The sequence below is a fragment of the Arachis stenosperma genome, chromosome 9 (genome assembly GCF_014773155.1).
Source record: "Arachis stenosperma cultivar V10309 chromosome 9, arast.V10309.gnm1.PFL2, whole genome shotgun sequence".
NCBI lineage: Eukaryota > Viridiplantae > Streptophyta > Magnoliopsida > Fabales > Fabaceae > Arachis > Arachis stenosperma.
Genome location: NC_080385.1, coordinates 155,105,890 through 155,175,809, shown reverse-complemented (window position 1 = coordinate 155,175,809; position 69,920 = coordinate 155,105,890). Strand labels below are relative to the sequence as shown.

Here is a 69,920-nt window from a genome sequence, read left to right as displayed (position 1 = left end):
TGAGTGGTGAAGAGAAAGATGGGATTTGATAGGTGAAGGGTTTTTGGGGAAGAGGTATGGAGGTGATTGGTGAATGGGTGAAGAAGAAAGAGGGTGGTGGGGGTTGGTGGGGATCCTGTGGGGTCCACAGATCCTGAGGTGTCAAGGAAAAGTCATCCCTGCACCAAATGGCATGCAAAAATGCGTTTTTAGCCAATTCTGGCGTTAAACGCCGGGCTGGTGCCCATTTCTGGCGTTTAACACCAGGTTCTTGCTCTTTCCTGGCGTTTAACGCCAGTCTGGTGCCCCTTTCTGGCGTTAAACGCCCAGAATGGTGCCAGACTGGGCGTTAAACGCCCATCTGCTAGCCTTACTGGCGTTTAGACGCCAGCAGGTTCTTCCTCCAGGGTGTGCTGTTTTTCTTCCTGTTTTTCATTCTGTTTTTGCTTTTTCAATTGATTTTGTGACTTCTCATGATCATCAACCTACAGAAAACATAAAATAACAAAGGAAAATAGATAAAATATATCATTGGGTTGCCTCCCAACAAGCGCTTCTTTAATGTCAGTAGCTTGACAGTGGGCTCTCATGGAGCCTCACAGATGCTCAGAGCAATGTTGGAACCTCCCAACACCAAACTTAGAGTTTAAATGTGGGGGTTCAACACCAAACTTAGAGTTTGGGTGTGGCCTCCCAACACCAAACTTAGAGTTTGACTGTGGGGGCTCTGTTTGACTCTGTTTTGAGAGAAGCTCTTCATGCTTCCTCTCCATGGTGACAGAGGGATATCCTTGAGCCTTAAACACAAAGGATTCTTCATTCACTTGAATGATCAGTTCACCTCTGTCAACATCAATCACAGCCTTTGCTGTGGCAAGGAAGGGTCTGCCAAGGATGATGGATTCATCCATGCACTTCCCAGTCTCTAGGACTATGAAATCAGTAGGGATGTAATGGTCTTCAACTTTCACCAAAACATCTTCTACAAGTCCATAAGCTTGTTTTCTTGAATTGTCTGCCATCTCTAGTGAGATTCTTGCAGTTTGCACCTCAAAGATCCCTAGCTTCTCCATTACAGAGAGAGGCATGAGGTTTACACTTGACCCTAAGTCACACAGAGCCTTCTTGAAGGTCATGGTGCCTATGGTACAAGGTATTGAAAACTTCCCAGGATCTTGTCTCTTTTGAGGTAATTTCTGCCTAGACAGGTCATCCAGTTCTTTGGTGAGCAAAGGAGGTTCATTCTCCCAAGTCTCATTACCAAATAACTTGTCATTTAGCTTCATGATTGCTCCAAGGTATTTAGCAACTTGCTCTTCAGTGACATACTCATCCTCTTCAGAGGAAGAATACTCATCAGAGCTCATGAATGGCAGAAGTAAATCCAATGGAATCTCTATGGTCTCATTTTGAGCCTCAGATTCCCATGGTTCCTCATTGGGGAACTCAGTGGAGGTTAGTGCACGCCCATTGAGGTCTTCCTCAGTGGCGTTCACTTCCTCTCCTTCCTCTCCCAATTCGGCCATGTTGATGGCCTTGCACTCTCCTTTTGAATTTTCTTCTGCATTGCTTGGAAGAGTACTAGGAGGGAGTTCAGTAACTTTCTTGCTCAGCTGTCCCACTTGTGCCTCCAAATTCCTAATGGAGGACCTTGTTTCAGTCATGAAACTTTGAGTGGTTTTGATTAGATCAGAGACCATGGTTGCTAAGTCAGATTGGTTCTGCTTAGAATTCTCTGTCTGTTGCTGAGAAGATGATGGAAAAGGCTTGCCATTGCTAAACCTGTTTCTCCCACCATTATTGTTGTTGAAACCTTGTTGAGGTCTCTGTTGATCCTTCCATGAGAAATTTGGATGATTTCTCCATGAAGAATTATAGGTGTTTCCATAGGGTTCTCCCATGTAATTCACCTCTTCCATTGAAGGGTTCTCAGGATCATAAGCTTCTTCTTCAGATGAAGCATCCTTAGTACTGCCTGGTGTATTTTGCATTCCAGACAGACTTTGAGAAATCAAATTGACTTGCTGAGTCAATATTTTGTTCTGAGCCAGTATGGCATTCAGAGTATCAATCTCAAGAACTCCTTTCTTCTGATTTGTCCCATTGTTCACAGGATTCCTTTCAGAAGTGTACATGAATTGGTTATTTGCAATCATTTCAATTAGTTCTTGAGCTTCTGTAGGCGTCTTCTTCAGATGAAGAGATCCTCCAGCAGAGCTATCCAAAGACATATTGGATAGTTCAGAGAGACCATCATAGAAAATACCTATGATGCTCCATTCAGAAAGCATGTCAGAAGGACATTTTCTGATTAATTGTTTGTATATTTCCCAAGCTTCATAGAGGGATTCACCTTCCTTCTGTCTGAAGGTTTGGACTTCCACTCTAAGCTTACTCAATTTTTGAGGTGGAAAGAACTTTGCCAAGAAGGCATTGACTAGCTTTTCCCAAGAGTTCAGGCTGTCTTTAGGTTGTAAGTCCAACCATATTCTAGCTCTGTCTCTTACAGCAAAAGGGAATAGCATAAGTCTGTAGACCTCAGGGTCAACCCCATTAGTCTTGACAGTGTCACAGATTTGCAAGAACTCAGCTAAGAACTTATGAGGATCTTCCAATGGAAGTCCATGGAACTTGCAATTCTGTTGCATTAGAGAAACTAATTGAGGTTTAAGCTCAAAGTTGTTTGCTCTAATGGCAGGGATAGAGATGCTTCTCCCATAGAAGTCGGGAGTAGGTGCAGTAAAGTCACCCAGCACCTTCCTTGCATTGTTGGCATTGTTGTTATTTTCGGCTGCCATGTCTTCTTCTTCTTTGAAGATTTCTGTTAGGTCCTCGGAGAGTTGTGCCTTAGCTTCTCTTAGCTTTCGCTTCAAGGTCCTTTCAGGTTCAGGGTCAGCTTCAACAAGAATGCCTTTGTCTTTGTTCCTGCTCATATGAAAGAGAAGAGAACAAAAAAATATGGAATCCTCTATGTCACAGTATAGAGATTCCTTGAGGTGTCAGAGGAACAGAAAAATAGAAGAAAGAGGTAGAAGAATTCGAACTTAGTGAGATAGAGTTCGAATTGTGCATTGAGGAGGAGTGGTACTCCATAAATAGAAGGATGTGAGAAGAGGGGAAGAAATTTTGAAAATTAAGTTAAAAAGATTTTAAAAATATTTTGAAAAAACTTTAATTGATTTTCGAAAACCAAGAGTGAGAAAGAAATCAAGTAATTTTTGAAAAAGATTTTGAAATTAGAAGTTAAAAAGATATGATTGAAAACTATTTTGAAAAAGATGTGATTAAAAAGATATGATTGAAAAGTTATGCTTTTAAAAAGATATGATTGAAAAGATATGATTCGAAAACAATCTTAAAAAGATTTGATTTTAAAAATTAATGACTTGGCTAACAAGAAAAGATATGATTCAAACATTAAACCTCTCTCAACAGAAAAAGGCAACATACTTGAAATGTTCAATCAAATCATTAATTGTTAGCAAGTATCTTTGAAAAAGGAAAGAAATTGATTTTGAAAAAGGTTTGATTGAAAAGATATGATTTGAAAAAGATTTGATTTGAAAACAAAATCTTCCCTCTTGTGCCATCCTGGCGTTAAACGCCCAGAATGGTGCACATTCTGGCGTTTAACGCCCAATGCACTACCTTTTTGGGCGTTAAACGCCCAACCAGGTACCCTGGCTGGCGTTTAAACGCCAGTCTGTCCTTCTTCACTGGGCGTTTTGAACGCCCAGCTTTTTCTGTGTAATTCCTCTGCTGCATGTTCTGAATCTTCAGTTCCCTGTACTATTGACTTGAAATGGAACCAAGATCAAATAAACAATGCATGCAAGACACCAAACTTAAAATTAGACACTAGACTCAAACAAGAAACATAAAATATTTTTGGTTTTTATGATTTTGTAGTTTTTTTTTTGGATTTTTCGAAAATTAAGTGGAAAAGAAAATAAAGGTATCAAAATTCTTAATGAGAATTCCAGGAATCATCCAATGCTAGTCTAAAGCTTCAGTCTAAAGGAATTAGACATGGATAGCCAAGCTTCAGCAGGACATTGCATTCAAGAGCTAAATTGATGAGAATCAATCAGCTTTGGTGATGATAAGATCATCACCTTGAAACACTATAATTCATTCTTAAGAACTCTGAAGAAAAATGCCTAATCTAAGCAACAAGATAAACCGTCAGTTGTCAATACTCGAAACAATCCCCGGCAACGGCGCCAAAAACTTGGTGGACGAAATTGTGATCACTACAACTTCGCACAACTAACCAGCAAGTGCACTGGGTCGTCCAAGTAATAAACCTTACGCGAGTAAGGGTCGATCCCACGGAGATTGTTGGTATGAAGCAAGCTATGGTCACCTTGTAAATCTTAGTCAGGCAGACTCAAATGAGTATAGATGATGAATGAAACATAAAGATAAAGATAGAGATACTTATGTATATCATTGGTGAGAGCTTCAGATAAGCGTATGAAGATGCTGTGTCCCTTCCGTCTCTCTGCTTTCCTACTGTCTTCATCCAATCCTTCTTACTCCTTTCCATGGCAAGCTTATGCAAGGGTTTCACCGTTGTCATTGGCTACCTCCCATCCTCTCAGTGGAAATGTTCAACGCACCCTGTCACGGCACGGCTATCCATCTGTCGGTTCTCAATCAGGCCGGAATAGAATCCAGTGATTCTTTTGCGTCTGTCACTAACGCCCCGCCCTCAGGAGTTTGAAGCACGTCACAGTCATTCAATCATTGAATCCTACTCAGAATACCACAGACAAGGTTAGACCTTCCGGATTCTCTTGAATGCCGCCATCAGTTCTTGCCTATACCACGAAGACTCTGATCTCACGGAATGGCTGGCTCGGTTGTCAGGCGAGCACTCGGTTGTCAGGCGATCAACCATGCATCGTGTATCAGGAATCCAAGAGATATTCACCCAATCTAAGGTAGAACGGAGGTGGTTGTCAGTCACACGTTCATAGGTGAGAATGATGATGAGTGTCACGGATCATCACATTCATCAAGTTGAAGAACAAGTGATATCTTGGAACAAGAACAAGCGGAATTGAATAGAAGAACAATAGTAATTGCATTAATACTCGAGGTACAGCAGAGCTCCACACCTTAATCTATGGTGTGTAGAAACTCCACCGTTGAAAATACATAAGAACAAGGTCTAGGCATGGCCGAATGGCCAGCCTCCCAAAGTGATCAAAAGATCTAAAGATCAACAGATTCCAAAGATCAGAAGATTTCAAAGATCAGAAGATTCAAATACAATAGTAAAAGGTCCTATATATAAAGAACTAGTAGCCTAGGGTGTACAGAGATGAGTAAATGACATAAAAATCCACTTCTGGGCCCACTTGGTGTGTGCTTGGGCTGAGTATTGAAGCATTTTCGTGTAGAGACTCTTCTTGGAGTTAAACGCCAGCTTTTGTGCCAGTTTGGGCGTTTAACTCCCACTTTGGTGCCAGTTCCGGCGTTTAACGCTGGGAATTCTGAAGGTGACTTTGAACGCCGGTTTGGGCCATTAAATCTTGGGAAAAGTATGGACTATCATATATTGCTGGAAAGCCCAGGATGTCTACTTTCCAACGCCGTTGAGAGCGTGCCAATTGGGCTTCTGTAGCTCCAGAAAATTCACTTCGAGTGCAGGGAGGTCAGAATCCAACAGCATCTGCAGTCCTTTTCAGTCTCTGAATCAGATTTTTGCTCAGGTCCCTTAATTTCAGCCAGAAAATACCTGAAATCACAGAAAAACACACAAACTCATAGTAAAGTCCAGAAAAGTAAATTTTAACTAAAAAACTAATAAAAATATACTAAAAACTAACTAAATCATACTAAAAACATACTAAAAACAATGCCAAAAAGCGTACAAATTATCCGCTCATCACAGGTATCGCTTGAATAACCGATTTGATGAGAACCTCCCTCCCAGCCTGAGAAAGAAGTTTTTCCTTCCAACCGCAAAGCTTATTGGACACTCGCTCCTCAATCCACCTCAGAGCTTTATTCTTAGATCTCCCCCACTGAGCTGGAAGACCCAGATACTTGCCTGGTTGATCCCAAGCTGGCAACCCTAAGATCTCTTCTATTTCTACTCTATTTCTGATCGGAACCTGGTTACCAAACGTAATCCCAGACTTGTCAACATTTATTCGCTGCCCCGAGGCTTCTGTATACATATTCAAAATAGTAATGAGCTGATAAACTTCCTCCTCACTAACCTTCGAGAAGATAATGCAATCATCCGCAAAAAGGAGATGAGAAATGGCTGGAGCAGTGGGGGCAATTTTTACACCAGAGATTCTACCCTCTTCCTTAGCCTTGTCCATGAGAATAGTAAAAACTTCAGCTGCTATGATAAACAAGTATGGCGAAAGGGGGTCTCCCTGCCTTAGTCCCCTCTGCGGCATAAACCTCCTCGACAACACACCATTGATCTTAATTTTATAAGAAACCTGCGAGACACACATCATAATCAGCTTGACCCAGTGCGGATTAAAGCCGAAAGCTTTCAGAGTTGCTTCTAGGAATGACCATTCAACCCTGTCATAGGCTTTATTAATATCAATCTTGACAGCTAGATTCCTGGAAGCAAACTGGCCTTTTGTATTCAAAGCATGAAACATTTCCTGCACTATCACCATGTTGTCCTGAATGAGGCGACCCCCCACAAATGCACTCTGGATAGGTGAAACAATCGCATCAATGACTCTTCTAAGTCTAATAACCAACACTTTAGAAATGATCTTATATATAAAGTTGCAACAGCTGATCGGTCGAAGCTGATTAAGAGATTCTGGATGATTGGTCTTAGGCACCAAAACTATAATAGTATCTCCAATGCTGTTTGGTAGGACCCCTTCCCGAAAAAAGACCTTAACAACTTCACAAACCTCCTTCTGAAGAATTGCCCAATGCTTCTGGAAAAAAAGACCATTTAATCCATCTGGACCAGGTGCCTTAAGACTTCCAAGGCTGAAGGTAGCTTCTTTAATTTCCTGATCAGAAACCTCTTTCAATAGCTCTCGATTCATATCTTCAGTAACTCTAATAGGGATGTTGCTAATGCATTCAGACATAACAAGGTTGCTGGAAGCTTTAAACAGATTCTGAAAATGAAGGACAGCCAACTTTAGTATCTGATCCTCACCACACACCCATTCTCCACTAATATCTTTTAACTTCACAATCCTATTCCTGTCCCTTCGTTGGATGGTAGAAGCATGGAAAAAGGCAGTATTCTTATCACCAAACTTCAGCCATTTCACTCTAGATCTCTGCCCCCAAAACTTTTCCTCCTGTTTCCACAGCCTAATAATATCCATTTTCAAATTACTAATTTCCTGTTGCTGAGTATCCGAGTAATCTCTTTCCTCTGCTAGCTTAAGGCTATGCATTTGCTTTTGTATTTCAAGATCAGCCCTTTTAAAGTTAGTCTTGCTCCATTTGACCAATTCTTCCTTACAACTACTCATCCTTCGAGACAAATTGGTCCAATGATCAACCGAACTATTACAAACACTATTTCATCCTTTCCTAATGATATTACCACAGTCAGCATGATCAGCCCAAAAAGCTTCAAATTTAAAGCATTTGGTCCTTATTCCCCTGGGTGTAACATTGAGAACTAAAGGCGTATGGTCAGAGCTAATAGCTGGTAAAGCTGAAAGGGTGGCATGCTGGAAAGCTTCTCTCCATTCCCAATTAGCAAGTACTCTATCTATCCTTTCCTTAGTAACAAAACCATTCCTTGGGTTACTAAACCATGTGTACTTAGTACCTTGCAACTCTAAGTCCATGAGAGCATTCTTGTCAATAAAGTACCTGAAAGTGTCAATCTGACTAGTCGGCTTTGGATGCATCCCCACTTTCTCATGCTGTGCAATAACATCATTAAAGTCGCCAATAAAAGCCCTCGGCACATGAAAATTATTATCCACACAAGTTAACTCATTCCATAACTCCTTCCTTCTCTTAAAATCAGGATGGCCATAGACAAAAACTCCTTCCCAGGCATTAACATTAACAGTGCTTATCTGGGCCTTAATAAAGTTATCACACCAAGCATAAACATCAATATTTATATTAATTTTCCAAAAAAGACAGAGCCCTCCGGACAACCCCCGGGACTCAACACAAAACATGTTATCAAAACCTAAGTTTCTCCTAGTCCTAGCACAACTAAGATTACTAGCTTTGGTCTCCATAAGAAACAAAACAGACGGCCTAAGATATTTACAAATACTCCTTAATTCGGAGACTGTCGATGGGGCCGCCATACCTCGACAGTTCCAGCTAACAACAATCATGGTTGCTGGTGGGGCGTGATAAGGCCCGCCTCCTCAGCCATGACCGATCCAGGGACGTATTTGAACCTCTTACCTGATTTTCCCATTCTTAGGTGTTCATCATCCTCAAACTTGTCAACAAAGACTGCCAGGCTGCTTGTATCCCTAATCCTTTTGGAGTTCAGATTCAGCCTCAGATCAAAAGCCAGTTCCAACACACGTTGACTCTCATTCCTCTGCTCCAACCCAGCAGCAACCTCCTTCTCTTTATGATGCTGCTCCTCAGCCAGCTCAACATAATACTCCTCTCCATTATCTATTCGCTGTATCATGGTTCTACCAGCAGCAGTATGAACTCTCTTCATTTTTGGTTTGTCCCTGTAGCTCCACATCTGTCCTGCATCATTCGTAACTATTCGTGTCTCCAAGCCAAAATGCTTGTTAATTTCTGCATCACCATGATGCTTGGCTTGGGCCTGTTTCTTACCAAAAAGCTTCTCCAGTTCTTCCCCAATTGTTAGCTTTCTGGAGTTCCCACATACATCATGCTCTGCTTGTTGGCGCTGGACAGCATCCTCCATCTGCTTGGGCACATCCAAACGACCCTCAGTCAGCCTTGTTCTATTACCAAAGGATATGCGCTCCTCATTCCCCCCAACCTCAAGATGCTCCTGACACCCCATAGAAGACGTGGCATTGAGCCTAAATGCACAGCTATCTCCCCCTGCCTCCTGGAGCTTGCCATAACCTTCCCTGGTGTCAGTTCTAGTGTTTGCAATTTTATCCCCATTTCTCAGAGCTTCCCCTGTTTCATCCTGCAACCTAGAACCGTGGCTTTCCTCTCCTAACGGCGTCCGATGGACGGAATTCGCACTAATAGTTCGCAGCGGCTCTGCTTGTACTCCCCTGCCCGTGCAACTCTCCTCAGTCAAATGCTCCTTCATATGCTCCCTTCTGGTGCGCTCCCCCTCACAATCATGTTTAGCCTCAGTCCGTTCCCTGTTCATTTCCTTCTCATCCTGCTCCTTCCCCTTGGCTAAGATGGCCCTGGCACGATTAACTCCCAGCCCCATCCCATACCTAGGTTGCATATGGTCCCAGCTAGCCACTGCCATTGGGCTGCTACACTCCTTCTTGGTATGACCTAGGATTCAACAATTTAGACAATAACTATCCTGTATCCTCTCATACTTGAAGTCCACCCAAAGAGTTTGATGATTCTGTGTTGCTAACCAAAAACCCGTTGGCAAAGGCCTGGTGATGTTCATAGTGACCCTCACCCTCAAAAACGTTCTCTGTAATGTATTATTTAACCTGGGATTTTCTGCTTCCATCACAGTTCCTAATTGCTTGCCAATAATTTCTGCTGTTTTCCTTGTTATATAGCTGAGTGGAAGTCCATGAATTTGTACCCATAATTCCATATACCTGTGATCCACATCATATAGTGACTCACGTCCGTTCCATATCTGCAGATTAAGAAGATGTCCACGAACGCTCCAGGGCCCTCCATTCCTTATTTGGATTCCTTTTCGCACGTCCTTAAAGCTAATAAGCAATTTATTTCTGCCAACGTCAGAAATGGCAATTCCTTCCAGATGGCCCCAGATACCCAGAAGAGCAGCTCTGCAGGTATTAAAACTAACTTCTCTGTCTGATAGTATCTTTCCAACCAAGTTTAGATTTTCTGCATCAAAACTGTCATCCTCAGCAGGGTTTATGGATATAACTTTGCCTTCGATAGTTTGATCCTCTTGACAGGCCATATGTACTGATGTGCAAAAGAAAAACTAAAGAGAAAGTATGCAGAAAGAGGTGAGAAGTATACACAAAGAGGTGAATGACAAACAGATAAGCACGAAGCTGTTAATCCAAGAAAACACTCCATATGAGAGAGGATTTCTCCATGAGAGAGAAGGCGGTTCTGCCAACCGAATTCGCCACTGCGCTCTGCTGTATGAGGTATATAGGTATGCTATTTGTGCTAGGACTCCAGTGCTTGTAGCTAAAATTGAAAAGGGAGCTTGTCTTTGGACTTTTTTGTGTGTTTTTTTTGTGTCCATATCTTTGGACTTTGGGTAGGCATGGGTTGATTGAGTGGGTTTCAAGCAGTTTTTCAACCCAACTCATCCAAACAATTTGGGTTGGACAAGCAACATTTTTTTAACTCGATGGCTTTTTATGAGTAGAATGGGATGAGTTAAACCCACTAGTTTACTACTTTGTTACATGTCTTTCTTAAATGTGTATGTCAAACATATAATCACAAAAAAAATGCACGTAACATCCCAGCCCACATTTTGTGAGTTAAGTCAATATTATCCCTATACAATACCAAAAAAAAAACCTCTATGCAAGTATCTAATCCGATCTAACTCATTTGACTAGGATTGACAACTTAATCCGTCGAAGATCGAGTTGAGAATGGAATGGGTTGAGCCACAGATAGGATTAAATTTAACGGGGATGACCTAACTCTACAGAAATTATTTTTGTTATGGAAAAAAGTTGGTGTTTTGAGAGAATATTGGAGGATGGGGGGGATTTACCCGGCAGTGGAGCTGCCGGTCAACACGCAGGGGCGTGGTGACCCTGCTACAGTGCAACGTGTCCACACCACCCAGGGGCGTGGTGGAGCTGGCGTCGCGGAGTCCCGATGTGCCATGGGGGCGTGCTAAAGATGCTGGCATGCAGGGGACAAGTCTCACCCCGGTAAACAGCAAGCGTGATGCGTTCTTGCTCTATATAAACAGCAAGCCTTCAACTACAATGAGAAAGAAAGTGTTAGTGAGAGGCAGGGGGAAGGGGGTTTGCTCCTCGAAAGGCTTGCTGCTGCTTCACCGTGAAGGAGAAAAGGTGAAAAATAGGAAGAAAAAAAATATTATTTTGTGTTTATTTTAAAGAATGGTTCGTAATTATAAAACTCTGGAGAAATATATTATAAATTATTTGGATCATCCAATCTATGTAAATTGGTAAATTATATTTTTATTGTGTATTTTAATTTCTGTTATTTTTTGTTATTTAATATGTTTAAATATAATTTTTTTGTTAATTTTAAATTAATTTTCTGTTATAAAAATATTAAAATAGAATATATATTATACTATACTATTCCATCCGACACATACTAAAAATTTTTTAAAAAAATATATTTCTCTACGGTTTCAAACTCAACATACAATTCAATCTGTAGCTGTCGCATCTGAGTCTGCCGGTGAATTTGAAATATATTATGCATAGTCACTTCGTCGGTGATTGGCATGGTATCAAACTGTATTAGACCACCAAAAACTATAACCGGATTCCGGTACAAAATTCTGCTCACTCTCATTAACGTACTGTTCTCCATGTTTTGACAGAGACCATTCTGAAGTTCCATAAACGTCATGGTGCATGGAACCACAGACGAAAATGGATTCTGGCACACAAACCTCACTCCCTCATGAGTATTACGTATTATTTCACCGTTGCGATACACTACCAAGTTTGTGGTACCTTCCATTACACCAGAAACACACTCAAAGAACACTCACGCACTTTCTCAGAATGAAAATGAACCCGAGCACTGCCTTATATAGAGAGTAGCATTCACCACGCCCCCACATTTCGATTGCCTTAGGCGAATCACATCCTGCCACGTGTCAGGACGCCCCACGTGCCACGTTATCACGCCCCCACGTGATGCCCAGGTGTACCAATCAAGATCTGCCACGTCATCATCACGCCCCCCACGTGATGCTTGCGTGGCCCATTCATCTTCTGCCACGTCATCATCACGCCCCACGTGATGCCTACGTGGCCAATTCTTGCTCCGCCACGTCATTAGCACGCCCCCACGTGCTAGGTTAGCACGCCCCCACGTGATGCACCGTGTCCCATTCAACCTGCGCCATGTCATCTCACTTGACACTTGTCGCAGTCAACACGCCCCTGCGTGTTGAACATGGATCCACCATTGGGTAAAACACAATATTCCTCCATTTCTAGCCAAAATACCACTTTACTTCCCATATTAAAATTCTTGAGCCCCTAACTCTACCCAATTTATCCGCACTCCTCATATATTATAATATGTAGTTAAAAATTATCATACATATATAACAAAGTTGATAGAGATCGAACTTATATTATTTACCTTTCATAATGTTAACATAGATTTTATTATGATTTTGTTGTTTTTTATTTTAATATGGATCTAATTTTATATTTTATGGTTTTTATTTTATTAGTATGTTTATGAATTATGAAATGATTAAATATTATGTTTGATTAAAAAAATTATTTATTTTGAGTTATAGAATTTTAAGATACAAATAAGATTAAAGACTTAAAGTTGAGAAATTTTAAACCTACAATAGAATAAAATTGAATTTAAAAAATAAAATTAAATTATCGAATAAGATTAAAATAAAGTCTAAATCTTATTCGATTCTATTTATTAGGAGTTTTAATTATATTTATACCTATAAAGTTAACCCAATTTCAAAATCTATCTTTAACTATATAGTTGTTTTTTTTCATAATATTTCTAAATTCGATGAATTAAGAATTAATTAAATATAAGATTCATTAAAGATTCACAGATAAATGATTATATACATAAAATAGATTCAAATTTTCGACTTAAATAAATGCATAAGGTTACTACTCAACTAAATCAAATTGATTCTTAATTCTTAGTTGCTTTACTTGCCTTGAGCAACAATAGAATACGTCTAGAACAAGCTTTTCAGCGTACAAGCAAATCTAATCTAAAGCTAAAGCCTTCTGGGCACAAGACTCTTTCCTTTCATAGCTTATTTGTTTATTTTTGCTGTGGTGAGAGAGTAAAAAAACAAAAACAATTATATGATATAAATATTAAAATTAATCATTAAAATTAATTATAAGTATAAAATATATGTTAGAATAAAAATACATATTTAAAATAAATTAAACTACATATAAATTTATACATAAATATATTAATGATTGATTTTAATGATTAATTTTGATATACAAATAATATTTAAAGAAAAAAGGGGTTAACAAAGCCGAAGGCAATAAATATAAAGGTCTCTAAAACTAATAAAATTAATTTGCCATTAGCTAATAGAGCCACTATAAAGGTCTCTAAAAAGCTAATCAAATTAATTTGCTAATAAAGCCAAAAGAAAGGTCTGTAAAACACTAAAACTAATCAAATTAATTTATCCAAGAAATTACATTTTTTTTAAGCTCTATAACAGATAACATCATGTGTTTCCCAAGATTTTCGTGGAAGCAACAGAATGATTGGAGTGTGTGTACTCACATGAATGAATGGACCCAAAAAAGAGTAAAAACCAATCCAAAATTGTTTACAAAAAACCATTATTTATTTATTTATTTGGCATGTTTTGTTTTGTTTTGTTTTGGCCGCATTCTAAAATGTGAGCATTTAAGCGCAAAACATCCACGACTTGTAGATTCTAGCCACAAAAGCAGACTAACCCCTCCTGGGCGCACATTAGCTCTCACTGCCTATTTGGCGCTAACATACGCTTCTCCGTTACACTCCATTTTCTTCTGCTCCACTTGCTTGTTCCCTCTAGAAAGAAGCTTCTTTTTCTCTCTGCCACCCATCAAAACCTGTTTTTTCCCATTTGGGTGCTGATGAAATCTCTCTCTTAAAGAAGTTCCTGTGTTGGTTATGGCTTCCTTGCAGATTCTGAGACCCACCCTCTCCCAATTTTCACTTTCTCAATCCAATTCTCCAGGAAAATCCACATGGAACACCCAATACCCTTATTTCCCCAAACGGATCCTAAAGTTGAAAACTTTCACCGGTTCTAAGCCTTCCACCTTGAACAGGGTCTGTTGTGCAGCGCAAGGCAGCGAGAACCAAAACAATGGCAAGTCTTTTTTTTTTAATCATTGATGTAATTTGATGTTAATCAGGATTGTATTATTGGATTTTTCCAATGGATTTTTGCTATTCAATTTTCAGTTTTCTTAGTTTATATACGTGGCAAGGACTGTTATTAATATATTAGAAATAGCAGAGATTAGAGAATGTAAAATTTTGCTGGGACCGCTGTTTAGTGATGAGTACTTGTGATAATATGTTTTCTCAGCTTGATTTGAATGCTATTATCTCAAGATGAAACATCTAGGCCCATGTTGTTTGGAATTTCACGTGTTGGTTAGCATGAAAAACTTGTCTATCATTATGTTTTGGCATTATAAGTAGATATTATTGTGTAGTAGTGTTTCAGCTCGGAGTTCAATTTTTTAACTTCACCTTTTGATGGCTAATGCTGCTATTGATACTGAATTTTCAGGAGAAGAACCTCCGGAATCGTTGTTTATGAAGGAATTGAAGAGGAGGGGCATGACTCCTACATCATTGCTTGAGGATTACAAGCAGGGCAACTCTGGAGTTGACGAAGAGGTGGTTGTGAATGAACAAGATAGAGGTCTCCCGAGGAGAAATGTTGTCTCAACCGATGTAGAGAGGAGTCTGGAAAATCAGAGGGAGCGATCCATGGCGTTGAACAGTGAAGGTCTTGAGGTTGATTCATTGTTAACATTTATCGATTCTTCAATACCATATTAAATATATATATATCTGAGATTTTGCTGCAATGATTTCATTGTTTGTCAGTAGTTAGTTTATATTTGTCGGTCATGTGTTCCATTGTTTGCACTGCACCAAGGGTGTCTCATTTTTTAAAGAAAATAGTCTTTCAATTTTTTTGTTGGGACGTTTTTAATGAGTAACAAGAAACAAGAGAACAAATTATGTATAGGGGAAGAGGAGTACAGAAACTCATTTATAACTTTAACATGGCAACAAGGCTGCAGTTTCAACATCATACCCGAATCAATTTCACACTCTTTCATCTTGCAAATGTCATCTAGAATAGAAATAGGTCCAGTTTCATGTATGAGTGACATTAGTGAGCTTAGATTCTTATATACAGTTGTGATGCCATTTTCTGTGCTGAAATATAGTAATGACTTATGTATTATCCATTTCAGGGACTGGTCCCTCGGGCTAAACTTCTGCTGTCACTTGGAGGAACATTTTTCTTGGGATTCGGACCGTTGATCCTCATAACCGTCGCATTTTTTTCAGCTCTTTACTTGGTAAGATCTTTTCCTTTCAACTTCTGCATGACTCTTTTATGCAGCTATTTGCATGTTAATTAATGCATATATTATCTTGGCCATTATGATTTTTCTTTCAGCCATTGACTGGTTAGTTATGACATGTTGGTCTTACACTAACCAATTTTGTAATATTGAATGCTGATGCATATAATCTTTTAGAGAGTAGGATTTGATGGTTTGGTGTGTACTGTGTTGCAGTATTTCGGACCAACTTTTGTCCATGATGCAAGCAAGATGTCACTATCACCTCCCCAGTATGTGGATCCTTATGCACTCTTAGAAGATGAAAGGATATCTCAGATAGCACCTCAGCTAAAATAAAAAGCAGCATTTCACATATTTAGGTTAGGAATCTCGTTACAGATATCAAGTTTCTGTGTACTTTAGCCTTTGCTGAGTAGTTTCTTTGTAAAATATCATCACCCTGGAACTTGTTACTTCTTGTGTATTGTGCATTCATTGCTGACTCCATTTTTTTACGGTTACATTTTTCTTTTTTGCATATATGAATAATATATGATATGTAAATTTGAAATTCAAATGAAAGCTCATCAGGTGAAACATTGCTAAATATTCTTTAATTTTCCTTGAAATGTCCGGAAACTGACAAACATTGAAGGGTTGACTAATTTCTAGGGATATAATATGGTCTCTTAAGCAGGAATTTCTCTCAACATTACTTTTTGGACAAGCATATGAATAATGCTCTTAAGAGGATCCTATAAATAAATAGGAGGTAGCTTCACAGAATCACAGTTCACACCATAAGTCCATAACATGGAATGATGAATTGCAAAATCCTCCAAAAAAATATCCATTTATTGTAACTTAAAAAGATTGAAGAATCCCAAAAGTCAAATTACACATGTTTTCATCAATAAAATAGCTACCATAAATAAATAAATAAATGAACTCCATCAAAAGGTTGCCAAATGTATCCTGTTGAGAAACAAGTGGGAGATTAAGACTAGAATGGCTTGTAAACTTTAAGTTCTTTAATAATTCCTTCAATTGATCCAGCTGCAGCAACAATTGAAATCAGCAAGCAGAACACACTTAGCAACTTCAACCCTGTCCACCTCATAGAGAACTTTGGCACTTTAGATTGTACCATGTACATCTTTGTAGGAAAGTACACTGTCAATGGCCAGAATGCAAGAGCTCCAAGCAAACCAACAATGCTGTTGAAAAAAGGAAGTAATATAGCAATCACTGCTGACAATATCACATACAATGTCCTCCATATTAGCCTGAAAGGATTCATTCTATAGGTTCCAACCAATGGAATCTTTATGTGATGCTCTTTTGCCATGAAGCTGCTTTCAGGCCAACGCTCCTTGCACCAATTTTCCACCAGCAAAAACACGGGTTGTGTGTACACCTGGTAGGCGCCGACGAGATGAACGACGATGAAAATGTTACCAATGTCAATAAGCCAAAATGGCTCATAGAAACCAAATCCTGTTAAAAAGTTTCCAGGAGCATCGTTCCCAAATGCTGCATAGCCTATCATACCACATAGCATATAGAAGACAGTGGTGACTGCCACTGATGTAGAAGCAGCCACCTTCATCACTTGGTTCTCCGGTTTACCCGATTTCAATGTATCCTGTATCTCAACAATGACAGAACTGAAGCTATATGCAAAAGCAATGTTTCCCAAAGCTGTAAAAGTATTCCATAGCTTCTCGCTGCTTGTCACATCCACTCCAATGGTAACCCCAGTAAGGCTTGTTCTGGCATGGCTTCCCCCTATACCCTCCAGAACAATACAAACATCCATCATTCATAAAATGCTAAGAAATTCAGATGAGTAAATCATAAATGTGTTTAGTAAAGGCAATGCTGAACCTGCAACTTTGGCTATGGAGAGACCAATCCCTATGGTAGCATAACCAAAAGACATGATAGCAGCAAGAGCAGAGAGCCATGAAAGTTCATGGAAGTCTGGGATTTGGCTTAATATAATCTCTATGATCCCAAACATGATCATATAAGGGTAATTTGGCATAGTGCACACTGCATCATGCCCATTTTTGTGATAACAATTGGATCTTTGTATAGCCCTGATTACCAAGAAATAAGGAATAACAATTTTAATTAATCTCCAAGAAACAATGACTAAATTGGCAAAGGATCTATGGGGAGCTTTTAATGTTCTTACACCATACTAATGGCTGCAGTGATAGTATATCCAATGCTTGCTCCAATCAGATTTATGTATTGAGCCAATCCACAATAATGGTGTTGAGTTCCTCCTGGAAACAAACAAACACTACGATTCAATAATCACACATCTTATCTTAATACATGTCTTAAATGAGAATTTGCAGTTACCTAGAATATTCTTGACCATGTTCCTATAGGTGTGGTTCCTGGTTCCATGAACAGGGTCAGGGGACCTATAACAATCGGTGAGGAGAAAAGAAGTGTAGAGAGTGATGAGTGAGAAGAGCATGAGGATAATGGGTCCTGCAATCCAACCCAACTGGGCAATGGCCCATGCAAGAGATAGCACCCCTGAGCCTATAACAGCCGTCAAAATATGTCCACTCGCAGTTATCCATGTTCCTTCATCAAACCATAAAATTTGGCAACTTTATTTAGTCATCATATAAATATGTAACACAATTACACAAAGCAAAGTATTCATTTACGGTGGAAATTCAGGTACAGTCAAAATTGATAACTAAGAGTCGTTAGATGATTACTAAATTTTTATTTAATGGCTCCTAGTTATTAATATTACGTGAAGTCGGCTGCACCTGAATTTTCACCTTCATTTATTATTTATGGGTGCATGCAGTTTGAAGCACAATTCCATTGAAAACATCACCTTTTCGTTTTGGATGACCATCGTCATCAAATTTATTAGAGTCATACCCATCTTTTGCTACTTCTTCGATGCAAGGGCTTGTATTGCCCTGCATCGCCATTCACCCGCCTCTCTCGTTAATCTTTGAACCAATCAATTCTTCTTCAACCTTCATGGCTCATGGCTCATGACTTATATAGCATGTTGCATGTGTTCTTATCAGCATATTGCCATTTTTGGTAATAACGCCAACCAATATGTTATTTTGTTTGGTATTAATGCCAACCAATATGTTATTGATATATGTTCTGCCAGGATACTGATATGAGTTTTAAAAATACATGTTAATAACTAATCAGTAGTGTTAGGATTCCATTTGTTCAACGCTTTCTACAAAAATGTTAATTTTATTAATTGCCGATGAATGTTGCTGTAAAACATCTTTGAATAGATTGACTTTCAACTATTTGTCATTTGACTAGCATTAATCAGGATTTCATCTCTCTATTTTTATTATATAAAAATAAAAAAAAAATCATTGAATTCTATCACCTATTTAAATAAGTAACAATTATTAAAAAAATTTTCTTATATTATATATTTTATATATATATATATTTTTTTCTTTAATCGATACCCTTAATTAATTGAGTTTACAATATATCATTAAGTATTATAATTATAAATTAATGGCTAAATATAATTAATATATATATATTAAATTTGTAATAATAATAATAATAACAATAACAATTTTCAATTACAAATATTTAAATTATATATATATATATATATATATATATATATATATATATATAATCAATCAATAACACTTACATTTCTCAAAGATTGTCAAAAAAAATTTTTAACTACTTTTAGCTTTGACACAAGAGCATCAAAATTATACCATAAATCATCATTTAACATATATAAATGTTCATATCTTAGGCCAAAAACAAAAGTCAGACCTAAAACAAATAAAGCCCAAAAAATACTGCATTCACTACACCTACTCGACTTATATAACTCCTAAGATATTTTTTATTTATTAAAAAAAGAAATCTCAACAACTTTCTTATAAAAAGGGAATAGTTATCCACCATCATCAAAAGTGGAACTACACTAAAAAATTATTATTTATTCTACTATAAATACATTGACATTTCTTAAGTATATTCATATTTTAATCTACCAAAAATTTGTTTAAACTCTTACTAACTTAAACATGGAGTCTCTTGCAAGTACCATCCCCCACCTCCTCATAAAGAACTCAGATGGCGACAACTTGGCACCAACATAAATCAAACGCTGCACAGAAAAAATCTAAATCTCAAAACCCGAAAATAACCCAATTTCAAACAACTTTTGAAACAATACAAATATTTATATTTACATTATAAGTGTTTTTAGTGCCATAGGTACAAAATAATCAAATATAACAATACTAAAAAACAGCTAATAAACATTAGATATGATCAACTTTATTTATTGATTTTTAATTATGATCCTGTAACAACACAAGTATTACCTCTTCCTGTGATTATGAAGAAAAATATAATTTACAAATTCAAAAGGAGCAATTTATATATATTGCTAAATTAATTTTTATTATAATTATTATCATAGAATTTATTTTGATAAAATTTTGTTTATTTAAGAGTTATATAAATTATTTTATAATTAATTATAAAACAAAAACCCATCTAATATTTTAATTATCTAAAAGATTATGTACAAAAGATTTATAATATTAATTTTTCATGTATTGTGCGATACTAAATCTAATTTTATGTTATTTTTAAACAGTGATTATTAAAGCATCTCTAATATTTGGTTTTAGTTTAATTTTATTTTGGATCCCATCAAATACCATAAACATTTGTGGTAAAAATTAATTTGAGATTCAATGAGATTTATCACTCAAATATTTGATCTCAACTCAATTTAAAATTTATATTATTTTTAATTATTTTATTTAATAAATTATATAAATAATAATATTTAATTAATTTTTTTAAAGTGATACCGTCTCTCTTTATTAATACCAATTTTATTTTAAATATTGCAGCCGATACAAATATTAATTTTAAATCAATTTTTTTTCCAAAAATAATAGGTTATATTTCATTAATTATTAAAAAATAAAATACAAAGATGTCCAAAAGCAGGACAGCATAATAAAAGGTGGGGATTTCCCAAAAACACTACACTGAATGTATTCATCCAACGGTGCGTGGTCGAAAAACGAAGAAAAATCTTAAAGAAGAAATAATGATAAATCAAATTGAATGCACCTAAGAGCTTGTCTCATGGAGATGACGACCTAAACTGGGAGTTCTTTGGATTTCATGGAGCAACTTGACAAAGCTTGCTAGAATGGCAGACGGCATAGAAGTAGAACCTTCAAAAATCAACTGGTTGCGAGCTTTCCAGCAGTTCCAGCAAATGATGGCAAGCAATTGAGGATTACGGTCAGCATTCTTCAACGGGTTAAGTATCTCTGTTGATGCAGTCCACCATGTCCAAAAGTCGTTAGAACTCTGAGGGGGAAGACAGTCACGAAGATAACTCTGAGACCATACGTCTTTAATTCTAGAGCAATCGATCAAACAATGAGTGACTGTTTCCGTTGCTTCATGACAGCAAGGGCATATTGGTGATATAGATGGGATGCGGTGATGAATTTGAGCAAGCACCGGAAGTCGGCCATGGAGAGCTTTCCAGATAAATAGCTTAATTTTGTGAGGCAAGTTCAACTTCCATAGATCAATCCACGGCTTTTTCTGTTGCATATAATTAGGGCAAAGCTCCAGAGGCGGATGGTAAAATAAATAGCCAATCTGTAACCTGAAGCTGTATCAGATTGCTTGGATTTGTTCAAATCCCATTGCAATTTGTCCCTACTCTGCTGAATTTTAACTGACAAAATCCTGTTTGCAACGTCTTGGGGAAATAGTTCTTGAATGAGGTTTTAATTCCAATTTCTATCTTCAGTAATTAGATCTTTAACTCTTGGAAACAACTCAGAAATAGCCTGTCTATTTGGCATGTCAGAAATCATTAAAGGATACGGAGGAGGCAGCCAAGGATCCTCAAAGGTTCGGATATTCTCACCAGTACCCATAGCCCAATTAAGACCTTTTTCAACAATCTTTCGGCCTTCCAGTATGCTCCTCCATTCCCAAGAAGGTAAGACTCCAATTTCTGCCGTTATAGCATTACCATTGCTAAAGTATTTACCTCTTAAGATTTTGGATAATAAGGAAGTAGGATGTGTTACAAGTCGCCAAAACTGTTTGCCTAAAAGCGCCAGATTTTGGATTCTGAGATCTTTAAATCCAAGGCCTCCTTCTTTTCGTGGGCGAGTCATAGTGTCCCAGCTAATCCAAGCCATCCTCCTTTCAGAACCTTTTTGTCCCCACCAGAACTGAGAAAGTAGAGAGTGAATTTCCGAAATTAAACCATCAGGCAACTTAAAGCAAGACAATGTATAAATAGGAATAGCTTCTCCCACTGCCTTAAGCAATACGTGTCTACCACCTGACGAAAGAAGATTGCGCTTCCACCCTTCGATTCTTTTTCGAACCTTTTCTTTGATCATACTAAAAGAAGCCTTTTTCGATTTAGAGACTGTAGAAGGCAAACCAAGGTATTTATCCTGAGTCCCAATATGATTAATATTCATAGAGTTAGCCAGTAGTGTACGAGTAGTGGACGGAGTGTTGTGGCTAAAGAATACAGCAGATTTATTAAGATTTACCCTCTAGCCACTGATGCTTTCATAAGAATTCAATAAATGCAGGATATTTGAACATGTTTCAGGATTAGCCTTATAGAATAAAATGGAATCATCAGCAAACAGGAGGTGGTTGACCTTGGGACATCGCCTATGTATCTGAAGACCCTGAATTAGTCTGTTTTGTTCTGCCTTGTGTAGCAAGAAGGAGAGACCTTCTGCACAAAAAAGAAAAAGATAGGGGGATAGAGGATCTCCTTGTCGAATACCTCTATTTGGTTTGAAGAAACCATAAGATTGTCCTTCCACAATAACAGAATAAGAAACAGTTGTCACTAATTCTCGAATCCACATAATCCATCGAGAGTCAAAACCAAAATTCTCCAATATAAACCAAAGAAAGTGCCATTCCACCCTATCATATGCCTTACTCGTATCTAATTTTAGCGCCATTTCATTTTCGAGACCCCTTTTTTTGTTCTTCAAGTAATGCATACACTCGTGAGCAATTAGGATATTATCAGAGATTAATCTGCCTTTAATAAAAGCACTCTGCGTAGGGCTAATTAGTATATTCATCATACTCTGAAGCCTATGTACAAATACTTTGGAGATAATCTTGTAAAAGACTGAAGATAAGCTTATTGGTCTTACCTGAGTCATATCTTTAGCATTAGAAATCTTGGGAATAAGACAGATCTGAGTGTGGTTAAAACCCTTCAAGATTCTGCCCCCAGAAAAGAAGCTCTTAACTGCTCGAAACACATCACCACTAAGTATGTTCCACAAGCTTTGAAAAAATTTTGCTGTCATACCATCATCTCCTGGAGCACTTTGAGGATGAATGCTAAATGTTGCGCGTTTCACTTCCTCCATAGTCACTGGTCTTTGAAGCCTACGTTTCATGTGAGCTGTAACCTTAGGTTCAAAATTAGTAAACAGAGGTTCAGGGTTCTCATGACAAGTGGAGAAAAAGATGTCCTTGAAATAAGATTCAGCCACAGAAGCAATACCAGCATTTGAAGTAGCCACTTCACCATCATTGCCAGTTAGTTGCCAAATTCTATTCCTTCGGGTTCGATTTCTAAATTTCTGATGGAAGAAAGATGTATTCTGATCACCAGATTTGAGCCATTTGACTCTAGACTTATCTTTCCAATAAGATTCCTCATTTTGCAATGCTTTTTCAAGTTTGTCCTCTATTTCTGAAATGATGTCGCCTCCATGAATTCCTGCTAAACGAAGTTCCTCTAATTCCGACTGTAGTAAATCAATCTCCACCTTCGAATTAGATCTGTGTTCTTGCTGCCATTTGACAATCTTATGCCGACAACGCTTTATTTTTTGAGCTAGGATATACATGGTTGAACCATCAATCTGTTCATGCCAAACTTCTCTAACAATCTGCCTTATTTCATCATTGAAACACCATCTTTCTTGGAATTTGAATCGGCGTTTAGATCTCTCAGTTCTCGGATTAGAGTCTAGGAGAAGAGGGGCATGATCCGAGCCTGATTCTGACAGTCTAAGAACCGTTGCATTGGGATAGAGTTGCTGCCAATCAACTCCTACCAGGAATCGGTCCAGTCTTTCCTGTATCAACTCATCACCCCTCCGTCTATTTGACCAAGTGAATGGTCTTCCGACCATACCAATATCAATCAGGGAATTATCATCAATAAAACTATTAAAGGTTTCAATAGAAGAAGGACATTTAGCACCCCCACCTTCTTTCTCCAATTGATTAGAAATGGCATTAAAATCCTCCATTAACACAACCTTACCATCGAACTGTTGGGTGACTGAAGTTAATTCAGCAAATTGAGCCATTCTATGTTGATCATTTGAACTGAGATAAACACCTAGAACACCATAGGGATCATTAGAACCAGCTGTCAGAACTGATGCCGCAATAAAAAATCTACCATGCTGTAAAATCTGAACAGTGCAACCATCCCTCCATGCCATTGCCAAACCCCCTGATAATCCATCCGGATCTACAATAAACCATTCCTTGAAACCACAAGATCTTAGTTTTCCTTCAACTTGTCGAGATTGATTTTTTGTTTCACAGATAAAACCAACCTCGAGGGAGTAGGATTTGCAAATCCCTTTAAGATTGTGGATTGTCAGGGGTCTCCCCAAACCCTGACAATTCCACGAGAGCAGTTTCATATTTCTTTGGGTGCCACTTGAAGGCTGGCACCCTCCACCGTCATAGCAATTATATGAGGGTTCTGAGTCTCTGATTTGTTGCTCATGGTGTAGAGAAAATCAGAATTGGTATTCAATGATTCCAAAGAGACATAAGATATATGGAATGAGTGAATTAGAAAACGAATAAAAGAGCAATGAATTGGAAGAGAAAACGAAAATTAGGGAGCTAAATGGAAAAGAAATTAAGAAAAAAATAAAAAATAGAAGAAGATGGAAAAGAATTTGACGAAGAAAAGACAAAGAAAGGTGTAACCATGGAGGCGGCGCAGTGAAATCCTAGCAGAGCGTCGAGCACTAGATGAGGAGTAAGTACTCCCACTATAAACCGTAGGGTTACAATTACACCAAATAATTTTTTTAATTACTATAAATGTCAGAATTGATATAAAACAAATCCTATTGGAGTTGCTCTTATGCCAACAATATAATGAAGATAGCCATATAGGATTTTATAGATTTTGATCCTTTAAAGTTTGAATTTCACTTTAAAGAGTAAAATGTGATCTCTCACTATTGATTTTATAGGTGGGACCAAGAATAAATATGAAAGAGAAACTATTCAAGGGTAGAAGATCACTTTACTCTCTAAAGTGAAATTCAAACTTTAGAGAATCCAAATCCAAATTTTATTTATTATTTAATTCTTACTACCAAGTAGATTTAAAATTTCAATCATCTCCTTCAAAAATATTATCTTAAAACCCAAAAGAGATCATATATTCATACCAAATATCAAAGTCAAAATTCATGCCTATTTTTTTCAAGTGTATTGAATATTACCAAAAAAGGGAAAAAAAAGTTAATACTAGCCAAACCTGTTTAAAAAGACGATTATATTACAAGTATACATTAAAATTAACCACTAAAATCAATTACTAATATAAAATATATGTTTGAATATAAACACATATTAAAAATAAATTAAACCATATATGTATTTATATATAAATACATTGATAACTATTTTCAGTGACTAATTTTAGTGTACGAATAACATTTTGTTAAAAAACAAATATCATTCATATGGTCCTCAACGCATTTCACGATTTATCTATTTATGGTAATTTCTAGGAAAAAAAATCAACAAGCTCAAGCTTTGACTTATGATATAAAATACACGGTTGTCAATAATTGGATTCAAATTTCTATTCTTATCTCTACTATGTAAATGATATTTCATAATTTCTCATAGTAAATATTACCCAAGACTTCTTTGTATTATTTGATAAGAAAAAAAAAAATTGAAGAATAAATACATAATTTTATGTGGTTAAGATTTCTCCCATCTTGACGATGACAATAATAGATAATGAATTATATATAATAGTCCCAATCTAATGTGATTATAGGAGTCCGATTAATTGATTCTATATTAAACTATATTTATTTTTTCTAAATTTTTCATGAATAGGTGAGAACGATCTATATGAGATAATTGATAAGCCCCGTTTTTAATGGAGAAAGAGTTGCATTTTAGAATCTATTTCCACAATAATTAGGACATTATTATACATTGTATAAGTGTAATTCTCTACCAAATCATGAAATTAATTGTCCGTCACTTTTGGTATACACTGTTAAGAAAATGTCAAAACATTAATTTTTCGGCCGTCTATTGCAAATTTGCAATCAAAATTTGTTGCCATTTTCTTACCTTTTTTTCAAATTCAAAATTACATACACTTGGAAATATATATATATTTTATTGATAAAGGATCATGCTTAATTGATTTAGAATCTTAATTAGGACAAATTTGTAGGATTTCACTAGATTGAAGGATAAGTCATTAGTCAAAACATGAATTAATCTTCCTATAAATAGATGATATAATATAACATCGGAACCACAATTTTGTTAAGCAAGGCATAATAGTTTTCTATTTGCATGGAGATGTTGAAGCAGAAAAAGAAAACAACAGGGAGGAAGAGGATTGAGATCAAGAAGCTTGAGAAAGAAGCAAACAAGCAAGTCACCTTCTCAAAGCGGCGAGTCGGGATGTTCAAGAAAGCCAGTGAGCTATGCATATTATGCAATGCTCACGTTGCCATTATAGTGTTCTCGCCGGCCGACAAGTTGTTCTGCTTCGGAGAACCCAGCACAGAGGCCGTGGTGGAGCGGTACCTGAAAGGAGCGCCAGATTTTGAGCCAATAAAGTCCTCCGAAAGGAAGAAACTGATGTCGTGCGAAGAGCATAACAGAAAATACGAAGAGGCGATGAAGGCGTTGGAGTTGGAAAAGAAGAACAAGGCTGATGTTGAAGGTTTTGCTAAGGTTTGGGGGAGAGGGGAATGGTGGAATGAAGAGATTCATGAGATGAGTGTTGAGCAGTTGGAGCAGTTTTTGGTAGCCATTTATGAATTGAGGAGTAGGCTTCTTCAAAGGGCTGCTGAAATCATGATGATGCATGGAATGTTATAGAATAATTCATCAACCCTCTTTTGATTTTCATCAAGTTTTATCTTATTACTGCTTGCACAAATTTTCGTGAACAATATCAATTTAATTCAGTGTTTTTTTTTTGTGTGTGTGTAATGTTTCAATTTGGTTCAAATGTTATGTTTACTTATTAGCAAGGATTGATGATGATATCTATATTAAGACTTAAATTTTAGGGTTCAAATAATTTATTTCAAGTTTTATTCCAAAAAATTAAAAAAAGAATTAATAGATTCTCAATAATTTAATACTGAGATCTCAAATGATGTACATACCTTTTTAGGATGTACCATGGTTCCTCAATCTAGCAAGATGTAATTATCGAAAGAATAACATGACAAGAAGTTAGCACAAAATGAAGGAAATCAAGAACAGCATAAACAAATTAGACATATCACACAAATGTCTAGTAAAACTAAGTTTGTAGCTCTGGATGTTTCTATTGACACATTTTCTGCTCAAGCAACGAGGTTCTAACAACTACGTGGGATCTGCAAAGTGCAATGCAAGCACCAGGCTCACAACAAAAACTCAAACAGCTATCTTCTTTTTTTTGCCAATTTACTCTGCTGCTATTTCATCACCATTTTCTCCTTCATTTCTGAAATCTGGCAATGTATCAAGATCCGTTCGAAACTTCGCGTCATCCGAGGAATCAATGCCATCAACTGAATCCGAAGTACCATTGGCAGAGGACTCATCTGACATTTCATCCGTTTGGCTGTCACCTTTAAAAATCTCATCCTTGGAGCCAGAGTTACCTTCGGGGTTGTCACCCTCAGAGACATCAGAGATTTCATTTCTTGAACCGTTCCCAGTTTCATTCGATGCCAACAATCTTGCATTCTCTGACTCACCCCTGCCTAGAGTTAAGGATTCTCCTGCAGAAGTGTCTCCATTTTCGGTCTTAACAGTGGCTGTTGCATTGGAATCATGCAGGTTCTCTTCAGAGACTTTGTTTCTGTTATCACTCTGCACTAACCCATCTGTTTGGACTCTGTCATCACCGGAAATGGTTGTGTTCCTGGTAGAATTTTGAGAATGGTCTGATTCAGATAGAATCAGTGTCTTATTCTGATCAGATGAACTCAAAGTGTCGACACCAGCACCACTCAAGTTACTGCTTGCTTCCAAGTGGTTGTTGGAGTTTGTTGTGGCCGTGTCGTTCAGATTTGAGCTATCCACTGGATTGGACAGAGTGTTGTTTCCACCCTCTATACCAGAAGTTGCATTTGAAGGATTGCGAGTCAGATCACCTTCTGTAACCTTCAAATCTGAATCCTTTTGATTGCTGTTGCTTTCATCTGAATAAGTCGCCTCATTTTCGGGTTTTGTTTTATTAGTGACTAAGTTTACATCAGAGTTTCCCAAACTCAATGCCTCAGTTTCAGTATTAGTTGTATGAGCATCATGAGTTACAGCACTAGAAGCATCATCTCCCTTGTAATGTTCCTCTCGAGCTTCACGGGTGTTGTGGTTTTCAACTAATTCCCCCTTTCCCTCACCCTCACCCTCACCCTCGCCGTTTTCATTTTCCTTTTCATCAACTTCTTCTTTCTCTTTCTCTTTCTCTTCATCCACAAACTCTTCATCATGATCTGTACCCACCTCTGTTTTCTCTTGATCATTTTCATCTATCTCATCATCTCCTACTCCTCTTCCTTCATCTTCCATCTCTTCACTTTTGTTTTCATCTTCCTCCTGTTGTTCTTCGGCATCGAGCTTATTTTCTTCTTCCCTCTGATCTCTCACCTCATGCTTGTTGTCTTCACTTTCTTCAGTTTCATTCTTGCTTCCTTCATCGTCGTCTTCTTCATAAGTCGGTTCAGGTTTATTTACTACATCCTCTACAACATTTTCATCCTCCTCTTCTTCATCACGCTTTTCATTCCGATTTACTTCATCCTTAACTGGATGAAGGTCTTTCCTACCAAGTTTCAAAATCTGATTTGCCTGTGTTTGGACCAATAACTTTTCATCATTCTCATCATATTCCTTCTTCTTATCATGATTGTGCTTAACCTGGTAGATTAACCAGAAGCAAACACCAAGCAACAGAACAATTTGCAGAACATGTTTTACCCTGATGCCTTTGGATCTATTACTCCTACTTGGAAGCCGTTTCATCATGCTTTGCTTAACTAACTCGGAAACCCCTGATTCTGTCTTCTTCAAGCAGCTAGTGCAGGCCACCTATTTGATTGGAATATGGAAATGTATAATTAAAAAATGGAAGCTATAATCATCAATGCAAAGATATTACAAAGGAAAATAAATGCTTTTAACAAGCTTAAATATATTAACCATTTGTATGTAGAAAAAGTGCTGAGCAGAGACATCATTAACCCCAAAAGTGAAATGAAACCAAACTAAAACACTATAGTACTATACCTTTTTTTCAGGACCTTCCCCAATTCCAGAAAACAGTGTCCAACAAAGCAATATATATATAGATTATAGAATATAACAGTTAATTTGGGCAAGTGGAAACAATACAATAGCTCATTTTGTCATTTGCTCAACATTTTGATGACGAAAATCTATGATTCACTCGACAAGAGAAAACAGAGAAGAAACCACAATCAAACCCTAGAAAAACCACCCCTAGAAGCAAAATCCAATCCCTACCCAGAATAGTCAACATAAAATTATCAGACATAAGAAGCATATTTGTCATTCCCAGTAAAGCCTCATTTTTTGGCACGAGAATACTCGAATGACCACACCATTTTGAAACCCAAAAAAAAAAAAAAAGGATGCAAATAGATAGAAGGTTCCTCACACTAACGATAGTAAGAAAGATTGAATTTTGACTTAAGAAGGAGCATACCCATGCCCCACAAGTGAGTGAAGTAAATCCTTGTTCTGAAAAAAACGAAGAGATAAGAAATGATTACCTGAATGAGCAGAAAGCAGTTTGAAGAAGAAGTGCAAAAGGGGTAAGGGTAAGGCTAAGACAAAAGAAAAAACATGTTTTTAAGGATTATTTATGTGCCGAGAAAGGAGTGAGTGGAAGACAGGAACCCCCAACAACACAACACGATCTAAAACTAGGAAGCTGTCTTGACCTTGAGTCTTCTTGACCACATCCACTATAGCTGTATAGCACCGTACACTTAGCCCAGCCACCGCCACCATCATCAGAATAGAAAGGTTTGTGCCTTTCTTAATTGATAGTGTCTTCTATTAAAAATCCTTAATGAGTAATTTACATTTTTATATTTGGGACTTGGGTGGGGCATATTTAAATTGCTTATGAAAATTAAGTTCAGAATCTAATAATTAATGTCATGCATATCTCATTTGAGAAGTAGCAAAAAGGAAAAGATGAGATAAAGTTGAAAATTTAAATTTAAATGAATCCACAAAATAAGTTGTTTATTTAGATTTTGATGTGCATGACTATTTAAAATTTTCTATAAAAAAATGTCAAGTATTTGGAGTCAAAAAGTATAATTATATGAGAAAGTCTAGGACCAGTAGTTTTATGTTTTGTGACAAGCACTTAATTATCAAAAGAAAAATGAACGATTTTTTATTATTAGATAATAAATATAATCTCACACCATTAAAAATACTATTGATGGCCAATTAATAATTACAAAACACAAAAATTGCTGATCTCCTAACACTCCTCTAATTATATTACATGTATTTGTAAAATATTTTCCATGCTGATAATTTATATCTTACAAAAACTAATCATTCTTTAAAACATATTCTCGTTAGTACCAATTTCGTGATTAGTATATTGCTCCTTTTTTTGGTTCAAGAATATAAATATTCCTTGACAACTAAAAGCCAACAAATTGAAGGAATTTATAGAGGGCTAGGACTCCCTAACTTTTGTTTTTTTTTTTTTACCTCATAGGTCTCCATTTTTAATGTATACTTATTCGGATCATGCACAACACCCAAACTAATCGACGAATGCTTATCTTTTTATGGCTAGTTTTATCAAAAGTTGATGAAGTTATTTGAAAAACAACTTTGCAAACTGAAGGGTTATGTAAAGTTGTAACCAAAGATGTATAATAGCCTAATAATAATAATAGAAAAATAGAAAAATATTCTTTCAATCACACTTGAACAGGCTTGAGAATGGTAATATGAATTCAATTACATGATGAATAGAGAGTTAAAGTGTGAATATCAGATAAGTTATGAAACTAATACCGTAAATATATCCTGCAATATGTAACCAACTCATTAACGTCACAGCAAAAAGAAAGAAAGGAATAAATCTTTTGAAGTCTTTAGAGACGGGAAGCTTTATAATCAAGTACTCAGATTCTTCTGTAAACTTTCTGCTGAAAAGGCTTCTCTTGAGAAAGCACATGTATGCTTCTAAAGATTGGTATAGATAATTTTAATTCCCTCATCCTGATAATTTTCCTTGCCACAAGTTTAGTTGGAACATGGATAACAATATTCTTTGAATTCATCATTCATGTTCCTTGATTCACAGGTAACATTTTAAGATAGCTAATGTTGCAGTAGCCATCAATTTAATGTGCTAAGCCTCACTTTAAGAGTACCTCAAACATTTAATTATGTTGTAATGAGGATTTGGTTAAGTCCTAACTATGAAGAATATGACAGCTATAAATTCCTTTGCTTCTTTCTAAAGATATTCTTGATTGAACATATTCCTAATTGTCCCTTCCATGCAATACCTATATATATGTTTGGCTTCCTTCAATATCTTTAACAGAGACAATGAATAACTTTCACATAGCACTCTTCTTCCTCATTGGGATTGTGTCCTCCATTTTGTTTCAGATTTCAGTTGCATCTGTTGTTTCAACAGGAAACTTCAATAAGGACTTCTATGTTTTATGGTCACCTACCCATGTAAACACATCTGCTGATGGACACACTAGAACTTTGAAGCTTGATCAACAATCCGGTACCAATACCATGCCATTTCTAGCTGAATCATCAATATTCATGATCCTATCTTAACTATTGTGGTTTGAAATATTGTAGGGGCTGGTTTTGCTTCAAATCAGATGTTTTTGTTTGGACAAATTGACATGCAAATCAAACTAGTACCAGGTGATTCTGCAGGCACAGTATTAGCCTACTATGTAAGCAAACCCTTTAATCTTCCATTTTTGTACCTCCTCATTGTTTTGCATAGTAAAAGAATACATAGACATTTATACTACTTTGTTGAATTGCAGATGGCATCTGATCAACCAAATCGCGACGAGATTGACTTTGAGTTTCTAGGAAACATGTCTGAGCGGCCTTATATTCTTCAAACAAATATTTATGTAGATGGGTTTGGCAATAGAGAGGAGAGGATTTATCTATGGTTTGATCCTACAAAGGACTTCCATACTTACTCAGTGTTGTGGAATCTGCACCAGATTGTGTAAGGCTAAGCCTGCATTATTGCAAATTGTTAACCCTTTGAACATAGGCCAATAAAGCTGAGGATGTGAAATTGAATTGGGGTGTTGCAGGTTCATGGTGGATAGCATTCCAATAAGAGTGTACAGAAACCATGGTGACAAGGGAGTTCCATTTCCAAGAAGGCAACCAATGAGTCTAGAAGCAACTCTTTGGAATGGTGATAGCTGGGCAACAAGAGGAGGTCAAGACAAGATAGATTGGACAAAGGGTCCCTTCATAGCTTCATTCAGGAACTACAACATTGATGCTTGTGTGTGGAAAGGGAACCCAAGGTTCTGCAGAGTAGCTAGCCATGTTAATTGGTGGAACCTAAACAACTTCAGCACACTCACATCCCCACAAAGAAGGTGGTTCAAATGGGTCAGGAAATACCATATGATTTATGATTATTGCCAAGACAATGAGAGGTTCAAAAACAATCTTCCACAGGAATGTTCCCTTCCCAAGTATTGATAACCAGAAAAGAAACTTTATTACTGGTTTTGACACCAAAATGTTGAAAAGAAACCCCTTGTTTCATGGAATTCTCATAAAAACTTAGTGTATGTTATATTGATCCGTTGATGCTTACTTGATGCGAACTACAATGTCACACAGTTAACGTTATATAAGGGGATCAATTAATCAATTAATCATAACATAACACTATTATATAAGGGAATAAAAGCAAATTAAGCAGCACTTGACAAAGTGCTTTGAGGAATTGTTTGTTTAATAGCAGAAATCAAGTAACAAATCTAACACTTATATATCTCTTATTATTACAACATTACAACAATGTGGACCAGCTAAACTCGTCCTTATTAGAAAGAATTGCTTTAAAAAATTGTGCTGGCCTCCTTATATAGATACAGCTAAAAATGAACCCAACAACAATAACAACAATAAATAAACTGCAGTACTTGATGCATTATTCGTCCCTGCAAAAAGCCAAAACCATAGTGATCCATTAGGACATTTAATGGATAATGAAGGATAACCAATTATCAATTGAAAAGTAAACTAAGCATAAAGTCATAGCTCAAGTACCTTGTGGTGAAGGTGCTGATGATGGATTCAGAGATAGAGATGGTGGTTGTACCTCTGCTGAAAAAAACCAAAACATCAGTAACTAATAAGTGATTAACAAAAATAATCAAATATAGGAGGCAAAAGAAGGAACATCATAAGGTAAAGTACCTTGAGGTAAAGGTGAAAGTGCTGGTGTTGAAGGGTCATAGAAGATTGAGGTGTTATATCTAAGAAAGCAACTTGCTCTAACGACTCCAGCACCAGCACCAATCTTATCATTTCAACAAGTTGGTAGCAATTGAATTGACTCAACCAAGCAATCATCACACTCTTTCTCAGACAAATCAGGAGTACACTGAACGACACCATATATGGTTATGTTCCTTGGACCTACCGAGGCACTTCCCACACCATATTTTCGACGAGAGTCACCAGATGCAGCTTTGCTTTTAAGATTTTCTAGCAAATTGTTGAGCACTTCATTTAACTTATCAACCTCAGTTGTGTTCTTTTCTTCAACACTATAGTACATAGGTAGCAATTCCTTGTGGCCGAAAATGGCACTATCCGAGTAACGCAACCAGTTGCCTCCTTGCTGTGTTGCAGAGTCCAATGGCATTTACTCTGTCTGTGTTTTGGCCATATGAGGAATTGTAGAAACCGTAGTTGATTTTTGTGTTGGAAGTGAGAGTGGACAAAAGGGTGTTAAGGTTTTTGGCATAGTTGCTATTTGCTCTAGAGTTAATTACAGTGTTACCACAAACTAGAGCAGTTGCATCTGCATTGACTTTAGATATGGAAATGATTATGATGAGGCAAGAAACTAAGGAAAGTAGCCTTACATAGAGAACACAAGACATTATGGTTTGTGTTTTTGGAATAACAGCCATCAATTGGTTTATTGAAGCTTTTAATATGAATAGTTGTAATCCAAGTTGCTACTTGCTAGCTGTTTATAAACGAAATTTATCCTCTTTAAATAATAAAACTCTTTCAGAGTATACCTGTTCAATTTGTCGAAAAATTCTATCAATGTTGCTGTTCTTGAGAGTTTTGCAAATACCAAGTCTTGGTTCCTATGACCCGCTCCTTTCTTAGAGAAGTGTACGTTACCACATGCATGAGGAGTGCTAGAGGCCAGCAACTTTTGTGATTTGTAGCCATCAAGTAGTCATCAGTGATGTTTTTAATAGTGTGAGATTTTCTTTTGCTAGTTACATGCTGGCCAGAATTTAATAAAGTTGTTGGTCTCCTAGACTTTTCCTTAATTTAGTGGTTGCACAGTTTGTTTTTTTTGTTCTCCCATTTTATGTTAACTATTTCCAAGCTCTTTAGTTAACAAAACGTACACCATTATCATTTTTCAAAATTTTACTTAATATTTGTTTTTATCAAGACCTATAAATCTATCACAAAATTTGAGAATCTACTTATTGCTCAATTATTACAACAATAAGCTGGACCAGCAGAACTTGACGAGAATCCTAACTAGCCAACCTTGCTTTCCTTAATAGAAAATAAAGAACACTTTAGCGAGGATATAGCTCAGTAACGGAAGCCTCATTTTCTGATTCTTGAGCTGATTTACTTGTGGATTCACTTGTTCTTGTTGTTGTATTATTCTCCGCTGAATGTATGTCTGATAATGGAAGGCTTCTAGTTCTAGTAGTCCCCAGAAAAAATGCAGGTTCTGAAGGTGTTGGCATAGTTACAGAACAACTATCCAGCATCAATACAATAGAACTCATGTTTGATCTATGCGCTAAATCTTCTTGAACACAAAGCAAACCAATGTGGACGCATCTCATAACGTCATTTGGTGAAATATTGCTTAATGATGGATCTATGATATTTATAGCTGTTCTCTCCTTCCAATTTCTCCAAACCTGCAAGAATTTGATCAGTCACACACAGATGTTACATACATTATGTTTAAGATAACATAACCTTCTATATGAATATACAGAGGAGGAGGACTTACAAAGCTTAGTAGCTGCTCTATACTCTCCTCACTGCCATTCTCAATGTGCCTTTTGCCGCTCACAATTTCAAGGACTATTACACCAAAACTAAAAACATCTGACTTTGTTGAAAATTGTCAGTACATTGCATATTCGGGTGCCATATATCCATTGCATGTCAAGATTTTGAACATATGACATGATTCAAGAAAAAGTAGTTGATGTTGATTCAGTTTTCTGTAAGTTTTTCAAAAAGTATTATGTAGTTTTAACATAATAGTCATAAAACTCAAGTCCTATAGATAGATAGTCAATTGATAGTTACTAAGAGATGTCAATAATTAATAAGTTCTAGTATAATTCTAAATAAAACTTACTATATTCCCACAATTTGATTCGTATTTCCCTGAGTTTGATCCGTGCCAAACAGTTTTGCTAATCCAAAATCTGCTATCTTAGGATTCATATCATCATCTAAGAGGATATTACTTGTTTTGAGGTCACGATGTATAATATGAAATCTAGAATCTTCATGAAGATAAAGAAGAGCTCGAGCAACACCTTTAATGATTTTGTACCGGCTTGTCCAATTCAATTGTCGTCTCTTGATTGGATCTACATGTACACCATGACCATGAGCTTAAAAACTATATTTAACTTGAACTGATTTAGTGGGTAATAGTCCTATTATTATGATGAACGTACCAAATATGAAGTAATCAAGACTTTTCTTAGGAACAAACTCATAAATAAGCAACCTTTCAATTCCTTCCAAACAAAAACCAAGGAGCTTAACCAAATTTCGATGTTGAAGTTTGGCCAATAAAAGCACTTCATTCTTAAACTCCGTAGCTCCTTGGCCAGAGTCCTTTGACAACCTTTTGACGGCAATCATTTGTCCATTGGAGAGCTGACCTGAAATATATCATATATGTGATTTTAGTTTTTAAATTTTTTTTCTTGAGTGAGTCACCATGCATATACATCTTACATTCTTACCGTACTTAAATTTGACGTGTAAACTAATTAATAAAAATAATATCTGTTAGAGTAAAATAGTGTGATCTTATACCTTATAAACTACTCCAAATCCACCTTGTCCTAGTTTATTAGAATTTGAGAAATCACTTGTAACAACTCGTATGGTATCTGTTAGGATTTGGTTAAATTAGTCTCATATTACTTAGGATAGCAAATAGAGTGGGTGGCCTAGGCTATAAATATGAGGCTAAGTTCTCCATAATTTTTTGCACCAGTCGAAAACACTTAAAGCTTGTATCTGATTTTTCTTTTCCTCTATACTCTTTGATTAGAGAGTGTTGTGAGGTATAGTTAAATATTTGCTTTGAGAGTGTGGGTGTACCGGGATGTCGGTGTTAGAGAGAAAGAAGTTTATGTGTTGTAACAATTTTCACATAGTGATATTTTCTGGTTGTCATTTGGCAACGACCGTGATTTTTTCTCCAGTCATTAGAGTTTCCACGTTAAATTCTTGTGTTGTGGTTGTGTCTATTTTATTTATCTGGGAAAGATATTTTCTCAAGAGGGAATGATGTATTATTTCCAACACTATCAAAGTCGAACTGCAACGACTCGTTCATCGTAATTTCTTCTTCAACATCTTCAGTTTCACATGCATGGGATAGGAATCAACAGGGTAATGATGTAAGTAGTTTTTAAATTTGATAAAGCATTCAAAATAAAGAACCAAATTGAAAATAGTTCTAAGAGTAGCCTTACATGTGCTTTCAGAAAGTTTGCTTGGCCTTTTCACTTTTAAATAGACGCATATAGAACACATGATGAACACCAAAACAGTAACAGATGGCACTGCTACGACGATCACAAATCGCGATTTGGAAGTAGTAGTGTTGTTATTAGTAGTAGTAGTAGGCTGAAACTGAAAGAAACGGTATGTTTCAAACCTAATATGACATCTTGGAGTAAGAACTCTCCCACCTTTCTTCCCATCATTCAGAGTTACATCCACGATCCCCTCCAAACATTCGTCACACTTTTGGCTAGAAAGATCCGGCGTGCACTGCACAAGCCCATATATGGTTTGAAAATCCGTACCAGTGACACTCTCCGCAGCATATTTGCGGCGAGAGTCACCGGTTGCACTCACGTTGTTTCTCAGATTTGACATCAAGCTTGCGCGTTCTTGTTTGAACACTTGCACATCCGTTGCGTTGTCCGTGTTAATCAAGTATTGCATAGGGGTATTGTCAACGTAGCCACTGCCGAAGATGGTGCGGTTTGAGTATTGGAGCATGCATGCATTGATCGTACCAGCCTACAGCTTCTTTCTGGTTTGGGCAATGCTTTGGAAGAACGATTCTCGAATCGTTTAGACACCTTCTACAATCGCTTTGGTTAAGGTCTCCTTGGCAAAGCCCAACGGCGTTTACTTTGTCGTGTTTTGGCCGTACGACAAGTTGTAGAAACCGTAGTCGATTTTTGTGTCGGAAGCGAGAGTGGAAAACAGGGTATGGAGGTTTTTATGGTAGGTGCTGTTTTCTGTGTAGTTACCTTTCTCATTCTGACACTTGTAATATATGAAATCATATTGTTGGGCGTCGCATGTGATTAACATTAAGAGGAGACAACAAAGAGAAGAAAACAACCTACCTGATCTTTCACAAGTTACAAACCTAGCTGAGCTTGAATGATAAAAAACATTAACAAATGAGGGAGGTGTGTTGAGGCAAATTCATTCAAACTACTTCAATGCGTATGGGGATAGCGGCAGTTCTAAAAGTCGTGGATAATGTCTTTATTTTCTTCATGAATGACTTCAAGATAATAAGTAGCAGGTACAACAAATTATACTCAGTCACCTTCTTTGCGGTGGATTTCAATTGCTTAACCATTGATTAGTCAACCACAAAGTGGGTAAAGACCCAAGACTAATAGAAAAAATTTGTTAAAAAGTAACTAAGATTTAAACTTGCACAACTAAAATAAATTAATTTTATATGTAAAAAATTATTTAATAAAATAGTGTTAAAAATTAATCTTAAATTTAAATAAAATTATATACATTTTATTATTTAATAAAATTTATTATCTAATACACATATTTAATAAACTTAAATATTATCAGGCAAGAATAAATATAATACAAATATAAATATTGAGTTAAGTTTGATTTTGAATCTTATAAATGATAACAAATATTTCTTGGATTAAAACCCAAATTTATTTAATGTATGTGTTAAGTAATGCATGCCCATTTACAGCCCAAGTTAATGTTGCATCGGCAACTTCATATATGTCACAGCTCTAAAGCAACAACCAATTATATTTTAATGAACAACAAATCAGTCCCATCTTCCCATGAGCTAAGAGAGAGGACACTCAATGCTAATGGTTGGAACAAAAAAGAAAAAGCAAGAAAGATATTTGGCACTATTATGAGACAGTTGGAGCATAAGGACACAAACAACATACAAGAACAATACCACCACACAAAAGACATCAGTGAAGTAATATTTATAAAGTTGGGTAGAGCAAAATAAAATTAAAGAACAATGGACAACAATTATAATGGCACAAAAATGAAAATATTTTGCATGTCAAAAAAAAAACAGCAGTTTCAAGAACAATAGAAATTGGTAGATCAGACCTCTAACAAATAGTATTAGTGGAGTAGAATAAAAAAAAGATTGTATGCTAATGGAAACAGTTTTAACGGATTGATGGTATAAAGAATTAGAAGAGGCAAGAATAAATTAGAAGAGAAAGTTGATTTTATAAAAGAAGTCTCACTTCAACATTTGAAAGTAAGAAAAATAGAGTAATACATTATCTTAAAACACTTGAGTTGAAATCATTTTTCTTCAATTTGTGCTTTATTTCAGATTTTCTTTGTTACGCCTATCTAATATCATCTTTCTGTATTTGAGAAAAAGGCTTATAAATATGAGTTGAAAAAACCACAGAGAAGAGGCAAGAGAAATACATGAAAAAATCAAAAAAATGTTTGTGTAATATGGTTTTGTGTCTTTTGTTGAACTAAGGTTTAGTTCCCCTTGTCAAGTTGGGATAGCATTTGGTGGTAAATTGAATCTGTAGGTTTCCCTTGTTAAGTTGGGATAGTACTTAATGTTTCTGAATCTTGTTAGATTCTCCTTTCAAGTTGGGATAGTACTTGGGTTGCTAGGCTTTGGGATAGAAAGCTTAGTAGAAGATACTAAATAAATTAAGTTGTAATTCATTAGTATTGGTATTTGTAATATGTTTGATTACAATGAAAATTCTACCTTGTGATAGAAATTGAATGTAAGCTTCATAATACTTGAAAACTGAACCAAGATACATGCTAACCTAACCTCATTCTCTTCTTTTCTTCTTTGTTTTTATCTGGTTTTAGAGATAAAATCAAAAAAATTTCTTGCATAATTAACTTTCGCAAAAACAGCATTAAAACTTCAATTTTAAACTTTAATTTTAAGTTAACTTGATTCAACCACTTCTCACGTTCAAGCAATTTTATCAATAAATATAATATTTCACTAATTAAAAATAATAGCTATTTTTTCATGAATCATGATATCATTTCAATCGAAGATGAGCTTAGCAAGCAAATAATAATAAAAAAACAGATACATACAAATAAATCTAAAACACTACCTTATCATTTAGTAATAATAAAGAGGTAATTTTTAATATCAAAAACATTTAAAATATCATAAAAGTTTATTTTATTCATGGCGAATTGAAAAGATATGGCAAATATGTAAGAGATAGACAAAATAATAACAACAACAATAAGATAAAAAGAGAAAAGGTATTAGAAAATCTAACAAAACACTATCGAATAATAATTGACTAGAAATTAAATTCTAACTATATCAATGTGTAAGAATTAATTACTTACAAACAATCATAATATTAAATATTAATCAACACGCAGTGGCGGAGTCACATAGTAAAAAAGTAAAAAAAGGAGGGTAATGATCATTTTAATTTTAATTTTTTTTTACATGTAAATTATATGAGTTTAACTTTACTTAAAATTTTATTTTAATCTTATTTTATTATATAAATATTTTTTGCTCTCTCTAATATTTCATCTAATTCTATCCTTTTTAACACGCATGACTCGAACAACAACAACAATTCATATACAACAACCAATTTTAATGGCTAGAGATAAAAGATTCAACAACAATATCTGGTTTCATAATAAAAAACAAAAAGTTATATCCATAAAAAAAGTTGTAACATATAAATACTCAATAATACTAATATCAATACTAATAACAACTCGTCCTTATTAGAAAGAATTGCTTCAAAAAATTGTGCTGGCCTCCTTATATAGATACAGCTAAAAATGAACCCAACAACAATAATAACAATAAATGAACTGCAGTAGTTGATGCATTATTTGTCCCTGCAAAAAGCCAAAAAGCCAAAACCATAGTGATCCATTAGGACATTTAATGGATAATGAAAGATAACCAATTATCAATTGAAAAAGTAAACTAAGCATAAAATCATAGCTCAAGTACCTTGTGGTGAAGGTGCTGATGATGGATTCAAAGATAGAGATGGTGATTGTACCTCGGTTGAAAAAAAACAAAACATCAGTAACTAATAAGTGAAAACAAAAATAATCAAATATGGGAGGCAAAAGAAGGAACATCATAAGGTAAAGTACCTTGAGGTAAAGGTGAAAGTGCTGGTCTTGAAGGGTCATAGAAGATTGAGGTGTTATATCTAAGAAAGCAACTTGCTCTAACGACTCCAGCACCAATCTTCTTTCTCAGACAAATCAGGAGTACACTGAACAACACCATATATGGTTATGTTCCTTGGACCTACTGAGGCACTTCCAACACCATTTTCAAGTGGCTTATAAAAAGGAAGGAAAGTAGGCTTATAAAAAGAAGAGACATTATGGATGATTCAAGTGGCTCAACTACTTTCAAGTTGCTAGATTTTATAGATGAAATTTTCTTGTTATTTTATCGAGAAGATGGTAGAATCTTGTCTAAATAGTTTGGACATGTGAAAAGAAGATGACAATTTATCCAATTAGGAGGGTAAATCAAATAGAAGGCAGAGCAAAAGACAGAAAAGAACTAAAGATCATGTAAGAGTTGGTGAAAAAAGATTTACTTGTAAAAAATTATACATGATAAGACTTAATGACGTCATTTAATCCATGTAACCGATACTATTTAGTGGAATAAAATTTTGTTGTTATAATTGTTGTATTGTTTTAACAAGAGAAGACTTGATCCCTACATAATAGTACTTAGTTATCCGAAGAAAAAATTGTAACAAAAAAGTACTCCATTCCATTCCATAGATCTTTATTTGAGTTGGATTTTAGCGTGTATCATGGGGTGGGAATATAATGACACTGCCTATATAGACTTTCCAAATCGACTTTTCTCAGAACAATGCAATGCAAGTTCCATGAATGTACCTGGGTTCACACCTTATACCATATTTTGGGCAAGTCTTTCTGTGTTGTAGAGTTGGTCACACACGTTTGGAATGCTTTGATGAACCCTCCTTATTGGTTGGTTGGTTATGCATGGCAAGCCTTGTCACTAATTACTATCTGCATTTTCCAAATCAACTTTGATCAAGCTCTATGAAGTGGTCCATGCTATTAAAATTCAAATTATGACAATCAGCAATGCGTGCGTCCAATACAGAATTAAAACCTTGTGCGTGTTATACATGCCAAATTACCAATCCACACTAAAATGTCGAAATTGGTGACTTTTTATTTTCATTTTTTCTTAAATTCTTATCATTCAATTTAATTATCATCTACCTAAATATAATTAACCATTGCATATACAGATAGAGGTTTTTTTTTTTTTTTAATTATAGGCTTTTTTCCCTTTTCTGGTCTCCCATCTTCCAAGTAAACTAAGTCAATGTATTTTTGTAGCATTTTTTTTCAAGGAATAAAAGAATATTTTTTATTATTAGACCGTTAGTTATTCAAAAATCAACCATAATGTATTTTTATATAAATACATGTATAATTTAATTCATTTTTAACACGTATTTTATATTTTAATGTATATTTAATTTTAATGACTAAATTGATGTAAAAGTTTCAAATACCACGTAATATATCCGTTAGACGGCATAACATTTTGTTGAATGACTCTGTGGCGAAAACTATCGCAGAGACTAAAGTGATTAAAATTTATAAAGTTTAAGAACTAAATAGAGGCAATTGAAACGTCAAGCACTAAATTAAGGCTCGAGTGTAACTTGAGGGACCAAACGGAATATTTTCTCTTTTTGGCTAGTTATTTTTTGTTATCAAACATTTCTGAAAAAATATACCTTCTTATTTTCATATCGTCATATACTTTTGTTTGCTCAACAAATTACCCCTTCTAAATTAACAACATATAGCAGGAAATAATATATAACTGAGGATTGATGTAACATAATCTGATTTAAACATAAAGAAATTCGTGTTCTGATCCTATATCTTGAATCAGTTTTCACACTTAAATTATTAAAATTAAAAATGGAAATTATGCTTTTCCAAAGCTTGCTGATCCTGCATGTATACACATACACCATAAATGTAACAGAAAAATAAAATTCTTAACATCAATGACTTCAATACCAGAACCAAATTTTAGCGAGGATATAGCTCAGTAATGGAAGCTTCATTTTCTGATTCTTGAGCTGATTTATTACTTGTTGATGAATTATTCCCCCCTGATTGTATATCTGATAATGGACGGCTTCTAGTTCTACTCCCCACAAAAAATGCAGGTTCTGAAGGTGTTGGCAGAGTCACAGAATAACTATTCAGCATTAATACAATAGAACCCATGTTTGGCCTATCTGCTAAATTTTCTTGAACACAAAGTAAACCAATGTGGACGCATCTCATAATTTCATTTGGTGAAATGTTGCTTAATGATGGATCTGCAATATTTATAGCTGTTCCTTCCCTCCAATTTCTCCATACCTGAAAGAATTTGGCCAGTCACACAAGTTACATATATTATTAATGTTTTAAGTGTTAAGATAAAATAACTTTCTATATGCAATAGAGAGCAGGAGGACTTACAAAGCTTATTAGCTGTTCTTCACTCTCCCCATTGCCATTCCCAATGTGTCTTTTGCCACTCAAAATTTCAAGCACTATTACACCAAAACTAAATACATCTGACTTCGTTGAAAATTGTCCATACATTGCATATTCGGGTGCCATATATCCACTGTATATCAATATTTTAAACATAACGGTTAATTATATTTTCATCACATAATTTTTTGCTCTTTTAATGTGAATAAAGAAGTTTTTCAAAGAGAATATGTTTTAACATAATCATCATCAAACTCAAACTCAACATGCCAGAACATATATAATTAATAATGAATAAGTTTTAGCACATTCTAAAACTTACTAGGTTCCGGCAATTTGATTAGTATTTCCTTGAGTTTGATCTCTGTCAAACAATCTTGCCAATCCAAAATCTGCTATCTTAGGATTCATGTTATCGTCTAAGAGGATATTACTTGCTTTAAGATCCCGATGTATAATGCGCAACCTAGAATCTTCGTGAAGATAAAGAAGAGCTCGAGCAACACCTTCAATGATTTTATATCGGCTTGCCCAATTCAGTTGATTTCTCTTGATAGGATCTGCAGGGAGACCATAGCCATGAGCGAAAACTATATATATTTAACATGAATTGATGTGGTGAGTAATAGTCTAATTATTACAAACCTACCAAATATGAAGTAATCAAGACTTTTGTTAGGAACGAATTCATAAACAAGTAATCTTTCACTTCCTTCCAAACAAAAACCAAGAAGTTTAACTAAATTTCGATGTTGAAGCTTGACCAATAAAAGCACTTCATTCTTAAATTCCGTAGCTCCTTGTCCTGAGTCCCTTGACAACCTTTTGACAGCAATCATTTGTCCATTGGAGAGTCTCCCCTGAAATTTTAACATCATACGTGAATTTTAGTTCTTTCTTGGGCAAGTTACTGGCTCTTTAATTTAAATTAGACGGATAATAAACTAACCTTATAAACAGCTCCAAATCCACCTTGTCCTAGTTTATTAGAATTCGAGAAATCATCTGTAGCAACTCGTATGGTATCAAAGTCAAATTGCAATGACTCATTGGTTATAATCTCTTGTTCAACACCTTCATCAGCTTCACATGCATGGAAATAATCAACAGGGTTAAGGTTTCCAAATATGATTAGTGCAGTCAAATTAAATTAAAGTAAAAGCCTTACATGAATTGCTTTCAGAAGTCCTCCTTGGCTTTCTTACTCTTAATAAATAGATGCATATAGAACCGATGAGCACGGAAACAATAACAGTTGGCACTGCTACGAAGATGACAATTCGCAATCTGTTGGTCTTTCCTGCATCCAACGGATTATTATTTTATAAGATAATTTGTTTTGGGTGTGATTGATTCAATTGTAAGCAACAAGGCGGAAAAAATTTTGAATTCTTCATAATGCAATTCTAATCACTCCATCAAATTCATTAATCTCTAAAAATATCTATCATATGAAAATAACAAAATAATATTTTGTAATGGCATACTATTTTATTTTTTAATATTTATACTAAAATAATTTAAAAGGTAAGTATTAATGAACACACAGAGACTACGTCATATAAATCAATAGTTGACCTTGACCTTGACCATCCGAAGAGGAAGTAGGGGTGGAGGAGGAATGCGGTGGCGGCGACAACGATGACGGAGGGGGTGCATTATGAGCGGTAGTAGGCTGAAAGAAGGGGTAAACTTCATATCTAATGTAACAACTTGGAGTAAGAACCCTCCCACCTCTCTTCCCATCACAACAAGCCGGAATATCTGAGACATGCCCCTCCAAGCATTGATCACACTCTAGGCTAGACAGATCCGGCGTGCACTGTGCAACTCCATATATGTTTTGAAAGCCCGTACTGTTGACGCTCGCCGCCGCGTATTTCCGGCGAGAGTCGCCGGTAATGGCCTTGTCTATTAGGTTTGACATCAAGCTCTTGAGGTTTTGATTAAACACGGGCAAGTCCGTGGCGTTCTGGGGGTTCCACAGGTAAATCTTAGGGGAATCATCGACGTGGTGGTTGCCGAAGATGGTGCGGTTAGAGTAGCGGAGCATGCAGGTGTCGTACCAGCCTATGGCTTCCTTCTGGTTTGGACAAAGCTGTGTGAGAAGGGTTATGGAATTGTTGAGGCAGCGACGACAATCGTTTTGGTTAAGGTCTCCTTGGCAAAGCCCAACGGCGTTTACTTTGTTGTCGTCTTGGCCGTACGAGAAGTTGTAGTAACCGTAGTCGATTTGAGTGTTGGAAATGAGAGTGGAGAGAAGGGTGTTGAGGTTTTTGTGGTAGGTGCTGTTTGCTGTGTAGTTTCCTTTTCCGTTGTCACAGGAGTACGATCGGAAACCATCTTCTTGTGCGTAGCAGCAGCTTTGAGTAGATATGATTAACAAACAAAGGAGGCAACAAAAAATGGAAAACAAACTACTAGTTCTATTTGTGATCTTCCTCATTCTCATTAAAATTGAATTGTTGTTCTCTCATAATAATAGAACAAGCTAAGTACGTAACAAGTGATGGGGTATTTAGTCATCAGTCATTTTAATTTTTATAGAAATTTAAAGTTTAACTTAAATTGATTCTTATGGCCTCAATTCAATTCCAAAATTTATAATAGTAATTCATGTTAATAGTTGAGTTAATTTCGTAATGACATATTGATTTTGCACGTTAATTTATTAATATTTAAATTTTTACCTAAATTTTATATGACTAAAATTTATTAGACTTATTACAAGTTTGATTGGCTTTATAAAATTTCACAACAATAATAATAACAAATTTAATTTTAATTTTTTTTTTGTTTTTGGAACAACAATAAAATTTTTGAAACTCTAATAAATTTTAATCACATAGAATTTACGTAAAAAATACAAATTACAATATATTAATATATCTAATCAATACGTTATTAACACATTATCAACATATTTAGATAAATTTTAGGATTTAATTTAATTTTATTAAACTTTTAAATATTAAATTAAAAAAAATTTAGAATGACAATGTTAATAAAATTATATTTTAATTATTTTTAAATTTATTTAATAATATATTTTTTAAGACAATATAATTTTAAAAGAGTCACATTCCATATTATTTTTATATGCATTTATTTTGCATTGTAGATTGGTGCAAAACTGAAATATTAGTCAACATAACTTTCTGCGACGACGACTCTATTCTCGAGTCTCAAAGGTGGGCAACTGTTTTGGTAAGATTATTATTAATTAATGGCTGACAGATATGCAAAGAGGAAGATCCAAATCAAAGAAGGCATCGGAGAAGAAGGAAACAGTCCAATGTTCATATTTTCCACGTACATACTCAAGTGTATATATTCCACGTACGACGACAAAAATTATATTAATATAATTCATTTAATTCTATGTTTTCATACTTATTAAACTTTAACGTTTATACATCTATCAAAATAATTTTATGCAAAAGACGCGGCGGTGATTGGTGGATAGCGACGCCAAAAACTACGTCGAAACGATAGATTTATAGAAAGAGATATTTGATTGTTTTTAAGTGAATAAAAATAGATTATTTTTTTATAAATTATTTTTATTATATATTATAAATATAATTAGAATAAATGTAAATAAATTTTTTTAAATTTTAAATTTTAATTTTTAAATTTTTATTTATTTATAAAATTTAAATTATAATAAAATTAATTTATATTAACTTGTAGAAGAGTTGTTTTTTTATATTTTTCTATAATAAAAATGTAATCGAATGACAATATAGAATTTTTACAGAATTATAATATATCCAAGTTAAATCCTATTTATATATCTTAATGAATATTTTAATAAATACTACGTAAGTTTAAAATAAAATAAAGAATATTGATATATAAATAAAAGTATAATTTAAGTACATTTGATCATTAAGAATTGTTAAATAATTTAATATATTTAATTAAATTATCATCTTATAATTTTTAATTATTAATTTCACATAAAAATAAATACACGTGAGTTATTACTATTGTATCATATCTCTTATACGTCGAAAATAATAGGTTATACCTCATACTTCCATCAAAGTAAATAAAATTCAAATTGAATCAAACTCTTACCTTAATGTAACCTAACAAATTTTTTTTCTCAAAATCTCGTCCTAACGTTGGCCACAAAGATCTCGGCACCAATCAACGAATAATTCAATCTCGATTAAACTATAAATCAGGATGAGGACCGATGATATGAGACAAAATATTTAATATTATTACCCTATTGATATATACTTATTTTTTAAATGATTTTTCATTGATTTGAGCATCGAAATCTTTTTTACAGATACTATGCTTGAGTCTAAGTTCACGATGATACTCCAGTTCTAGATTGAGCTGTTGACGTATAGCTCAAAAAAAATATATTTTTCGAAACAATTATAAATAAATACTTTTTTATTTTAATTAATCTTTTAAAAAATTTACTACTAATTTTATTTATATTTAGAAAAATAAACTTCACTTTGGTAGTTAATCAGTAATTGTATTACTAGGAATAATTTATATTTTATTATGAGACAAATTATATAATATAATAATAAAATATATATATATATATATAAATATATACATAATTACTCAATTTCGTTGCCAAAATTCGAGTGGGACAAGTGTTCCTCTACTGTGCTTGAGTGCCTTCCGGATCTAACTTATTCAGGTATTAATCAAAATAATCATATTACATCTACATAAAAAAAATTAATTATTTATATAAAATAATATATATTAAAATATAAAATATATATTAAAAATAAATTAAATATTATATATTTATATATAAATAAATAATAACTGTTACGGATCTGGCCCACGGACCCCAGACCCGTGACCGAACCCGAACCCGGCTTACCGGGTCAACCCATTCCGTCTCTCTAGAAGGTCCCGAATCGGCCCTCTAGAGCTCCTAACTAACTTTTGAATTCAAACGTCCCTCTTATCTTAGCCAGATAAGATAAAGATAAGATAACCACCATCATCTATAAATAGAGGACCCAAATCCCTCCAGGTATTCATTCATTCCTCACACCTTATACCTCTTAGATCCATTCTGACTTGAGCGTCGGAGTGTCTTTGCAGGTACCTCCCCTCCTCTCCATCTGGACAATCCAACATCTGACTCGTCCCGCGGGTTCCCGATCCTCCTCCTATATCGTATCAGAAGCATTCTGTACATTGGCGCCGTCTGTGGGGACCTGCGACAGTCAAACCAGATGGAGGGTGTCTTGGACGAAAATCCATCAAGCCAAGATAACTCCAGACCACGTCATCCCACCCCAGAACAACAAGAGGTCATAAACCGAGCCCGGATGGCCAGCACCATCCACCGAACAAACGAGCACATAATTGCAAATCCACAACATCCCGAGAAGACAAGGGACAAAGCGACACAGATCATTCAGGATCTCTGCCTCCGAGTCCAGGAACTAGAAGGTAAACTTACTGACAAAGGAAGATACGCCAACCAAGACGGAAGCCAGGCAACGTCCAGACCACGATCCTATCGCGGAAGGTCGCCAACCCGGCAACATGATAGAAGAGATGATCGTAGCGCCTCGCGCAACTACCGGCATGAAAAGTCGCCAGAACGGCGACACAGCAAAAAACACCACCGCAGCGCATCCCACGATCTGAACCGTCGGCACGATTCGGACGAAGACCCGAGACAATGACACACCAAGCGCACAAGGAACGACCACGTCATAATGGGAGCCACGCCCTTCACAGAAAGAATTTTAAGAGCAAAGCTCCCCAGAGGCTTCGACAAACCCACCGACATGAAGTATGACGGAATTAAAGACCCTCAAGAACACTTAACGGCTTTCGAGGCCAGAATGAACCTGGAAGGAGCATCCGACGCAGTCCGATGTAGAGCCTTCCCAGTAACCCTCGCCGGACCAGCGATCAAATGGTTCAACGCCCTCCCGAACGGATCCATAACCAGCTTCCACGACATCACAAGGAAATTCATGGCTCAGTTCATGACCCGAATCACCAAAGCCAAACACCCCATCAGCTTGCTAGGGGTCACACAGAAACAAGAAGAATCTACAAGAAAATACCTCGACCGCTTCAACGACGAATGCCTGACGGTCGACGGACTCACGGATTCCGTTGCCAGCCTCTGCCTAACCAACAGACTCATGAATGAAGACTTTCGCAAACATCTCACCACTAAACCAGTATGGACCATGCACGAAATCCAGAACGTCGCCAAAGATTACATCAACGACGAGGAAGTCAGCCAGGTCGTCGCTGCCAACAAGCGGCAGCACGTCGCTACTCCACACGGCAACCCGACTCCCCGTCATAACCCGCCACCCAAAGAAAACCAACGAGACCACCTTAAGCCAACCCACCGACCCCCAAGAATAGGAAAATTCTCCAATTACACCCCCCTAACAGCACCAATTACTGAGATATACCACCAAATAGCAGATCGAGGCATCATCCCCAAAGCCCGACCACTCAAGGAAAGAACAGGAGGAAACAAAGCCCTCTACTGCGACTACCACCGAGGTTACGGCCACAAAACACAAGATTGTTTTGACCTTAAAGACGCTCTCGAGCAGGCCATACGAGACGGCAAACTCCCGGAGTTCGCCAAATTCATCAGAGAACCAAGACGCGCCAACATCGACAAGTCGCCGGAAAGAGAAGGGCGCAACCCGAGAACCCAAAAGCCGCCCCCCAGGGAAAACCCCGAAGAGGATCCGACCATCATAGTAAACGTCATCACGGGCAAGGACGCTCCAAACAAGTCAAAGCTAACAATGAAAAAAGACCTCAAAATAATGGCCGTCAGGCACCACGACCCAGTCACAATAACCGACAGCACGATAACTTTCTTGCCGGAAGACTGCCAACACGGCACCTCCGCCGAAGACGCCCCCTTCGTCATATCAGCCCGAATCGGAACAGGGCTAGTAAGAAGAATACTCGTGGACACTGGCGCCGACTCTAACATCCTCTTCCGAGGAGCTTTCGACAAACTCGGACTCCGCAACGACAACCTCCAAACACACCGCCACGGTGTCACGGGCCTCGGAGATAACTTCCTCAAACCAGACGGCTCGGTTACCCTTCCCATCACCATAGGAACAAGCAATCAGAGAAAGACGATCTTATCCGAATTCGTAGTCCTGAAAGACTCCACAGCCTACAACGTCATTCTCGGGAGAAAAACGATCAACGACTTCTCCGCAGTCATCTTCACCAAATACCTCCTCATGAAGTTCAGGGCCGACGACGGCACCATCGGGACCATCCACGGAGACCGGAAAGTCGCAGCCGAATGCGACAACAACAGTTTAGCCCTAAGGAAGAAATCCCGGGATGCAGCCGGGATATTCCTTGCCGACCTAGACGCACGACTAGACGGCCAACTTAGGCCGGAACCAGAAGGAGACATGGAAAAGCTACAGATAGGGCCAACCAGAGAAGAATACACCTTCATCAACAGAAACCTCCCCTACGACCTCAAAGAAGAACTCTACCAACTTTTGAAACAAAACAGAGACTTGTTCGCATTTACACCAGCCGATATGCCGGGAATAAGCCCCGACCTTATGTCTCACCATCTGGCAGTGGACCCCCTAGCCAAACCAGTAGCACAAAGAAGACGAAAAATGTCACCAGACCGAGCCACCGAGGTCCGAAAACAGGTGAAAGCCCTACTCGAAGCCAACTTCATCCGAGAACTCCCTTACACGACATGGCTAGCCAACGTCGTACTAGTAAGAAAATCTAACGGGAAATGGCGAATGTGCGTGGACTACACAGATCTCAACAAAGCATGCCCGAAGGACGCCTTCCCCCTACCGAACATCAACGGGCTAGTGGATGCGGCATCCGGCCACCGATACCTCAGCTTCATGGACGCATACTCCGGCTACAACCAGATCCCGATGCACCGCCCAGACGAAGAAAAAACAGCATTCATCACCCCGGACGGAACCTACTGCTACAGAGTAATGCCCTTCGGCTTAAAAAACGCCGGAGCCACCTACCAGCGACTTGTTAACAAGATATTTCGCAACCTATCCGGAAACAAAATAGAAGTCTACATTGATGATATGCTCGCCAAAACGGAATCCGGGGAGCAACTAACCGACGACCTCAAGGTAATAATGGACACCCTGCGAAAACACCAAATGCGACTCAACCCAACAAAATGTGCCTTCGGAATGGAAGCAGGGAAATTCCTCGGCTTCATGATCACGCAACGCGGAGTCGAGGCAAACCCAGAAAAATGCAGTGCCGTCCTCGAGATGACAAGCCCCAAAAATCTCAAAGAAATCCAAAAACTCACCGGCCGACTAACCGCATTATCCCGGTTCCTCGGGGCATCGGCCCAAAAGGCAATCCCTTTTTTCAAACTTATGAAAAAAGGAACCCCCTTCAAATGGGAGACAGAATGCGAAGAAGCTTTCCAACACTTCAAAAGGGTTCTAGCGGAGCCCCCAATCCTCGCAAAACCTCAAACAGGGGAAACACTATACCTGTACCTCTCCATAACGGAAGAAACAATCGCCGCAGCACTCGTCCGGGAAAACGAGAAAAAAGAACAAAAACCCATATACTTCATAAGCAAGGTCCTACAGGATACGGAAGCTCGTTATTCACGTCTAGAAAAGCTAGCTTTCACACTCCTCTCGGCTTCCCGACGACTACGACAATACTTCCAAGCTCACCCCATAACGGTCCGAACCGACCAAACGGTCAAACAGGTATTACAAAAGCCCGACCTAGTAGGAAGAATGCTAGCATGGTCCATCGAGTTATCCCAATTCCAGGTCAGGTTCGAACCCCGAAACGCCATCAAAGCGCAGGCCTTGACCGACTTCATCGCCGAGATGACGCCGATTAAACCCACACCCGAACCATGGAAACTGCACGTCGACGGCTCATCAAACTCCACTCACGGAGGTGCCGGGATTATACTCGAAAACCAAAACGGGATCATAATTGAACAATCAATACGATACGACTTTCCAGTATCCAATAACCAAGCAGAATACGAAGCCCTCTTGGCAGGCCTAACCCTAGCCCGGGAAGTCGACGCCAAGGTACTCGAAGTAAATACCGACTCCCAGGTGGTCTGTTCCCAAATAAACGGAAGCTACCAAACCCGGGAGCCCTTACTCCAACAATACCTCAACAAGGTAAATGAATTGAAGAAAGGATTCGAAAACATTATCATACAACACGTCCCCAGGGAACGAAACGCCAGGGCGGACCTGCTTTCCAAACTAGCCAGCACAAAATCGGGACACGGTAACAGATCGCTAATCCAGGAGATCGTTAGGTCGCCTTCCGTATCAGCAACAATCAGCGCACACCTAAAATCCTCAAACCGGGAGTCCTGGACATATCCAATCCTACAGTACCTCCTTAACGGAACCCTACCAGCAGACCCAAAAGAGGAAAGGCGAATAAAAAGGGAAGCCGCCAACTACACCATCATAGCAGGACAACTATACAAACGCGGATTCTCGCAGCCCCTACTCAAATGTGTCGAACCCGGGAACACGGAATACATACTTCGCGAGATCCACGAAGGCTGCTGCGGTCACCACATCGGAGGAAAAACGCTAGCCCAAAAAATCATCAGGGCTGGCTATTTCTGGCCCACGATCATTCGAGATTCCATACAATTAACAAAAAGCTGCGACAAATGCCAAAGGCATGCCAATATGCACCAAGCTGCCCCGCACCAACTCAGCATTATATCGGCAGAACGGCCATTCGGCAGTTGGGGAATCGACCTCGTCGGGCCCTTCCCCACAGCACCCGGCCAACTCAGATATCTCATCGTCGCCATAGACTACTACACCAAATGGATTGAAGCCGAGCCCCTGGCCTCCATAACAGCGACCCAATGCCGAAAATTCGTCTGACGGCAGATCATTACCCGATTTGGAATCCCCGAAGTCATCATCTCGGACAACGGAACCCAGTTCACCGACAAAAAATTCAGAGAACTCCTAGAAGGATTGCACATATCCCATCGCTTCAGCTCGGTAGAACATCCCCAAACAAACGGGCAGGTAGAATCCGCCAACAAAATAATCGTTAAAGGACTCAAGAAACGACTCGACGAAGCCAAGGGACTATGGGCAGAAGAGTTGGGATCAGTCCTATGGTCGTACCGAACAACACCCCAAACGAGCACGGGAGAAACGCCCTTCCGACTAACATACGGCGTGGAAGCAGTCATTCCAGTGGAAATCGGAGACCCCAGCCCCAGGAAAACGGTCGGAGGTAACGACGAAGAAGCAGAACGAGACCTCGTGGACGAAGAAAGAAGCATAGCTCACGTCAAAGAGTTAGCACTCAAACAAAGAATCAGCCTAAGGTACAACCACGGCGTCATCCGATGAGAATTTGCGGACGACGACCTCGTCCTACGACGAAACGACATCGGTCCCCCGACCCCAGGAGAAGGAAAGCTCGCTCCCAACTGGGAAGGACCATACAGAATCAAGGCCGTAATTGGAAAAGGAGCATATAAACTCGAACGACTAGACGGCAGCGAAATACCAAGAACTTGGAACGCAGCCAACTTGCGAAGATACTACACTTAAATAAGTCACTCTTTATTTTCCGTTTAAACACCCTTTATTTTCTTTTATTTTCTTTTAGAACCTCGGGCACTCTTTCCCTCACGAAGGGTTTTAACGAGGCCCAAACTATTCAAATAAAATTTTTTACAAGTTATTTTCACTTCATCCCCATTACAAGCCACTACTGTTCCTCAAAGCACGGAACGAAGACACGGCCATCGCTGGAGGACCGATCACCCTCCAGGCCGAACACACGGATATCCAAAAAACCGACCAAACGAACGGTTACGATAAAACAAACGCTCAAAAATTACAGAAAGGCCCGAACGGCCAAATAAAAGCCACAAACGGATCATACAAAAGGCCCGGACGGCCGAAAATGCCATTAAACGGTCCCCAAAAAGTCACGGCCCTTGGCCAATCCATAATATTCAGAAACAAACAAAGTTCAAAATAAAATACAAGAAAACTACTCAATATCAACAATCCGACCATCACGGACGGTCTTAAACGCTCCCATCACGGACACATCCACACCAGGAGCCAACACCAGAGCTTGAGCCTTCATCGTCTCCTCGGTAGCAGCAACGGCATCCCTAGCATCAGCCAACAGAGCCGACTTCTCCTTCTTTAGAGCTTCGACCTCAGCCTTCAGAGTTTCCGACTCAGCGAGAAGCAAGGCAGCCTGAGAACTCGCATCCGAGGCTCGCTTGCGCTCCTCCGCCAATTGAGAAAGAAGCGAAGTCTCAATACCGGAAAGTCGGAGAATCTCCGCCCCGGCATCCTCTGAAGACTTCGCCGCTTTCTCCTTTGCAGTATTGGCGACCTGGAGCTCCTCCTTCAATTTAGTCACATCAGCCTGAGCCTGCCGAAGCTTCTTCTCCAACAAACCCGCTTGGGCCATCACGGGCTCAGCCTTCCGAACAACCACAGCAGAGCGAAGAAGGGCACGGTAAACCGACTCAGCCTGGAACGAGACGTCGCAGCCATCAAAAAATGACTCCGTTCCAGGCATCAAGTTCTGATCAATGAAACCCGTGGCGTCGAAACGTCGGTCCATCACACTAGGGACCAGACCCTCTCCTTCAAAGGTCTCGCTAACCGGCTCCTCAGCCCTACTCCTCTTCCGAGAAGCCTCAGCACCCGTCAACACGACCACCTCAGGCGAACCGGGAGGAACTTGAGCCCCAGTAGGAGCCCCCGAAGAAACCACCCCCTGAGAGGGAACCTGAGAATCCACAGCCGGATTCGAAACAGGAGTCGATGGAGACGACAATCCCTCCTCCCGAACCAACGCTGCCTTCAGCCTTGCCAAGGTAGTCAGCCCGCCAGCCATCTCAACTGAAAGAAATCAATAAGAGAGTCAAAAAAAAAAAAAAGAAGAAGAAGAAAGAAGGGGGAACACACCAATATAAGTCCGACAAGCCTCGGGATCCCCCATAACGTCTCGAGGATTCAACGGACGCTCGCCAAACAAATGCCACAAAACACTGGCAATATCCTTATCCTCCCGAGACAAATCATCATAGGAAATCTTAGTCAAAACCGACGGCCCGGCACCAAAATTCCAGTACGTCGGAAACCGGCGCTCGCCCTCCAAGGTAAGCCAAAACGGGTGGTGGCCCCGAACGGGACGCACCTTAAAATACTCCCACTTAAACCCATGGAACGAATCCTCAAACAACCCGAAGATCCGGCGATGAGGCTGAGCACGGAAAGACATATATCCTTTCTTATGCTTCCCCTCCTTAGTCGGAAGAGTGCACAAGAAAAGAAAAAGGAAAACGGGAACCGAAGCCGGGAGGTCGAGATACTGGCAAACCAACTCAAAACACCGAACGGCTGCCCAGCTGTTCGGGTGAAGCTGAGACGGTGCCACGGAACACCAACTAAGTAAACCCTGAACAAATGGCGAGAATGGGAATCGCACACCAAGCCGAGTGAACATGGATTCATAAACCCACATCCAATCCGGCACGGTGGGTGAACGGAGGTTCAAATAGCAAACGCGCTCGTCGGCATCAGGGAGCACGAGCTCATATCGCCCCTCCTCTTCACCACCACCGCAGATTGCCCCCTGATCGCGGAGCCGTTGGAGATCACCCTCCGTCATCCGCGACGGAACACCCCATACATCGCTGGTTACCCAACCATAGCGATTGGGAACGCCCCTGGAAGGGGCTACTGGGGCACCCACACTCTCATTTCTCCGACGCTGCATACCTAAAACAGGGAGGAGCACCACCCTCAGCCTACCAACTCTAACAGTGTCAAAAATAAAAACCTAAACACCACTGCCAAACCCAAACGCCTTATACCACCACTACAATCAAGGTAAAAACGGCGGTGCTCAGCCCCTTCCCCGAACCCAACAAAAACACCAGACGCGGCAAAACAAAAATGCGAAAAAGGAAGCAGGCAAAACAAACAGCAAAAACAGAACAGGCACACACAAACAAGTATGGAAGAAAAAAGGCAAAAAATACCAACCTGGTAAATTTGAAGGAAGCCTGAAAAGAAGGCTTGAAAACAAGAAGAAACAGAGCGGCACTAGAAAGCAGAAACCAGCAAGGAGTTTTTTCAGAAAATGAAGAGTTCCCTTTTGGAAAAAAGAAAAAACGGACGAGGGAAATAAAAACCGAAGCAAAACGGTTTCAAAAAGAAAAGCAAAAAGACGTAACTAACCCTGGGAGCAATGAAAACTCACGGGGGCAAAAGAGAGAAAACCCCCTCCACAATAAATGCCCCCTCGGAAAAGCAAACTAATCAATTACGCCTCAAAGGACGCAACAGGCACAGCAAGACACGGAAAGGTCACGTCAAGACCAAAATACGGCCGAGACGAATCTTTCACCAAACGAAATCGAGAAGCCGACCTCGTCACCAAACGAACACTCGGCCAGCACCGAAGACGCAGAGAAACGTCTCGAACTCTTAGCGACAAACCGACCTCACTCGCTCTCCCGCTACGGGGGCAACTGTTACGGATCCGGCCCACGGACCCCAGACCCGTGACCGAACCCGAACCCGGCTTACCGGGTCAACCCATTCCGTCTCTCTAGAAGGCCCCAAATCGGCCCTCTAGAGTTCCTAACTAACTTTTGAATTCAAACGTCCCTCTTATCTTAGCCAGATAAGATAAAGATAAGATAACCACCATCATCTATAAATAGAGGACCCAAATCCCTCCAGGTATTCATTCATTCCTCACACCTTATACCTCTTAGATCCATTCTGACTTGAGCGTCGGAGTGTCTTTGCAGGTACCTCCCCTCCTCTCCATCTGGACAATCCAACATCTGACTCGTCCCGCGGGTTCCCGATCCTCCTCCTATATCGTATCAGAAGCATTCTGTACAATAACTAATTTAGATAATAATATATATTAAATATCACTAACGTACCAAAGTGAACTGTTCTATAAATCTTAAATTATTATTTATAAATATTATTTTACACCCAAATTTTTTAAGATAATAATAATAAAAAAAGAGATATAAATAAAAGCAAGAAGCGAAAAATAAGGAGAAGTGAAAGATGAAAAAAGAATAGTGAATATATTTGATTTTTTTTCAAAATTTATAAATCTATCACAACATTTTTCAAGAACTACTTTTTTTTTTTTTTTTTGGTCATGAGAACTACTTATTTTATTAATCTATTAAAGATTACAACAATAAGCTGGACCAGCTGCACTTGACAAGAATCTCCTAACGAGCCACTGATGTAGCTTTCCTTAATAGAAAATAGAGAACACTTTCAAAGTTTTGTTGGGCTCCCAATTCTGCCTATGTTGATACAAATAAAAATGAGCCCAACAACAACAACGACGGAACTGTAGTGACTGTGGTACTTGATGTTTTCACCCCTGCACAAAACATAATCAATTAATTAATTAATTAATTAATTCCTATTATAAGAAAGATTTAATCTAATATCAATAATAAGTGATGACTAACAAACTAAACTAGTTAAATTAAGAAAAAGAGAAGGCACTTTAAACTAAGCATATATAATGTCAGAACTCAAGTACCTTCAAAAGAAGGTGTTGGTGATGATAGAGGATCAGATGGTGGTTGGGCTGAAGGTGCTGAAGGTGGTACCAGAGATGACGATGGTGAAGGCGTCGCTGCTATATCAATTAATAAGTGATTAATAAAACTAATTAATCAATAAATGTATACCCAGACTCATCAGAATGATATGAGAAAGTACCTTCAGGTGAAGAAGGTGCTGGAAATGGTGACGGTGATGGTGATGGTGATGGTGATGGTGATGGTGATGGTGATGGGTGATGTGTTGAAGGATCATAGAAGAGGAAGGAGTAGGTTTCATATCTATGATAGCAACTAGGCCTAACCATTCTAGCACCAATCTTATCATTGCAAAGACTCAATAGCCCTTTGATTGACTCAACTAAGCAGCTATCACATTCTGCTTCAGACAAATCAGGAGTACACTGAACAACACCGTACACGGTTTTGTTACTTTGATCATCAACCGCAGTTCCCGCTCCATATTTTCGACGAGAGTCACCCGCTGCAGCTTTCCTTCTTAGCTTGTCCGACAAGTTCTTCACCACTCCATTGAACTTGTCCGCATCTACTGTTGCATTGTTCATGTTACACATATAATAGGCTGGTTCTGTTTCGTTGAGGCCGAATATGGTGCGATCGGAGTACCGCAACATGCATTTCTCATCTTGGTACCAACCAATTGCCTCCTTGCGGTTTGGACAAAGCTGTGTGATGTTGGCTTTCGCTTGATCGAGGCAGCCGCGGCATTCCTCCGGTTTGATGTCTCCTCTGCAGAGTCCAATGGCGTTTACTTTGTCTTTGTTTTCGCCATAAGAGGAATTGTAGAAACCGTAGTCGATTCTTGTGTTGGATGTGAGAGTGGACAAAAGGGTATTGAGGTTTCTGGCATAGTTGCTCTTTGCTGTGTAGTTACCTCTCTCGTTATTTTGATCGCAAAAGTAGAAGAACCTTTGTGAAGTTGTACCTAAATCAGCACTGGTTTTGGATATGAGAGTTGTTGTTATGATGAGGCAACAAAGGAACCAAAGTAGGCTTATAGAAAGAAGAGACATTATGGATGATTGAAGCGGCTCAACTATTTTCAAGTATTTTTATAGACGAAATATTATTTTATGGAAAAAGCAGTAGAATTTCGTAAATGATTTGGATGTGAGAAGAAAATGATAGATTATTCAGTTAGCAGAGTAAATCAAATGAAAAATAGAAAGGTGGTAAAAGATAAAAAAGACCAAAAAAATTATACACAAATTGATTAAAAAAGATCTACATATAAATAATTTTATTGTAAATATGTACATAATAAGACTTTTTTTTTATCATGTTGCCCATTTTATTTACAGAAATAAGATTTTGTTGCTGTGGTGGTTGTATTATTTATTTATTTTAACAAGAAAAGACTTGACCTCTCTTAACTTACAAGGTGACATAATAGTACTTAGTTATCCGAAGAAAAAATGTAACCATAGAGTACTTCATTTCATTCCATAGATCTTTATTTGGGTTGGATTTTAGCGTGTATCATGGGGTGGGAATATAGTGACACTGCCTATGTAGACTTTCCAAATCAACTTTGGTCAATCTCTTTGGAACTTTTTTTTTTTCCATAACAATGCAATGTAAGTTCCATGAATGTAACTGGATTCACACCTTATACCATATTTTGGGCAAGTCTTTCTGTCTCTTATAGAGTTGGTCACACACGTCTGGAATGCTTGACGAACCCTCCTAATTGGTTGGTTGTTTATGCATCGCAGGCCTTGTAACTAATTAGTATCTGCATTTTCCAAATCAACTTTGAGCAAGCTCTATGAAGTGGTCCATGCTATTAAAATTCAAATGATGACAATCAGCAATGGGTGCGTCGGTCCAATACAGAATTAAAACCCTGTGCGTGTATAACACATGCCAATCCACACTAAAATGTTGAAATTGGTGACTTTGTATTTTTATTTTTCCATAGATTCTTATCATTCAATTTAATTAGGAGTGTGTTAGGGGAACAATAATTATCTTGAACAACATGAACAACCACCAATCAAATACAAGTACACTACACTCTAATTTAATGTTATTCATTAAATTTATTTTTTTAATTCTATTGATTTACATTGTTCACACATTGTTCAAAAATGTTATTAGTTACCTATACTTTTCTATTTAATTAATAGTCATCTACCTAAATATAATTAATCATTGGTCATTGCATATAAAGATAGAGTTTTTAGTTTTGTTTTTTAATTAAATGATAGCCTTTTCCCCCTTGTCTTGTCTGGTCTCCCATCTTCCAAGTAAACTAAGTCAGTGTATTTTTATAACACTTTTTAAGGAATAAAAAATATTTTTTATTATTAGACGGTTACGGTTAGTTATCCAAAAATAATATATACACACTAAAATTAATTATTAAAATTAGTTATTATATTTTTTTTGTATAAATATATATAATTTAATTTACTTTTAATATATATTTTATATTTTATTATGTATTTTATAATAATAATTAATTTTAATAATTAATTTTAATATACATCTAATATGTTTGATTATATTTCATTTAAATTTGTTAATTAGCTTAATAACACTTGAATACAGAATACGTTGTGAAATCAACTTGAAAAATATTTTTCATGTAATAACTTCTTAATTTTCCCGGAAGAATGTCCAACACTTACAGAAAACTTAATCATTAGTGTATGTGATAAACTTGTTTAACTTAATGATAAATTTCCTCAACTTTCATAATAAGCGAAGAAAAAAAAAAACCCTTCTGATTTTCATATCGTCATATACTTTTGTTTGCTCAACAAATAACCTTTTTAAATTAAGAATATATAAAAGGAAATAATATATAACTGAGAATTGATGTAACATAATCTGATTTAAACATAAAAAAAAGGTGATTGCTACGGTATGATGATAAATTCATACGTACCGATACGTTTAAAATATAGACAAGTAGTAACAAGCCACGTAGAATTTATTTTCCACGTCAGTATTTAATTTTTTTCTTTTTTAAATATATATTATATCACCACTTTTACTAAAATACCCTTTAATTAAATAAAAATAAAAATTATTTATTTATTTAATTTTATAAAAAAACTTAAATACCCTTTTTGTATATATTAAACAAAAATTACTCTTTTAGATTAATTAAATTGTTTAATTTTAAAATTTAAATAATCTAAAAAATAAAAACAAAAATATATTTAACAAAATTATTTGTCTCTTTATAAACCCTAATCAATTACTCATACCAAAAAAATTAAATAAATTTAAAAAATATTAAACAAAATTACTTTGTTCTTTGTTTACTGGGTTCTCACACAACCCTCATCTCTAATTGTTCATACAAAAAAAAAATCATCTGAAAAATTGAGAAAACAAAATAAAAGAACAGAGCTTCATGTCTTCATCTTCCTGGATTTTTCACCAGCACTCTCAACGAGCTTCTCTCTCATTCCCAATTCTGAGACTCAAACTCTCTCCTCTCTCACTGCCACTAGAGTCTTTCTCGGTCTCACTAGAGTCTCTACTCGTTCACACAATCACACTCACCGGCGTCTCGTTGCTCCTCTCCTATCGTCGCCGGCATTTCAACGTCTCGCGGCCTTCCCTGGGCTCCTCCTCGTCGGCGACAGAAGCACTCGTCGGATCGTCGTCGCTCGTCGTCTTCTGGTTTCAAGTACTCGCCGTCGCGAGTCGCCGTGGATCGTGGACCGTCGTAGGGTCGTCACTTGTTTCGTTGCTCGTCCTCTTCTGGGGTCGGGTCCTCTTCGTCACCCAGTCGCCCTTGGTAAGTCCATGCATCATCACTTCCCCTATACTCCCTTTTCCAGATTCTCTTCTCCCTGTATTTTGAGATGATGTTGAATTGGTAATCAATTAATTTGTTAGCGATTGAATCTTGAATTTGTTGCTGTATTGCTGAATAATCACCGAGTTTATTTTTTTTTTGTCTTTGCTAAAAATCATCAGAATTGAATTTGTTACTAATTATTATCGAACCTTGAATTTGTTGCTGGCTTGCTCAAACACCTCCTATTATGTTTTCTATGTACTACTTGTGTATGTTACAGTATTCATATGACCGGGCTTACAATTTGTTGTTGTCTTGCTCAAACAACAACAACAACAACAACAACAACAACAACAAAGCCTTGTCCCACTAAGTGGGGTCGGCTACATGAATCAAACGACGCCATTGTGCTCTGTCATGTATCATGTCTACAGAGAGACCGTTTACATGTAGATCTCGTTTGACCACCTCACGGATGGTCTTCTTAGGTCTTCCTCTGCCTTTCGCTCTTTGTCCATCTTCCATCTCATCCACCCTCCTGACTAGATGTTCTATCGGTCTTCTTCCCACATGTCCAAACCACCTGAGACGCGATTCAACCATCTTTTCCACAATGGGTGCTACTCCAACTCTCTCCCTTATATCTTCATTCCTTATTTTATCCAATCGCGTATGACCACTCATCCATCTCAACATCTTCATCTCTGCCACACTCAGCTTATGTTCGTACTCCCCTTTAGCCGCCCAACACTCCGTACCATACAGCATAGCCGGTCTTATAGCGGTGCGATAGAATTTACCTTTAAGTTTTAAAGGCACTTTTTTGTCGCATATAAAACCAGATGCACTCCGCCATTTTGACCAACCTGCTTGGATCCTATGATTTACATCCTGTTCAAACACCCCCTATTATATTTATCTCTACAGTTTTTATATTGTATATTGCTTCATGATTTCAGTTTATTTTTGCATGATATACTTCAACCGATAGCTTGTTTCCCCTGAATGAATTAAAATAAAAACTGTAAACTGAACATATACCCCATTCGGGTATTTGGATCAAATAAAAACAAACAAGCTAAACCCCCAACTGACAAAAGGAAAATACAGCCAGTCTTATGATTGGACCAAGAGCAAGAATGTTCATTTGTTTCACATTTTGATAGGAACCTGGGGGTCTTAATACACTGTGATCTGTGAATCCGTTTTATGTGATTACATTCTATTTTATGTAATCCTTTTACCAAAAAAAGAAAAAAGAATCTGTATCCCTCAACCATTTCTTAATAGATGCAGCACTTTGAGATAGTTAATGGTGTCACTAAAGTTGAAGGAATAGCAGAGGAGAAAACTGCAGGTGCTGAAGAGGACGAAGGTACTAATTACAAGATCACACCTTTTCCTTAAATAGCATTTCAATTCATTCACTGATAACACTTTGATTTGGTTTTGTAGAAAAAGGAGTACCTGCTTTTTGGCTCAATGCAATGAAAAACAATGAAGTGTTAGCTAAAGAGGTTAGTTGGTGCTATCAATAGTAACTCCTTTTTTTAAATGTTTATTTTATGTCTTGCAACCAAGTCTTAGTGTTAGCTTAAGAGGTTAGTTGGTTCTATTCAATAGTAACTCCTTTTTTCTTTTAAATGTTTATTTTATGTCTTGCAACCAAGCTAATTTTAAGTCTTTGTGAAATAGATTTTAGAGCATGATGAAGGTGCTCTCAAGTTTCTCAAAGATATCAAGTGGAGCAGGATAGACAACCCAAAAGGTTTCAAGCTTGAGTTTTATTTCGATACTAATCCTTATTTCACAAAGCAAAATCTCAAAAAAGATGCCTGTTATTTCCTTATTGGCATTTTCCCTATTTCATGACCACATCAAATTTTGTTTGTATTGAAGGCATGGTATTTAGAGCATAATTGACTTAAGCAAACTGATGTTTTCACCTATCATTGAAACTTTGTTAATGTGTGGGTTGAAAAGATGTTTATTGGTTTTGCTTGCTTGACAGATGTGGAAGATAGTCTGGAAACAACGATAGACGCCATTATAGAGGGTTGTAATTATTCATGGGAAGAAAATCATGGAGGGATAAGAAAAAATCTTGAGGATCTATGCTTAGCTCCATTTAATGAGACAAAAAGTTGGAGAGAGTCTGTACTCATTGCACAAAGTGCTTGCCAGGCAAGACAATTTCCAACCTAATACTAAAGTAAGCATGCTGTGATTGGTGTTTGTGGTGCATTCACATGCTTAAGTTATGTGTTTGAGTAAAACAAGAGGAACCAGTTTAACGAATCTATGATGCCTTGTTAAATCTGTTTCAACGAATCTATGCTTATGTTCATGACCTGTTAGTTAGCAGTCAATGGCACCTATTCCTTTGATCTCCATACAAGTACTCAGATCTCTGTTCAATCTTGCAGGAACTAGACAGTATATGTAATGAAAATATTTGGACCATACCAATGTATCGAGTATCTCCATCAGACGGTAAGTTGTCCAATTTAGGTGTAGAAGCCAAGATTCTTGTGATACACAGTTATGTTGCTTGTATATCTATGTTGAAGAATTATCATGTATTTGACATGCACTATATATATATATATATATATATATATATATATATATATATTGCTTAATGAAGGTGGATTCCGAGCTTTGGTGACCTTTAAAGGACCCGACTTCGAGTGTTCATTGGGGGTGACACTTGTTCCAATCCTCGCGAAGCAAGAGACTCGGCTGCTGCAAGGATGTTGGCTAACTTAAGAAGCAAGCAAAAATCGGCTAGTGATTTTGACTCCAAGGCATAGAATCAGCAAACTTTCTAGATTTTTCTCTACCTTTGATTTCTGTTTGGTGTAAGGAAAATAAAAGTAGTTTTTATTTTACTGATTTGACAATTGATGTGCCATATATTAAGTATAGCAGTTGAGTTTGTTGCTTAGTCCCAAGTTATCTGTTATCTCGGTTTACTTTTATCTTTTGTTATCATTAATGTTTTGGTGAACAGAAATGTTTTCTTTTTGAAAGTGAATTTCCAATAACTGCTGCATGGATGGATATATTGTTTTTGTGAAACGGCCATGAACATATATGAGGTTTTCTTCATTGTTTTTACATGTTTTTGAAAACCTTACAATTTAAAATTAGTTGTAAAGATAACTTAAAAGAAAGAACAAGGTCATATGAGGAAAGTACTATAGCAGAATGGGTTGCCAAGTGAGGAATTCAGTGGTAACCCATGTTTATAAATAATTATTGAAGATGTTGCTATATGTACAAAAAATTAATTTAGATAGACAATTGCACAAAATAACAAAAAAAGAATGAGATAATCAAATTACAACATACATCTTGCATCTTCTCCTCCTGCTCTCCAATGAAAAAAAATAGTATAATCACCCAGACAAAACTCTTTTTAACTTACTGTGTCCATGTCTTTACTTCCAGCAACAACTTTGCGGTGGCGCCTATTACCAGTTTTCCTATCTCTTTCACGCCTTCCCGGCCCTCTCCTGTTGGGTAAACTTCCAACTTTTTCGCTGACCACCTCGAGAATTGGAGCTGGCGGAGGGGGTGGTTGGACATGACCCGCTGGTGGAAAGAAGTAGAAATGGATTCCTTGTGCTGAAAGAAGAGACCTTGCTGAGACTGTTAGAAGCAAAACGGCCAAAGCAAGTTCCTTCATATATATTCTATTATGCTTCTTATTCTTCTTTGATGATGATGATGATGATGATGCAATTTTCTTCTTCTCTTGCAGAATTATGCAGAATAGTGTGAATGAATAGAAGGGTAGTATCAATTTTCTAAGAAGAAAGAACATAAATATGCTGTTGAATTTCTTTGATAAGCTTATCTGGCAGAACATAATTGGTGATGACATTGTATAAGCACTAGCAATAGATGTTAAGGTCTTCATTATTGCCATATAAACAAGGTACTGAATTGAGATATGCATAGTGCGATGCTTACCTTCGAGCGTATGATGGCGAGCAAACAAAGGCGAGACAATTGCATTGGTCCGGAATGCCATCTATGTTGATGTTTCCTATAAGCTTCATAAGATTCTGGTAGCTCACATTGACACTGGAAACAGTAACAAGTTACAATTAGTATGATAGAAGATGACTTTGAATAACAAAATTTAGGCTAAGCTAGCCGTCGTCCCTCAACGATACATGCAAGATCAATTTGATCCCTGAAAGATTCATGACATTGGTTTATTGATGTCACATGTAACTTTTAGAGACTAAAGCAATGTTGAAGTATATATTTAACTATTTAAGGAGGACTAAGCATGTCTTAGAGGGATTAAATACCTAGTTTAATCTAATAATTTAATAGTTTGGTAGAAAATTAAAGTAGTAGGGCAAACCTCATCATCATTGAGGAAGATGAATTTCCAGCCATGAAGATGAGCTCGAACGGCAATGTCCATGTCCTCAACAGTGGTCCTCTCCAACCAACCACCGACATCTTCCAAGGCCTTAATTCTCCACACTCCGGCGGTGCCATTGAACCCAAAGAAATTAAGGAAGATCCCATTTACTTGCTGCTCAACCTCAAAATGAAAAGCCAAATTAATGTTCTGCAACCGTGTTAAAAGGTTCTCATCCTTGTTCACAAAAGACCATCTCGTTTGAACTAATCCCAATTCGTCGTTATCCTGCATAGTATCAAACCAAATAAATTTAGTTGACTATAGCAGAAACATCCATCCAACAATAGATGCTAAATTTCTAGTAAGGGCATTGAATTTAATGAATTAATGAATCACCTTAAAATGAAGAACTGTTCTTTTAAGGAAATCAACAGTAGGCTGGAAATCAGCATCGAAAAATGCGACAAACTCGTAGTCTTTCACATAGCTACAACTCATGGCAGATTTCAAGTTACCTGCCTTGTAACCCTCTCTGATCACCCTATGCCGATACACAATGTTGGCACCCTCTTGTTGCCATTGCTTCACCTCATCACTGATCAAAGACCGAGTTATTGGATCATCTGAATTGTCTAGAACTTGAATTAGCAACTTGGACTTAGGTCAATCCAAATTGCAAACAGCACCAATCGATTGCTGATAAACCTGAAGAACACAATCAACTTGATTGGATCAACAAACCACATTATTAGGTTTGGAGGTAGATTATATTGGTTTCAAGTAGTTAGGTGGAGTCCAAATTGGAAGAAATCCAAATTAACAAGTTAAGCAATAAATGACAAAACAAGTCAAGCATCACTTCTTGATCCAAAGCTTTAAGGCTTTACAAATATATACCATTCAATTAATCCAAACTTACAACTAAAACTTGAAATTCCATCCTAGGAACACAAATTGGCTAATTTTTCAAAGCAAATTGAACCCACAAATAGACTAATCCAAACAGAGAAATCAATCAAATCATCATTGTATCCTTATCTTACCTCTCTCTCATTGCACATGGGGATCTGGACTAACACCATAGGAAAGAACCCTTTCTTCTCCCCAGATTCAAGATCCAAATCACCATAATCTTCAGCAGCAACATTCTTGATCTTCTTATACCGGATCCAAAAACAACCCAAGCAAAGCACAAGCCTATCCAAACTCTGAATAAGGAACAACATAATTTGTTTCACTCTTCATTAGTAATCAAATAATCATTCAATAAAAAATTAAAACACAAAATATTCAAATATTCAGTAATCAAATAATAATTGAACGTGGCATAAATAAAAAACGCAGAAGAAGTTAGCAGTGAACTGACCGTCGAAGTCTAAAATTTTTTTCTTGGTTGAGCTTCTGCTCTCTGAACTCGAAGGAAGGAAACTGGAATGGAGATGGGTTTTTCTTCTGAGCAGTCTGAGAAGAGGGGGCAGAATCGTGACGGAGACAGAGGCCAGGCGACGAACACAACTCATAAGAAGGTGGTGGGTTGGAAGAATCTGCGACGACCAGACGAAGACGATGGTGAATGAGCGCCCGACGGACGGCGACAGGAGCGCAATGGAGCAGATGAATACCAGGAACTGACGCGCCGAGCTCGAGGAAGAAGAAGCTGCGATTCTTGAAGGAGGAAGAAGCACGGACGACCAGACGACGATGATAGTGCCTGAGAGCGACAGTCCTTGCGGCGGTGGTGGAGAAGCTAGGTTTCAGTTTCAACTTCCTTTTTTGATTTGGGAAGAAAGATTGGGGTATTAAAAGGGTATTTTTGTCTAATCAAATAAAGGAAGGATGTTTAAGTCTTTTTATAAAATTAAATAAATAAATATTTTTTATTTTTAATTAATTAAAAAGATGTTTTAGTAAAAGTGGTGATATATTATATATTTAAAAAAGAAAAAATTAAATGCTCACGTGGAAAATAAATTCCATGTGGCTTGTTACTACTTGTCCATATTTTAAACGTATCAGTACGTATAAATTTATCATCGTACCATAGCAATCACCTAAAAAAAATTACTGATCCTATATCTTGAATCAGTTTCACACTTAAATTAGTAAAATTAAAAATGGAAATTATGCTTTTCGAAAGCTTGCTGATCCTGCATGTACACACATACATCATAAATGTAACAGAAAAATAAAATTCTTAACATCAATGACTTCATCACCAAAACCAAATTTTAGCGAGGATATAGCTCAGTAATGGAAACTTCATTTTCTGATTTATTACTTTATTACTACATAACTTTACAATAAAGAATATTGGGTTTTTTATTTAAATAAATAAAATAAATATTTTAATTATTGAATAAATAATTATAAAAATTATTACTGAAATTTATTTCCTAGATTTATTTCGTTCACGTTTTTTTCGTTTACATTGTAAATGAGATATATGTTAAAATAATGTGTTTATAGTATAAACAAGATACAACCAGACAAATTTTCAATTACTATAAAAGGATGTGCAATTCTTGACATTCTCCAAATACATTTTATATCTTCTTCTCTCCTATTTTTTTTACAAAAGTAAGTAAAAATGTCCAGTAATAGCAGATATGTAGTTGTCTGTATGTACCCCAATTGTCATATGAAAAACAGCGACAATGAGGTGATATTTGAGTGTGAGAATCCGTTACTATTGCGCACTCGACGTCTAAGTTCATTGTCCGAGTTGAAAAGTATGATATTGAGTAATCTTAGTAGCACAGGGAGAAGAGAGATCGGAAGGGCGAGGTATAGGTTGCTAGCACCGTTGGATAATGGAGTTTTTTGTTTTCGACTATTTCGGCCACAAGCATGTAAGACTCATGTTCGACATTCATAGGAGAATCATGGCGGAACAAGTGATGGAGCTTTCCGCCGAGGTTGGTGATGTTGGTGGTAGTTGTTCTGTATACTCGATATTTGTGCAGGATGACCCACCTTTCGCATCGCCACTGATTCATGCTGCCATACCAGTGGAAGACATGGAGGTGGGTGAGGAAGACTCTGATGAAGAGTACGTTGTGGATAGCAATGATAGTGATTCCTCTGAGGATGATGATGAGGGAGAGTTTGTACCGGAGACGGGGGCCGAGACAGCAGTGCGATATGTTTTGCCTGTCCCCACCCGATTCTGACGCTATCAGATGTGCCAAGTCACTATCATACATTGGATCTGGACGCCATGTATGAAAAATCTCTGTTTTCTAACACCGGAGAAGAGGATTACAACCTAGACGGTGGGGTTGAGTTTTGAGTCAGCCACACATTCAAATGCCGAGATGCATTAATGCAGGGTGTAAAGAACTACAGTATTTGCAGAAGTGCTGAGCACCGAGTGGTGAAATCAAACTGATTAAAGTACCATGTGCATTGCCGTCAAATTGCAAATGGATGTCTATGGAGTATCCGTGTTGCCCTCCGACAGAACCTTGGATAATGGTCAGTTCAAGTTTAATTGAGGCATACTTACTCATTATAATTGCTATATGTTGAATGGAGATCCTGCGGCCTTTCTCAAAATGACTTGTCCAGCCAACATACCACTGATCATATCTGTCAGACCACCACACATCCTCGCCCCGGCCTGTGATGGTAATGAACTTGCCGACGTTGACCAGGGTGCCAGGCACCAGCTACTTTCCATTGAACTGGCGCTTTACCCAGTCAACCTGGTGAAACTCGACAAGGTTGAAACAGACGAGCGAAACGACTGACATCCATGTCCCTCACTCTGCCTCCTTGACAAACCACATGGGACAGAGTCTGGAGAACAGGGTCATCATAGGACGTCCAGACAAATTGAAACAACAGTTATAGAATAAATAAATATTCGAACAACAAACTATATAATATATTTGAACAACAAACAATAAATATTTGAACAACAACTACAACAATTTGGCATTAAAAAAACAAAAACCTATTCTTAACGTTGTTCTTCCATTTGACGATGTTATCATATTCCTAAAGCAATATATCTAG

At 37.3% G+C, this 69,920-nt stretch overlaps 10 protein-coding genes, 1 non-coding gene and 4 pseudogenes across 13 annotated transcripts; 6 read left to right on the top strand and 9 right to left on the bottom strand.

Annotated features, from left to right (window-relative positions):
* The first annotated feature begins 2,264 nt into the window (after nt 1-2,264).
* Nucleotides 2,265-2,372, top strand: LOC130953489 (small nucleolar RNA R71). The gene has a single exon (XR_009075658.1). It is a non-coding gene; the product is annotated as a small nucleolar RNA R71 (small nucleolar RNA).
* A 5,145-nt stretch (nt 2,373-7,517) lies between these two features.
* On the bottom strand, nt 7,518-8,300 carry LOC130950198 (uncharacterized). Its single transcript, XM_057878728.1, has one exon. The coding sequence runs from the start codon at nt 8,298-8,300 to the stop codon at nt 7,518-7,520; it is 783 nt and encodes a 260-aa protein (XP_057734711.1).
* Nucleotides 8,301-13,737: 5,437 nt separating this feature from the next.
* LOC130947314 (uncharacterized) lies at nt 13,738-15,989 on the top strand. The gene is made up of 4 exons (XM_057875981.1): nt 13,738-14,155; nt 14,585-14,814; nt 15,285-15,392; nt 15,615-15,989. Exons 1-4 carry the CDS (start codon nt 13,954-13,956, stop codon nt 15,735-15,737), a joined length of 663 nt encoding a protein of 220 aa, XP_057731964.1. The 5' UTR covers nt 13,738-13,953; the 3' UTR covers nt 15,738-15,989.
* Nucleotides 15,990-16,383: 394 nt separating this feature from the next.
* LOC130950197 (amino acid permease 6-like) lies at nt 16,384-18,352 on the bottom strand. Its single transcript, XM_057878727.1, has 5 exons — nt 18,253-18,352; nt 17,754-17,987; nt 17,581-17,674; nt 17,268-17,482; nt 16,384-17,168 (listed from the first exon to the last, which is right to left on the bottom strand). The coding sequence occupies exons 1-5, from the start codon at nt 18,350-18,352 to the stop codon at nt 16,384-16,386; spliced, it is 1,428 nt and encodes a 475-aa protein (XP_057734710.1).
* Nucleotides 18,353-21,202: 2,850 nt separating this feature from the next.
* Nucleotides 21,203-21,916, bottom strand: LOC130950196 (uncharacterized mitochondrial protein AtMg00310-like). The gene has a single exon (XM_057878726.1). The coding sequence runs from the start codon at nt 21,914-21,916 to the stop codon at nt 21,203-21,205; it is 714 nt and encodes a 237-aa protein (XP_057734709.1).
* A 4,153-nt stretch (nt 21,917-26,069) lies between these two features.
* On the top strand, nt 26,070-26,603 carry LOC130950194 (agamous-like MADS-box protein AGL61). Its single transcript, XM_057878725.1, has one exon. It carries the CDS (start codon nt 26,070-26,072, stop codon nt 26,601-26,603), a length of 534 nt encoding a protein of 177 aa, XP_057734708.1.
* A 323-nt stretch (nt 26,604-26,926) lies between these two features.
* Nucleotides 26,927-29,795, bottom strand: LOC130951134 (uncharacterized). Its single transcript, XM_057879763.1, has 2 exons — nt 29,519-29,795; nt 26,927-28,814 (listed from the first exon to the last, which is right to left on the bottom strand). Exon 2 carries the CDS (start codon nt 28,749-28,751, stop codon nt 27,183-27,185), a length of 1,569 nt encoding a protein of 522 aa, XP_057735746.1. The 5' UTR covers nt 28,752-28,814; nt 29,519-29,795; the 3' UTR covers nt 26,927-27,182.
* Nucleotides 29,796-31,340: 1,545 nt separating this feature from the next.
* Nucleotides 31,341-32,558, top strand: LOC130951206 (probable xyloglucan endotransglucosylase/hydrolase protein 10). The gene is made up of 4 exons (XM_057879840.1): nt 31,341-31,530; nt 31,611-31,711; nt 31,808-32,001; nt 32,093-32,558. The coding sequence occupies exons 1-4, from the start codon at nt 31,341-31,343 to the stop codon at nt 32,493-32,495; spliced, it is 888 nt and encodes a 295-aa protein (XP_057735823.1). The 3' UTR covers nt 32,496-32,558.
* A 324-nt stretch (nt 32,559-32,882) lies between these two features.
* LOC130950193 (cysteine-rich receptor-like protein kinase 29) lies at nt 32,883-33,943 on the bottom strand (annotated as a pseudogene).
* A 407-nt stretch (nt 33,944-34,350) lies between these two features.
* LOC130948208 (cysteine-rich receptor-like protein kinase 44) lies at nt 34,351-41,351 on the bottom strand (annotated as a pseudogene).
* A 1,055-nt stretch (nt 41,352-42,406) lies between these two features.
* LOC130948205 (cysteine-rich receptor-like protein kinase 26) lies at nt 42,407-45,636 on the bottom strand. 2 transcript variants are annotated; one of them, XM_057876918.1, is made up of 7 exons: nt 44,679-45,636; nt 44,269-44,400; nt 44,050-44,183; nt 43,750-43,960; nt 43,423-43,660; nt 43,083-43,233; nt 42,407-42,980 (listed from the first exon to the last, which is right to left on the bottom strand). In XM_057876918.1, the coding sequence occupies exons 1-7, from the start codon at nt 45,550-45,552 to the stop codon at nt 42,642-42,644; spliced, it is 2,079 nt and encodes a 692-aa protein (XP_057732901.1). In that variant the 5' UTR covers nt 45,553-45,636; the 3' UTR covers nt 42,407-42,641. The 2 variants fall into 2 exon arrangements, with proteins under 2 accessions (XP_057732901.1, XP_057732902.1); XM_057876919.1 differs by having other exon boundaries at nt 44,685-45,636.
* A 3,184-nt stretch (nt 45,637-48,820) lies between these two features.
* LOC130950192 (uncharacterized) lies at nt 48,821-53,497 on the top strand. Its single transcript, XM_057878724.1, has 2 exons — nt 48,821-52,183; nt 53,021-53,497. The coding sequence occupies exons 1-2, from the start codon at nt 48,821-48,823 to the stop codon at nt 53,495-53,497; spliced, it is 3,840 nt and encodes a 1,279-aa protein (XP_057734707.1).
* A 3,739-nt stretch (nt 53,498-57,236) lies between these two features.
* LOC130948207 (cysteine-rich repeat secretory protein 38-like) lies at nt 57,237-58,796 on the bottom strand. Of its 2 annotated transcripts, none has more exons than XM_057876922.1 (3): nt 57,896-58,796; nt 57,714-57,809; nt 57,237-57,548 (listed from the first exon to the last, which is right to left on the bottom strand). In XM_057876922.1, exons 1-3 carry the CDS (start codon nt 58,767-58,769, stop codon nt 57,469-57,471), a joined length of 1,050 nt encoding a protein of 349 aa, XP_057732905.1. In that variant the 5' UTR covers nt 58,770-58,796; the 3' UTR covers nt 57,237-57,468. The 2 variants fall into 2 exon arrangements, with proteins under 2 accessions (XP_057732905.1, XP_057732904.1); XM_057876921.1 differs by having other exon boundaries at nt 57,250-57,548; nt 57,714-57,812; nt 57,896-58,793.
* A 3,832-nt stretch (nt 58,797-62,628) lies between these two features.
* LOC130953593 (small nucleolar RNA snoR2/U65) lies at nt 62,629-62,739 on the top strand (annotated as a pseudogene).
* A 2,203-nt stretch (nt 62,740-64,942) lies between these two features.
* On the bottom strand, nt 64,943-68,617 carry LOC130950191 (probable xyloglucan glycosyltransferase 12; annotated as a pseudogene).
* Between the last annotated feature and the right edge of the window lie 1,303 nt (nt 68,618-69,920).

Coding starts and splice junctions, on each gene's coding strand:
- LOC130950198 (XM_057878728.1), bottom strand. CDS start 8,300: ATGATTGTTGTTAGCTGGAACTGTCGAGGTATGGCGGCCCCATCGACA.
- LOC130947314 (XM_057875981.1), top strand. CDS start 13,954: ATGGCTTCCTTGCAGATTCTGAGACCCACCCTCTCCCAATTTTCACTT. Junction 14,156..14,584: donor CAGCGAGAACCAAAACAATG/GCAAGTCTTTTT, acceptor CTGAATTTTCAG/GAGAAGAACCTCCGGAATCG. Junction 14,815..15,284: donor TGAACAGTGAAGGTCTTGAG/GTTGATTCATTG, acceptor TATCCATTTCAG/GGACTGGTCCCTCGGGCTAA.
- LOC130950197 (XM_057878727.1), bottom strand. CDS start 18,352: ATGGCGATGCAGGGCAATACAAGCCCTTGCATCGAAGAAGTAGCAAAA. Junction 17,483..17,580: donor ACTGCAGCCATTAGTATGGT/GTAAGAACATTA, acceptor CTTGGTAATCAG/GGCTATACAAAGATCCAATT. Junction 17,169..17,267: donor CTCCATAGCCAAAGTTGCAG/GTTCAGCATTGC, acceptor TGGAGGGTATAG/GGGGAAGCCATGCCAGAACA.
- LOC130950196 (XM_057878726.1), bottom strand. CDS start 21,916: ATGAATATTAATCATATTGGGACTCAGGATAAATACCTTGGTTTGCCT.
- LOC130950194 (XM_057878725.1), top strand. CDS start 26,070: ATGGAGATGTTGAAGCAGAAAAAGAAAACAACAGGGAGGAAGAGGATT.
- LOC130951134 (XM_057879763.1), bottom strand. CDS start 28,751: ATGATGAAACGGCTTCCAAGTAGGAGTAATAGATCCAAAGGCATCAGG.
- LOC130951206 (XM_057879840.1), top strand. CDS start 31,341: ATGAATAACTTTCACATAGCACTCTTCTTCCTCATTGGGATTGTGTCC. Junction 31,531..31,610: donor GAAGCTTGATCAACAATCCG/GTACCAATACCA, acceptor GAAATATTGTAG/GGGCTGGTTTTGCTTCAAAT. Junction 31,712..31,807: donor GCACAGTATTAGCCTACTAT/GTAAGCAAACCC, acceptor GTTGAATTGCAG/ATGGCATCTGATCAACCAAA.
- LOC130948205 (XM_057876918.1), bottom strand. CDS start 45,552: ATGAGAATGAGGAAGATCACAAATAGAACTAGTAGTTTGTTTTCCATT. Junction 44,401..44,678: donor TTCGGATGGTCAAGGTCAAG/GTCAACTATTGA, acceptor CGTTGGATGCAG/GAAAGACCAACAGATTGCGA. Junction 43,661..43,749: donor TCTTGATTACTTCATATTTG/GTAGGTTTGTAA, acceptor GTCTCCCTGCAG/ATCCTATCAAGAGAAATCAA.
- LOC130950192 (XM_057878724.1), top strand. CDS start 48,821: ATGGGAGCCACGCCCTTCACAGAAAGAATTTTAAGAGCAAAGCTCCCC. Junction 52,184..53,020: donor CCCGGGAAGTCGACGCCAAG/GTACTCGAAGTA, acceptor GTCTGACGGCAG/ATCATTACCCGATTTGGAAT.
- LOC130948207 (XM_057876921.1), bottom strand. CDS start 58,769: ATGTCTCTTCTTTCTATAAGCCTACTTTGGTTCCTTTGTTGCCTCATC. Junction 57,813..57,895: donor AGCACCTTCTTCACCTGAAG/GTACTTTCTCAT, acceptor TAATTGATATAG/CAGCGACGCCTTCACCATCG. Junction 57,549..57,713: donor ACCAACACCTTCTTTTGAAG/GTACTTGAGTTC, acceptor TGTTTTGTGCAG/GGGTGAAAACATCAAGTACC.